Genomic DNA, 72089 nt, shown 5'->3' on the forward strand with positions numbered 1-72089 from the left:
TTTCTCATTTTTCTTTAAATAAAATGTCTTCATGAAGAATGTGAACTTTGAGGTGGTTCTGGAAGGAATGAGTAGGATGGGGTTTAGGGGTTCATGTAGCATGGGAAAGTGCTTTCTCCCAAGTACAGAGAATAAAGAGCACAGAGGTGGAAGAGCATGGGGTTCCAAAAGACCTGCAGATAGTTCTGTGGGTCTGACATGCGGGGGACACTGATTGTTTAGTATGAGCCATTATGGGCATTAAGTTCCTTTTAGGAGGTACAAAGATGAACCAATTAAGTCATTCATACATAAATTCATACACGTGAGACAGGTACATATTGAATGTGTACTATGTGCCAGACGTTACCATAGAGCATAGAGTAAGACATGGTCCCGATTCTTTTACCTACTGCTGGGAAATTCAAGGGCACCGTTCGTTCGGCTGCTGCTTGGGGGCAGGAGGGTCCAAGCTACATATTTTGACCTCATATCAGTATTGACAAGAGAGTTATTTTGGGGTCTTTTGCCACATCTTTATTATTACCTAGAAAACGGAATATAAGAGGTCCTCCAAAAATGATTCCTCAATTTAAAAAATTTTAAAAATTGTATATTTAATGGAAAAGTACATTTTTAATTCATCCGAACTTTGTATGAGAGGTAATGGGTATTCAAAAAAGAGAGGGGTGTATAGCAAATGGGAACAGAAATTAGCTCAAAATGTATTTTCTAAGTCTATTTGGACAAAATTAAATGGATAGACTATGGTAATTCAACATGAAAAGGTTCGCTGGAATTAAAGCCTAGTAAGATGGGAAAAAAGTAAAGCTCCCAAAGTAGAGCGTAGGTCATTTCTAAATTTGTGTTTTACAGCCAGAATGCAGTTTACCTGTGGATAATTCTTTATTATAGAATTCTGCCCATTTCAACTGTACCCCAAGTTTATTTACAGTGCATTTGATAGCAGAATCATAGTCATTCGAATTTTCTTTTCTTTCTTTCTTTTTTTTCCCTCTTATTTCTCAAATCATAAGGACTGCTACTTTAGGACCTAGAGTCAGAAACAGATGATTGAAGTATTGTAGTGAACCTAAACAATCTGCTTGATTTTAACGTCATTAAATTTGAAGTGTGTTTCTTGTAAATGAATGTAGGGCAGTAATCTCTTTAAATTTCAAAGAGTAAATTTTTAGACGGGCTATTAGTAAATGTGCTATTATAGCAAGATTCCAAAGAAATAATGGGTGGGAAATGAGTCGTTAGTTTAGAAGCAGGTCCCTGTGGCCTCAGGTACTGGAATCCTGCCTTTTGATGATATAGTGCAAAGACCAAAGAAATTATCCAAAGCTTTTTAAAAGACTTCAAGAACATGACAGCTAGAATCTATAGACCCTAATTCCATCTCAAAGACTTCTACATCCCTCAGGTTTTAGCTCAATCTGTTGGGAACTCTTTTCCCAATATCCTTGATGCAAACCAAATAGAAAATGGATTCTCATTTCTAATATTTGCTTTACAACCATTTTTGCTAAACCATTTGTCTTGTTTGAAGCAAGGACTGCCCCACTTCTCACAATCAAACGTTCCCAAGATAACTCTAAACAAGTTATTTATTAAAATGTGAAAGGGAGTAGTGCAAATCCTCTGATTATAGGATTCCCTGTCGTTGAAATATCTCAACTTTTAAAATTAAGAGTTAGAATACTTCATTTATTTGGTGGATATAATGAAAACCCATTACTTGGAGCCTACTGTGGATAGCATCTTACTAACTAAATGATACCTAAAGATAGCTACTTACAAGAGTTGCACAACTGTGTTATTATTAAATAGGTTACATAAAACATCAAATAATTGATCAATTTATTTTGAAAAAGTCAACCCAATTAAAGAAGATGAACAAAAACAATTGTTCTACTGTAAGAAAAACTTGTTGCTTTTTGCCCCGAGACATATAGATACAGCCCTAGTTCAACAACAGAAAAAAACAGTACTCCAGAGATATGCAAATTATGCCAACTATTTTTTATTTTCCTCTTTTGGATAAAATTCTTACATGAATATGTAGCATATCATTTATTTACTTATTTATTTACTTACAGAATTTTCCTACCAGTAGTAAAACTAAAAAAAAAAAAAAAAACCATAAAATAATTAAGAATCTTTGAGGAAAATACATTTAATTATATCAAATAGTAAAAAAGCAAAAAAGGTCAAAGTCATTTCAGCTCTTGAGTCAACATGATAAAGTTTTATTTCATTAAATAATATGCACTCTATTATATGACAAGTAAAATAGGTAAGTTAAATCTAAAAGTCAAAGGTACAGAGACACCTTTTTGTGCATTTACTAATGACAATTTAAAAAGAGCAAGTAGTATAACTTGCATGAAATTTTGTGGGTCTTTAATGCTTAGTAAAATGTGTTCCTCCATTCCTTCAATTAATAAGTCTCAAGATCGCAAATGAGCTAAATAATTATTTTTAAAACATTTCATTGAGATGTTCCCCAAGCATTTCAGCTGTGAGTGAGAAAAATATATATATAATAGGAGGGGAGTTTTATAAAAACAATAAAAGATGGATGTATTCTTTATTAGTGTTTATTAAAGACCAAAGGTTATAAGGAAAATGTAAAAAAAAAGTATGTATTTTCAAATCCTATGTGTGTTTACTTGTTTTTCAACATTCAAAGATCCCAGTATGACTTTAACTCCAGTATGATGCCTTTGGAATCTTTTTTGTTATTTAGTTTAAGAAACAGCTCATATCTTTAAAGCTCTGGAATGGTGTAAATCATTACAGTGGTTTCACATTTTCATGGGATCAAGGAAACAACAGTAAGCTCATAAAACAGATACCACTAATTATGCAGACGAGAAGTCATAAAGTTACTAGGAGAAGCATGTTTTATATTCATGGACACATCATTAAAAGTTTAAGACATGCTATCAAATTCTACATTTTAATACTATACCCAACAGCATTAAACCCTCCCAACAAGAAAATCAGATTGTTTAATGATCCTTTTTTGTCACACTGGTTTTATATGTCTGCAGTTGAAGCAGATGTGGAGTTTACATTGCTCGACTTTTTTTTTTTAATCACTGAACAATTAAAGAATCATTTTATCCTTTATGTCTAGTATTTGTAAAAGATCTGAATCATCTTCTGACATATTTTTCTTAAATAAAGTGTATTTATTGTGGTAATAAGCTTTAATTCCAGATAGCATGTGTGGATTTTTTAAATAACGACTTGAGTTTTCTTCAGACCATACAAAACCATAAGGGGGCTTCATAATGATAAAATAGAAGCTATTTTATACTAATTTCTAAAATTTAAACTAAAACTCAGAAAATAAAATCAAATTCCGGAGGCACATGTGCAAACACAAAGTGGTGTCTGTCACTAAGAGAAATCACGGAGAAATCCAAGGATCATACAAAACGTTAACGTTAGAGACAGCGATTTTAATAGATGTTTAGCACTGGAACATCACAAACATTTGCCAACACTGGGCACATATATGTAAACTGCAGCCTTTTTTCACTTGTCCCCAAAGAGAATGAAGATGATCTAATATCGTGAGTTGTACACAATTCTAAAACGTTTCCCTTTGTACACAAATAAATGTTTTTCATTCCACCATTTAAGCACATCTGATAGCCCCAGAATACACACTTTCTTGAGTATTTTAATGGGAATTTTACATGTTGATGGCTTCAAGCTTAATCTCAAAGTGAAAGTAAAATATAGCCATGGCAATTCAGAGATGAGACCCAAAAGGCTGCAAATGGGGAAAAAAAAAAGTAGAGTGATTAGTTGTTGGGGATAAGAAATAAACCATGGGAAAAGCAAAGTCGTTGAAAATACTTAAAAACTACGAGAGAGATTTATGCACCAGATCAGAGCCTGAACTCAAGGACCCAATCACTTCAAGGAATTTAGTGAGGGTTTATTACTGGAACGTGGTGAAGTCAGCTGTGCCGATGGATGTCCATGGGAAGAAGAGAGCTTGGCGCTGCTCTCCCGCTGTGTCATCTTACTTTGCTATGACTTCACCGTCATTCAATAATTTCCTCTTGAGTTTTTCATGCATGTAGTGAACTTCAAATGGTGAGAAAAGGTATAGATAAAATACTGAAAAAAAAAATCCTCCTGCCTTGATTTTTGGATTCCTCTGATCAGGACACACACTGGTTTACAGTTTAAAAGTGATAATATGTCCCTCAAAATGCCCAGCAGCATGTTGGATAAACTCAAATTCATCAACATCGTGCACCACAACGTGACAACAGTTCTTCAAAACGAATTATCTTAAACTGAAACATAGAGGCAGAGGCAGATAGGTATATAATTAGATGACAGATCATGAAAGAGATTATTATACGCCAATTTACTTTTGGATAACATTGTGTTTGAGTCATACCCACCCACCAGCAATTACTAAACGTCAGGCATCATTCTAAGCGCTCTACGTACAAATTTATTTAATCCTCTTGACAACTTTAAGAAATAAATACTATTCTTTTATTATAATAATTTTTTTATTATGTTATGTTAGTCACCATACAGTACATCCCTGGTTTCTGATGTAAAGTTTGATGATTCATTAGTTGTATAACACCCAGTGCACCATGCAATACGTGCCCTCCTTACTACCCTAGAACTAGGAAGATCGGTAGGAGAAGGAAGGGATAAAGAAAGGAGATAAATACTATTCTTATCCCCATTTGATGGTGAGGGGACTGAGGTAAAGTCTGCCCGAGGTCCTAGACCTTGTAAATTCAGGAACTGGGATGGAAAACTAGGCAATTGATTATACTTTCTCAGAATATAATGTAATCTTGGTCTATTTCACAAATCGTGTAATACATATAAAAATTACAAAGCCTTTTAATTATCTACAGATATTCTTAGGATACATGCACTTATTTTATTAACACACAAAAACCTGTATGCTTTCTGCTGTCAGAGTCTCCACTTGTGAGCAAGTCTTCAGCCCGAGGTATCAAGAACATGTCGATTTTGACACTAAATCCATTTAACCTGTAATCATAAGAACTGCAAAGTTGGTTCTTTGAGGTTAACAGATAAGTAGCCATTTCTAGTGAAATTACCGACAGACGGACTTTTAGGAATCTAAGCTTTTAGGAGTCAGCTTTTGCAAATTAGGGGCTGGTTTTAATTTAAGCCCTGAAAGGGAAAAACAACAAACTTAGAAGAAAATATGGTTACTCATTTGCATCTCCAATTTAATAAGGCCCGTAATTGTTCAGATACCAAAGTTAGCTCCAAATGCTTCTCGACCAAATGCAGCTGCTCGGCAACCGAACACTGATTTGATTTTTCTGCAGGGTACATGTTCCCTCGCTGTTCTCATGATGAATAAATAATGCCACGATGCCGTGGAGTTGCGGACCTTGCCCTTCTTGTGAAAAGGGCTGTATCTGCTTATTCTCAGACATTCACGATCCTAAAGGAATAAGACACCAGAGGCCTGTGAATGAGAAGGGCTTTTCAGACGTACAAAGCCTTCGCTCCTGAATCCACCTTAACCAGTTTGGAGAAAAGAGCTTTTGGCACCAAGGCATCCTTTCGGAAAGACTGATAATGATCACTAAAGACGTACTGGGGGCTGCTGCCTCACTCACTTCAAAGGATTTCTCTCTTAATCAACATTAAATCATCATTTTGCCGGGGATATAAGGACAGCTGTACACAATCTATTTGTTTTAAAACAGATTACAGCCAGGTCCGTCTGCCAAAGTATAAACTTCTTAATGTTGCATGTGCTTTAATATTTTTTAACTTGGAACTTTTATTTGCAAGTCGGTGTCCCAAATTAGCATTTCTATCTTAGTTTATGGATCGCATCTTCCCATAAAAGCTGAGCTAATAGTTTTATCAATTACCCAGATGATTTATACAACCAAACGAAATAGACTGAAACAAAACTTTCTAATATAAATCACCCAAGTATTTTAGGCTGAAGCATCTGAAGTCTCAACTCGGGATGTCGTTTTGCGTGTCCTGTGCACACACCGCACCAGGGCGACTGTCTTGTTGTCTGGTATTAACCGTCTGACATATACAGTTGTGTCTCTCCTTTGTTTCTTCTCTGAAATGTACACGCACGTGCCCTACATCTTTTACCTTTGTTTTGATCCTGTGACATTAGCAACCCTAATCCTCCTTATCCCTTGGTGGTCCTGATAAGTCAAGGATAACTACAAAGACATTTTATTGCCCAATTAAAGAAAAGATTTTTTTAAAAGATAATGAGCCAGGGCCCTAAATTTCAGCCCCAGTTGATCTCGCCAGTTTTATGCAAAAGGACATTAGAACCCAATATCTAAAATCAATCAACGATCATTACTTCAAAATTATATATATTAAGTAGATACAATATAAATTAAGTAGATGCAATTTCTGCTGCATTGAATTACAGTCAACTAATACAGAGTTGTTACTTAGTTAAATTTGGTTCAAAACAATATCATTAGCAATATGAATGATGATATAATTAGAGAGTATTCATGGTATACAATATTTCTATTGATTTTTGAGTAGTTTATGCTTATTGATAATCCATTCTGAGTCATTACCTCCATTGTGCTGCTTACTGAATGGAACAACAGAGATTTTTACTAAATTACTTTGCTACAGTATTAGATGGGAATCAGTGAATATTTCTTTTGGTCTTATAATTGTAGCATCTCTTGCTAGCAACATGTTTTGAAATCTTTTACATTTTTGCTAGCAATGTGGAAAGAAGAAGAAATGTGGGTTAGAATTTTCTTTAACATATATACCGGAAGATGGTGCTTTATGACTGCACAGAATCTTAAATTAACAAAACACTACTTTTTCAATTATTGTTTAGATTGTGCAGGCACTAGTGGAGATTTTGAATGTTTATCATGAAGGTCCATTTAATTTCTATTGTTTTCCATTGCCGAGAGGAGTTTTAGAAATGAAAAACTGAAAGAAGTGAAGAGCCACAGAGTAGAAGACACGCAAGACCTTGGATGGTTGAGCACCTCTTTTTCTCCTGTTTACATTAGAAAAAGTGCCAATTGCCAGTAAAGGGAGTGTCATTGAGCCTCCCTCTAGGAGTGATACCGTGCGGAACTCTAACCTCTTCTCAACCACATGTCCTAAGCGTAGAGAGATCCAGGAATGGAAACCTTTAATTATAGCTATGCTACCTTACACCTTCCAAGGCAGGAGGAAACTTTGGTCTCTGTCCATATTTTGAGTGCTGACACATTTCATAAATGGTTTATGGAAAGTCTAAAAGGACTCCTGTGTCAAGACCGTTCCAGGACAGGTCAGCAATGGATGAACAGAAATCTCTAATATAGTTCAGAAGATCTGGAAGTTACTTCTTGTTCTCTCTTCTGCATTATTCCCCTTCATTGTCCCCAAGCCTACAGCTCTCCTGACAAAATTCCTGTCGTTCTCACTGAATTTGTGGGTTCTCAAGTGGCCAAAACTGGAACAGTGATCAGGCAGTATAACTTGGTGATTGAAAGCATGGGTGCTTGGGGCCCCTGGGTGGCTCAGTAGGTAAAGTGTCTGCCTTCGGCTCAGGTCATGATCTCAGGGTCCTGGGATCCAGTCCCGCATTGGGCTCCCCGCAGGGAGTCTGCTTCTCCCTCTCCCTCTGTCGCTCCCCCTGCTTGTGCTCTCTCTCTGTCAAATAAATAAATAAAGTCTTTTTAAAAAAAGTTCACTCATTGAAAATAAAATTGTCCTAGTGATAATGCCCCTTTTACATAGACAAGATAAGATAGGCGTCTTTTATAAAATTCAATGGTGTGTGTGTGTGTGTGTGTGTGCTACCTGTATGCTATGCTACCTGGCTAAATTTTTCCAAGTTTTTATTTAAATTCCACCTAGTTAACATACAGTGCAATATTAGTTTCAGGTGTAGGATTTAGTGATTCATCACTTACATACAACACCCAGTGCTCATCACAAGTGTCCTCCTTAATACTCATCCCCCTGCCCACCTTCCCCTCCAGTAGCCCTCAGTTTGTTGCTACCTGGATAATTTTTGAGTGGAATATAACCATTAGCAATACCTTTAACCAATACCGTCCTTTAAAATACATGAAATACAATTCATTTTATATTTAATTTCTTCATATCAGCTCTAACATGCTCTTATTTTTCAGGGACTTTTCATATTCTGGTAATTTCATTGGTTTTCTTTTAAATACTTTTCTGGTTTATCAATTATTTTCCTGCCCTCGAATATATGAAGTTTTTGCGTTTCAGCAGCTCTAAGTAATCCTTTGTTAATATTTCAGCTATCCATAATTTTTCCCCCATTCAATAGTAAGGATTCTGATATTTCCATATTTCAAAGGTGTTCAACTTTGTGCAACTTTGGCCATAAAAATATACAAAATGACAGAACATTATTTCTAAAAATGAAAATTATGAGATGCCCACAAAAGATTATTGCGAGGACAAATAGCTTATGAGAATGTTTTGATTAAGAATGTTGTGTGTGTGTGTGTGTGTGTGTGTGTGTGTGTGTGTGGAGAAAAGATAAAGAAAGAATAAATGTTTGCACCACATAACACGTGAAGTAAAATTCTTACTTAAGACTTGAGAAGTTCTAAGAAGTCCAGTCATAAAATGCTTGGATGTGTTTCCTCAGTGTTGAAACCTAGATGTCACTCTGATGGAAAAAATTCCACTGGTGATATGAATTCTGGAGCTTAAGGATAAACTGTTAGCTATCAAACCTCTAGAGATGATGAACCAGTTAGGCGTTCAGACTAAATAAATACTTTGATGATGGTTTGTGGAATGCAGCAATCAAAGTCTTTCCGCTGCTTCACTTGGGAGCTGGGTGTCTTCTCAGGAATTCTGAAGACAGCTGCTCACACCCATCATATAAATCAACCTAAAAAGTAAATTCCTCCTCTCTCCTAATTATGGCTCTTAATAATTATCTCTTACTTTGGAGTCATAATCATTTTTGTTCGAGAAAGCAAGGAGAACTGTGCTTGGAATCCTTTTGTGGTGTTATGTCAGTTAGTGATGTTGGAATGATCATTTCACCCTGTAATTAATCACAATATTCACTGCGTAGCTTTATGCTCTGTCCTCACAGATTGGAATGCTTTTTGTGATAAGGTGATAATAATATTTAATATTTGTTGAGCACTTACTACATACCAAGTATTATGCTGAGCACTTTATATATATTTCCTCATTTAATTCTCAAAGTAATCTTACAGGGACTATTATATATCAGAGAATTTAAGTAATAGCTCAATGGTACACTCTTAGTGGCAGAACCAGGACTGGAACTTATGTAGTGCATGAGGCTCTAGTGCCCATGTTCTCTCTTTTTTTTTTTTTAAGATGTATTTATTTATTTATTTATTTATTTATTTATTTATTTGACAGAGAGATAGAGAGAGAGCACAATCAGGCAGAGCGGCAGGCAGAGGGAGAGGGAGAAGCAGGCTTTCCACTGAGAAGGGAGCCTGATACGGAGCTCGATCCCAGGACCCTGGTTGAACTTCTTCAAGTAAAGCTGAGTTTTCATTCTTTGTGGCAGAGCCAGCTAAGAAGTTGGCAAACCTAGCACCCACCACGTTCTCTAATCCCTGCTCCCCTCTTTAGTTTAGTTTACACTTCCCTGGTGTTATCACCCCATATTGCCCCTACCACTTGCCGCACAGTGCCCTCTCCTGTCCCAAGACTGCCTTCCCAGAGGAGAGCCCTTCCATCACAGTGTATCCCACTGAATCTTACCACTGCAAGCTGTTCACAACCCCCAGGGAAAAGATGGGCTAGTCCCATTCATGATTAATGTTATTAGCTGCTGAAGTGGCTTCGGTAATATCAACTTTAAATATTTTATGTTTTAATAAGAATAAAAGTCTATGTTTCCATGTGTTTGCTTTTCCAAGAGTTAGGAAGTGATTCCTTAACAATTAATAATTCCAAATGAACAGTAAATCTTGACATTTCTTAGAGGTGAGAACTTTCTGGAACTTGATGTAGGAAATCACCGACTTCACCCTCACATATTGCTATACATTTGACCACCTGACACAGCATTTGCTATACTGCATCATTTTTTTAAGACTTATTTATTTATTTTAGAGAGAGAGAGAGAGACAGTGTGAGCAGGGGGAGGGGCAGAGGGAGAGAGAATCCTCAAGCAGATTCCTCACTGAGCGTGGAGCCCCATGTGGGGCTCAGTCCCAGGACCCTGAGATCATGAACTGAATCAAAATCAAGAGTCAGACGCTTAACCAACTGAGCCACCCAGGCGTCCCTCTACCACACCATTTTATTCAAAGTAGCATACAGATGATTTCTTAGATTGTTCTCACTTTATGTCAAAGAAGCTATATGAAATAATTCCACCTAAAAGAAAGAAACAAATTAAAAATTTCCTGACCTTTTTGAAATTAAAGATAAGATCTTCTAACATTTTAAATGATATGTGGGGGGGGGTTATATTTACACAGAAAAAATGGCTAATTACTCAAGGTTTTCTAAGCTTTCTGTATTTTGTATTTGTAGTCCGTATATGGGAAAGTATCATGAAAACTGTATTAGATAATTTGATAAATAACACTGATTGTGTCTCGGCAAAGTGAAGAAATAGAGCAATTATCAAAAGAAGGGTCCTCCCAAAATGCTCAGTTTTGTGAAGTATCTATAACATTGAGACAACATGACATTCCAGCTTGAACTATGTGAATAATTGGCTCAATTCTCCAATTTATTTTGCAAATGTAGTCACCATCAGAAAGATAAAATTATATCTATTATAAAGAGACCTCAAAAGGCTGAGCCATTCAGGTCAGAAAATTGAAAACAAAGCCAAATGTTTACTCAAAATCAAACCCAGAACTTCTTTTGAAATTCACTGAAAGAGCAATCATTTCCAATGTCTTTTCACCTTCTGGTACGAGATGGAAGTCAAACTGGAAATACTGAAACACTTTAAGAAAGGCAGTAAAACAAAAACAAGCCTTCTTGTAAGACTTCCAGATGAAAGAGTTTTGAATAAGCATTTAATCATGTGGATCCTGGTTCAAGCCAAGCTGAACCTCAAAGGTTTACCTGCACTCATTATTTAGAATTCACAAAGAAATGGAAATGCATTGCATCTATTGGGAACATAGAGGATGAAATGATTTTTGCGAGGAAACTGAATATTTACATTAAGCCCAGAGTTGTGATCCATCTGGCAGGGAAGACTGAAGGCTGCCCTTCTGCCAGGCTGTTGGGAGGTAGTTTTGTTTTCAAATTTGGGGCTTTCACAATTTGAGTCTTTTTTTTTTTCTTTACTTGCACAGGATGTGAAGTTTAAATCCATGTGCCAGCTGATCTTTCTAGCCGATTTTGCATTTCTGTAGATTTGTTTAATGAAAGAGTGTTTTGATTTAAAAAAAAAAGTGTCCTTGGAAAAGTAGTTGTTTAGAATATGACAAAGAATGTTACTAAAACTAAATGTTATTAGCTACGTATCAACTGTTCACAAGCACAAATTTGATGAATCATAATTTAAATTTAATTAGCGTAGTGAGTCAATTAAGAATGTCCTTCTCCAAACATGTTTTTGAACTTGTAGTATTTTGCAATTGATTCTATGGTTGACTGGCTGCCACACTGGCAGATCAACCTAGTAAGACTTTATATTTTCTCCTGTGCCCTAGAGATGAAACCAATAGTCAAAGAGGAAAAAAAAAAAATTAAGATCAGGATTTTTCTGTAAGCAGAATTACCTTTCAGAATACCAGGGTCAACTTTCCTGACATTTGTCTTAAGAATTACTAAGATTGTAAACTGAATAAATTGGCACTACCAAGAGGTGGCCCTAACATAATCTGGCATAATTCCAGAGCTCATTTTATTTCTCTTTCCTTTTAGAAGGTGACAGCACCTCTTCCCTGAGACAGGATATCCAAGCACACTGTATACACACTCTGAAAAACCATGCTTACAACTGTCACATGAAAGAATTTACAAAGTTACATTTCCACACTGTTTTGGCTTCCTCCACATCCTGACAATAACCAGACTATATGTTTCACTTGTTCTGAAGCCATATATAAATAATAGAATGATATAAAGAATAAAACAAACTGCTTTCCAAAAACGGAGTCTGTAAATCACAGGGTGCAGCAAGTTTTGCTTCTAAAACGTCTAAACTCTTCCTGGGTGCCAGTAATATCTGCCACAAAAGAGGCACTGAATTACTTTTGATATGGACTGGCTAGTCTTACAAACGGGAATTACTGAAAAAAGAAAAAACAAAAGAGAAACCCTGGGAATATTACTTCAAGGAGTTTATCATAGATGGAGTTAACAGCACCACGGAAAAAGGGAGCATATGTTAAATAAGTAATAGATAAAGTACTGTCTTATTAAGAACCTAAACAATGGATACCTGGCCACTCAGTTGGTTAAGTGTCTGCCTTCGGCTCAGGTCATGATCCCAGGGTCCTGGGATCGAGCCCCGCATCAGGCTCCCTACTCAGCAGGGAGTCCGCTTCTCCCTCTCGCTCTCCCTCTGTGCTCTCCCTCTCTTTCTCTCTCTCTCTCAAATAAATAAATAAAATCTTTTAAAAAAAAGAACCTAAACAATGAGAGGGATTGAAATCAATGTTCGTATTTCATTGACCACTGTGCCCTAAGTCATCACTAGTGACTCTCCTGGACCAAATTTGAAGGTCGTGTGGTTTAGGTTAGTGATGTTTAGGTGTTTCATTATTATTATTATTATTATTATTATTATTATTATTGTTAAGCTCCTTTCTAGAAATATTACATACATAAAGTGTGTAAATAGTAAGCATGCAGCTCATTGAATTTTTACAAAATAAATATTCCTAAATTATTGCACCAAATCAAGAAATATATATAAATGGAATCATGAAGTAGATAGTCTTTTGTGCCTGTCTTCTTTTGCTTAACACGACTTTTCTGAGACTTACATGGGTTGGTGCATGTTGACGATCCTCATTCTTTTTCATTGTTACACAGTATTCAATTCTGTGACTACCCCACAGCGTATTTCTCCATTCTACTGCTGCTGGACATTTGGGCTATTTTCAGCCTTATGCTATCACAAATAGCGCTGTTCTAAATATGATCGTGTTTGCTTTCTGGCGTACATTCCTGTGTGTTTCTGTTACAGGTATACCTAGAAGCAGAATTTCTGGGTCATAAGGGACACACGTCTTCAACTTTAGTAGATAACGCTCAACAGTTTTCAAAGCGGTTGTGCCGCATGACATCCCCACTGCTGGCTTATCAAATCCCTATTTGCCCCACATCTTCTCTAACACTGGAAGCTGCCCTTTTCATTTTAGCCATTTTAATTGGCATATAGCGGTAAAACCTAGTTTTTCTGATGACTCATGAGGCTATACAGCTCTTCACATGAATAGTCCATTGGCATATCCTCTTCTGTGAAGTATCTGGTGAGGTCTTCATAGTTTCATTTCGCTTAAGTGATTTCACTTTTCTCTCCTTTCAGGTGCAAAGTTGTGTGTGTGTGTGTGTGTGGAAGACCAACTCGGAGCAGTCCTGTGAAAAATCACGCACTGCTCCCTCAGTCCTCACAGTTCTACCAGGTAAGTCTCACTTAAACCTCCACTCCCCGCCCCCCCGTTTTTTTATCAGTAAGAATGCTGGGTCCCAGGGATGCCTGGGAGCCTCAGTCAGTTGAGCGTCTGCCTTCAGCTCAGGTCAAGATCCCAGGGTCTGGGGATCGAGTCCCGTGTCAGGCTCCTTGCTCAGTGGAGAACCTGCTTCTCCCTCTGCCTCTGCTGCTCCCTCTGCTTGTGCTCTGTCTCTCTCTGACAAATAAATGAATAAAATATTTTAAAAAAAGAATACTGGGTCCCAGAGAGGGAAACTAAGTGATCAAGGCAATGCAACTCATAATTCCTAGAGGTAGGATTTAAATCCAGGGTATATCTTTAGGTTTCTAATCTTTTCACTTAGAGTCTTGAATCTAGGCAAAGTTGTCATAACAAAGACATACGATCTAATACATAATGAAGAATACTCAAAAGGAAGCATTTGAAATGTCTGTTTGCACTTATTCTCACATGTCTTTGGAACAATTCATATCCTACAGAAGACAGGAGTTATTTGTGGCACTAAAGTCCCAGCCAAGCAATTCTTGCAGAACCACAGACTAGAATTCCAGACTATCAGAAACAAGGAGAAGGAAGGGAAGAACGAAAGGGGGGTAAACAGAAGGGGGAATGAACCATGAGAGACTATGGACTCTGGGAAACAAACTGAGGGCTTCAGAGGGGAGGGGGGTGGGGGAATGGGATAGACTGGTGATGGGTAGTAAGGAGGGCACGTATCGCATGGTGCACTGGGTGTTATACTCAAACAATGAATCCTGGAACACCACATCAAAAACTAAGGATGCACTGTATGGTGACTAACATAACATAATAAAAAATAATTTAAGAAAAAACAAGGGGTCTTTAGCTATATATATTTATGATGCCACTTATCCATCCTACAGACTGGAACAAATGATCACCACATTTGACATTTCTACAAATCACTGAGTCCAAGTCAGAAGCACAGAGTTTCAACGTCACATTTTACCTACAAAATTCTCCTGGTGAAAACACATTTTACTAAAGCATTCAAAATTGAATAGAGCTAACTTACTCATCTAGGTTTCCTGGGCCTTTAAGTGGATTCCAAACACAGAAGACATTCTTTCAATTTAGATAATGTTTAAATTGAGAAAGAGAGAAAAGGCAGAAAGGAAATCTGTCATGCCATATGAGTGGAAACAGTTGACAGGCCAAATATATGGTGGTTTATTAAGAGATTACCTAATTATAGAACTTTTATTATGCACATTATTGTAATCAGCATGCTCTCTGTCTACTTCAAACATGGCTCAAACTGGTCCCCCAGCTTACTGTCAAGACGGATCAAAACAGTTCCATTTGTTGCGCCATCAGAGCATTCTGAATTCTGCAAGACATAGAGCGACACCGTCTGTACCCTACAGACAAATGATACACATTGAAAGCCAGAATTTTAAGTTACTTAATGCCTTTTCTGGCTCTTAAAAATACACACAAATTTAAGTAATAGACATACAATGACGTTTAGATTAGCAATTAGAACATTTTACTCTTTATTTTACTATAAATTAATCCAATGCTCACAGCAGTGCAGGATGAACCCGGAAGGAGAAATGGCTTCTAGACCTTGTGAGATTTTACCTCTCTTGCCTTCCCCATAAGTGGGGAGGACAGACGTCGTATCTCGAGTGTTTTGCAAGAGGAAAGCCCAGCACCTTTCTATAGTACTGTTGCTTCCAACTGTAGGAAAGCTTGAGTACTTGGGGGAAAAAGAGCCCCCAGCACAAGACATCAAGTGTAATGGAGGAGAGGGATTTGCTTGGTTGGCTTCTTAATCGTATGTAGCTGGGTACAAAATCCTGGCTCTGCACCTTGCTAGCGGGGTGACTGCAGGCAATTAACTCAACCACCAAAGGATCTTAATCAAGGAAAGAATGATCCTTGGAGAGTTGGAGGAAATTCTGGGGAGAGAAATAAGAAAGATTCAAATGGAAGGGGAAAGCCTTCACACGTATACCTCGTCCCCACATTCCCCAAGTAACATCTCTTGGAAAACCAGGACACAGGTCATGAGACAATATTGAATCCTCTGTGTGGACAACTTCCCATGTGCTAAGTGCTTTACGTATTGAAGACTTTGACACACGTGTGCACATACACACAGACAGAAATACGCAGTATGCCTCCTGGTCTCTTCAGTTCCTCCTCTCCATAGACAAATTTAAAGCCCAAGCTTCTTTACAGTTGGATACTCATAATCAGATTCCAACTAGTATCCGTGCATCACCACACTCGAGACTCGCTCGCTTGTTAAAGCTACGCTGTCGGTTTTTTACAACAACCATTTCTGAGGAACCTCTCCTGATCTCTTGCGTGGTCTCCTGCCAGGGGTATTCGTCAGTTTCCTCACCTCTGAAATAGTAACAACAGTACCTTTTACATAGAGTTGTTACAAGAATTAAATATAATTCTTGAAAAACTACTTAGAACATTGCCTGGCACATAATAAGAGCAATGTAAATCTTTGTTAAATAAAATAAATCTCTCTTGTTGTCATTTAACTTTTCATAGTTTGATTTCTTTTCTCACTCAGTTTTCCTTAGGGGAGAAGATCTGTGTCATGGGTGTTTGTGTTTCCTACAGGAAGGCAGAAAACCAGGCCAGGAGAAAAAAAAGAAAGAAAATGATCTCTTATTGAATAGTTCCAATGAACTAAGCACTGAACTAGATGTTTTTTGAATAAATGTTCCCATTTAATCTTCCAAAGAACGCAGTGAATTTGGTAAGATTCTTCCTGTTAAAAAAAATGAGAAAACAGGATCAAAGAAGATCAGTTTCTTGCCAACTAGGCATAATAGTGGCTCAAACGATAACTTTGAGAGATTTTGCCTTTCATAGGCTTCTGTTCATTTCTAAATCTGGCTTTTTAGAATTTCCAGGCTGAAACGTGTTGAAAGTTGTGGTAGTAATGACAGCTATCACATCATCTAGGGCGTGTCATCCACTCATTTACCTAGTTACCTTCTATCTACCTATGTCTTCTTTCCTAGTTGTCATACTGTGTGCTGTAAGCTTACAGCAAACCCACTGGCACTGGTTAACCATAGCAAGTGGCATTTCTGAAACTGGATGCCCAGCAAGATGCTAATAGATGTCCTCTGAAAAATCAGTTCTGTGATCAACGATATTGGAGAAATTAACTAGATTAAACAAATTTAAACTGGTTGCTTTGTTGCGTTACTTCTCAGAAGTTTGAATACCTCAGTATTGCCATTATATCCTAGGAGGTTATAGAGTATGTAACCATGCCAAAATGCATTTTACTACAGGATTTTTTTTTTATTTTATCCATTAACATCTCACAAGCTACTGGTGTTCAACAGACCGTGGTTTAGAAAATTCTGGCGCTTTTTTTTTTTTTTTTTTTTTTTTGGGTAAGAGACCAGACACAATGAGGAAGCACGTAAAAGTTGAGAACAAGTTAACACAAATATCAGACTATCAAGAGGAACCTCCAAGCCAAAGAACAACATTTTAATAGGACACTTATAAAAGTAGCTTTTACAGGCCAGTGGTTAGAACCATGCCCAGTTCTTTGTGGAAACACAGCAATATAGACTTAATAATAAATGGATGAATATGAGCCAATTATTCTACTAAAAAAATGCATCACTGTTTCTTTTCCTCATCCTATGTGGATTCAAAGTTACAAAGTTACAGAAAGGAAGAGGGCAGAAATAACAAAACACTTCAAAATGTTGATGTCGCTATTGAAATTAAGCTACTTATTCAAGAACTTCTAAAAGGTTGTCTGTTTATTTAATAAATATTTGATGAGGAAATAAATAAAGAGAAAATCAAAGCAAGAAGAGGGAGACTGTGGAAGGGGCACTAGTACAGAGTCAAGGAATAGACCTTTGAAAATAAAGACCAACGTGCCTGTGCACGGGCACACACACACACACATACACACACTCACACCCCAATCTCAAGCATTCTGTAAAAACTCTTCCTTACTCTTCTGAGGCAAACATTTAAATCTTTTTACTATCTTTTTAAAACAGACATTGCTGAGGGCAAGAGAAAATATGTCACATGGGGAGATTTTGACATGGTTTTGAATTATTCAACCACAAATATGCCAAATTTATTTTGGACAACAAGATTGACAGAAGAGAAAAGGAATGAGAAAACAAATGGGCCATTTGGTTTGTGAAGGTGTTTTTTTTTTTTTTTTAACACATCTCTCTTTCTTCATTCCTCTACAAATCTCCCCCCCACCCCTCGCCCCGCTTCCTACTCTGTTTTTCTCCAAGACCTATTTTGGTTACTCCTGAACTGGCCTTTCATGTTTAAGAAAATATGGTCTTTAGAGAAGAAAGAAGGAGAAAAAGAAAGAGAGAGAGAGAGAGAGAAATTAATTAGAAAAACGAGGAAATGGATCAAAGATATTTCTGGTGAAAGAGATTTCTAGATGAACTGCAGAGGTGAGAACTCTACGGAGCATCATGTGACATCCAGCAATATTCTTAAACTGTGAAATTTCAGAAACGAATAGCAGTACTTGTTGTCTCCTTCCTCATTTCATGATCACACATCTGGATGTGGCCCAGAAGTGATTCTTGGTGGAATAGACCAACTAAAACCAATTCATTTGTTCATCTTCCTTGTTCACGCTTTCCCTTTCTGCTTCATATACAGCAAGGACCCATTATTCCAGCACTTTCTTTTTTTGAACCACAACTCCCGGTGCTATTTCGAGGAGGGTGCCGGCCCTGGGTACAACCATTACGGAGAGAAAAGAGGTTAAGAGGGAGTAAGAATGTGAGTGTAAATGCATGGGCAAAATATAAAAGACTTTCCCGACCGCCTTGAGTTGCTCCATATGTTCCCGTTGTTTTAATGGCAGCCCTCAATAGGAGCACGGTATCTTTTAGTCCCGTGTATAAATTCGCTCTGTAAATTAAAATGTTGGCTTGTGCTCCCCTGGTGTTTAAGAAGGTGAGTGATGACCTTGGTGGGAGTATGTTTGTGTAGAAATGTGTCATAAAAGATGATGTCTTGGCCCCAGAAATGCAGGGTCCAGGTTTAGTCATTTGTTAAAAAAAAAAAAAAAAAAATACCAGAGTTAAACATAACTAACACATCATGAGAGGAAGGCTCTTGCCAAATGTGACTTTTTTTTTTTGAAACTGAAATGTCAGCTTTTACCCTGTGTTTTTAAAGGAATATTTTTAGCATTTTGCTTTAAAGAGTTTCCCTGCTGATTCTGATCACGTTTTAAGTTAAAAAACAAACCAATGAGTGGCGTACATTTTTCACTAAGACATTAAAATGCGATCAATTGATTACTCTCCTCTTGTACATTTATTGGATAATTATAGATGAAATTCAATGTGGCATTTATTTTCTGACGTGATTAGGATTTGGCAGGTTTCATGCATCCATTTATACTCTCATTTTGAGGCTTGGCCATTGAAAAATTAGTAATAGATTTGAGTGAGGAGTTGTTTTGTTAACCTTCTTCTCCCTATCGTTTGTGTTACTAGTTTCCATTTTATATGTGAAATAAAATAAGTAAGTTTATGCCACCCACCCACAGAATTCTTTGGCAAGTCACATTTGAAGGGAAGGCCCAAAGACAAATATCAAAAGCAGACTGGCTTCATCCATCTACACTGCTTCCCAGAAAGCAGTTCCCATAATGCTCTGCTGTTCTCACACTAGTTAATCGATTTTTTTAAGGCACAAATAAAACCCATATTTCAGGCTGACCGTATTGCCATGTAGGGTGATTAGTGTAACATGTATTCGGATGTCACATATGTCCATAATGTGCTCTTAATATAAGAGGCAGCCATATTACAGAAGCATGCCGTAAATGCAGATTCCTGAATATATACCTTAAAGAAAATACACTAATGATAAGTAAGAAAATGACTAAAAGGGGCGCCTGGGTGGCACAGCGGTTAAGCGTCTGCCTTCGGCTCAGGGCATGACCTGGCGTTCTGGGATCGAGCCCCACATCAGGCTCCTCCGCTATGAGCCTGCTTCTTCCTCTCCCACTCCCCCTGCTTGTGTTCCCTCTCTCGCTGGCTGTCTCTCTCTCTGTCAAATAAATAAATAAAATCTTTAAAAAAAAAAAAAAAGAAAATGACTAAAAGTATTACATGCACCTGAAATCTTCAACTCAAGTTTTCCACACAGTCACCCGAAGTCTTATCGATGGTTTACTATCTCCAAGGAATGCCTAGATCAATAAAGTTCTCTCAGCGAAGATGAAATATTATTGTTATCTACAGGAACAGTGGAAAGTAACTACTAAATTATTTGCTAAGTGCCACACAGCCTGTGCCTGGAAAGATTAAGTAAAATTCCTTATGGTTTGAACTATGCATATTAACCTCATAACATCGCGCGTTAGCTTAGCCTAATGGAACATAAACTCTAATGCAAAACTCAGTATGTTCTGCTCAGATCAAAGTTCATGTTCCTGGATTCACAGTGATAGCTGGGAGGTTCGCTGCATTAAAGCCCCACAAGCTTATTTCTAACTTCATGACCACATAAACAGTGCCTTCCTTCTCTGGGCCATTCTTTATCTATTAAGTGGGGATGCTTTTAAATTAGCATTTAAATAATACATTTTTCACTTACCCTGTTGATTGTCTCTGATAATAAATTCAGGCGGCTGTAAACTATAGCCATAAAGACAAAGTCATAACCTGAATGACATGTCATACTTTCTTGGCACTAAAGTTTCTTTAAAAATTTTTTATTTTATGGTAAACTTACCTCAACATAAATCTGAGTCATCATTTCTGTTAAGAGCCTCTTTCTTGGACAATCGTTTAATTGCTTTTCCATCGTTGTTTTTGTTTTTGTTTTTGTTCTCCCCAGGATGTCAACCTTTTCCAGAACTTGCTTATCTTTTTACTCTTGATACTTCTTCCAATGGTAAAATTTTAAATCGTAGAGGTGAAAATGACCACAGAAGTAGGCCTATTCCTCGAACACTAGAGCAGACAGACAGCCAACTGATGCAGATCTCCCCATGCCCACACAAGGATAAATACTCACTCGCTCGTTGCAATTATTTTTCAAAAGCATCTCTCAAGTTGCACATTATGGAAATGGGCTCCATCCGTATGCCTGTGCCTGGTACTCAGGCCTGGTAAAGATACGACGGTGACTGCTGGCAGCCTCTGGACCCAAAACATATGGGGCATTCTCAGTTACACGGAAGGAAATTCTCTTGAAAGGATACAAAGACGAACAAAACAGTTGCTTTTCTTCACCATAGAGATGAACAAATTAGCATTCTGTTAATGAGTACAGCTTTTTTGTTTTGTTTTTCTAAGTACAAAATGAAAACGAAAGACCATGAAAGTCAACTTAGAACAGCTGATTTTTGTTGAATGTTTTCAGTTTATTACAGGATGAACTGGAGAGGTGGGCTCGAAGAGTCTTCATCAAACCAAAGATATTACAGAAAAGAGAACGTAAGCCCCCCCCGCCAAAAATGATAGGATGAAAAGCATGTGAGAAGTAAATCTGCATTCAACCACCATACAGATTAGGTTCCACTCTTTTAATCCCATTTTCGCTTAAAATTATATGTTGGAATTTTTTTTTTCAATTGTGAATACTTCCAAAGTAGAACTGCAGACGGTTCCTAGTAAAATTTAAGAGGGGAAATATGGGGAAAAGCGGAGTGATAGCTTTCTCTCACTTTCAAATAGTGATAGAGTGATTACTACGGTAAGGCAATGCATAAAGGCATAGGAGTTGGAATATTTTCTTTCGTTGGCCTTTTCCTCCTTCCCCCGGCAGCCTCCCATCTATCTGATTTTTATTTTTTAAAGTAAAGCTCATTTTTTGAACCTTCTCGAATCCTTTTCGATCAGGGGCTCGTTCCACTGGCCACAGCTGCTGCTCTCAGTAGAACGTTTGCAAACAGGCATGGTGCAGCTTGCACATCTCGTTTGAAGCCTGAACTGGTCCCTCAATGCGCTACCATTTCTGAGGAAAAGCTGAAAACTGGGAACTGAGCTCAGCCATTCGTTGAAAATGTCAGGGTTTTTTTTTTTTTTTTTTTTTTAGTTTTACTAAAACATTCAGATTTCCTCTCTTAAGAAGATAAAATTGACCCCTGGTTTTGAGATACAGGAACGGAAGCCTCATGTCCAGTCATTAGACAACTGAATGTTCTACACTGCAATTTTTTAAATGGGACTTGTTTGTGATAACTGGGAACATTTGAGCAGGGGTGAGGTGGGTTGCTGGGGTGATACTGGCAAAAGAACACTCATATAAAAAGAAACAAAAAAGAAATACATAGAAAAATAGAGAGTGGAAGTGAAAGTAATTTCAAAAAAAGAATAAAAGACCTGGGGCGCGTTGCTGTTCATTTTAATTCATTTTTCACCTTTTGAAAATATGATTTTCCACTTCCTCAATGTGAAGCAACAGAGTCGTAAAACGTAAACAAAGTAAGTAACACCTAAAACAAAATTTAGCAGACGTGAAGTAATAAAAAAGACAGTGAGAAATGTGACAGGAAAGACGATTACTGTTTTCTTTCAATGCAAAAAAGAAAAAAAAATCTTCAAAATAATTAATGTTAAGAAAACCAAGGATCAAGATACATTCAGAAACAGCCTCTGTCATACTCACGTCTGTGTCTTTTCCACGTTCTAAACGCCAGCCAGGTGAGTAGTTCTCACGAAAGCCACTGACGGACCCTGGCATCCCAAGGGTGACAAGTTTCCTACTGATAAAATACCAGCAGCTTTTTTCCCCCCATTTCTCAAGAAAGACATATTTCACAGATGTTTCCAATTTCAAATTTTATTCACATAAATTTTTCTTAAACTTTTAGAACATACAACTTATGTCTGCTGGCAACTGCGGGCAAAGGACAAAGTAAATAGCCAGCACAAAAACAGTAACTTAAAAACCTAGCATAAGAGGGGCGCCTGGGTGGCTCAGTCTGAGTGTCTGACTTGATTTCAACTCAGGTTTTGATCTTAGGTCATGAGATCAAGCCCCGATTTGGGCTCTACACTGGGCATGGAACCTACCTATAAACAAACGAACAAAAAAACCCCCCAAAAAACTAGCATAAGAATATTTGTTTCCATGGACTCATAAGTTGAAGCTATAATTGCATGCTTCATATATAGTCAGATTTTTTTTTGCTAGGAAAAAAGTTTCCACTTTGTATGATGTCATATTTCCTGGTGTTCTATGAAGACCATCACAACTTTGGGGGAGCTCTTCACTTCAAAGAGTTGGAGATCCTCTAGCATGAAAATAGTATTAATTTAAAGACATGTTCTTTTTTAATATATATTTCGTTTGACAGAGAGAGCCAGCGCACAAGCAGAGGGAGCAGCAAACAGAGGGAAAAGCAGGCTCCCTGCTGAGCAAGGACCCCCCCACCACCACCACCCAATATGGGGCTCAATCCCAGGACCCTGGGATCATGACCTGAGCCAACTGAGCCACCCAGGTGCCCCTTTAAGACATGTTCTAACTTATCTTACTGTCCAATTAATAACAATGATAGAAGAGAGTTCTCTAACTAAGGAATAATCAGGGATTTAGAGCAAAGCTCTTTTGAAGATCTTTCAGTAATTAATGATTTGTATTTCCTTGGTCACAACTAAAAAGTGGGAGGAGCTTGTTATGTTTTCTATCAAGTACTTTGCATTTTTTAAAAGATTTTACTTATTTATTTATTTATTTATTTATTTGACAGAGAGAGAGAGAGCCAGCAAGAGAGGGAACACAAGCAGGGGGAGTGGGAGAGGAAGAAGCAGGCTCCCAGCAGAGGAGCCTGATGTGGGGCTCGATTCCAGGACTCTGGGACCACGCCCTGAGCCGAAGGCAGACGCTTAACGACTGAGCCATCCAGGCGCCCCATCAAGTACTTTGTATTTTGACTGAAAAGACTGGAATTTAGACTTGGCTAAATATAATGATCACTTCTGATATCATGATGTCTTAAGTTTCTACCTTTTGGATCATTCCTTTGGTTTATGGTACCATACCTAACTAAAATGGATGTATTTATCCAGATATTTTTGTCCTTGGGGAGGGGGTCTGCAGTAGGTGTTTAATATGGAACATCTTAGCAGTCTAGAGGATGAAGAAACAGTCAGAGATTGCTGCTTTATAAAACATGTACCCAGACTGTTGTATAAATGTGCACATAGTAAATGCACAATAAACGTTGGCTGACAGAAGGAATATGGTTAGAAACCAGGTGAGTGTCAAAAAAACGAGAAAATAAAATGCCAAAATGGGCATAGCGCTACCCCAAACCACACTCCTCAAAAATGCACCTCAGGTGACCGCTCCCCCAGGACCCCTTTCAATTCTCTCACCCGCAGTCAGTCTTTCAGTCTGATGAGCCATTCAAAATAACAGTCTGAAAAAGAGTCCAGGCTTTTAGGAAGCAAGTCCAACTCTCTTTTCAAAGTCTTCTTTTTCTTTCATTTTCACTCTGAATGTAGGAGGTCTTGCTTTTGCTCTGTAAGTAGGAAACCCAGAGCACAGGGTGAGCGACCCGGTGGGCCATCTGGAGATCCCTAGGCCATAGCTACACAAAGAAAAAAAGAAATGGCTTTATCAGGAGAATCCAGCCTTTGCTTCCATAGCTCCATGCTCTCCACTGAACTGGGTTTTGAAATGCAGAAAATAGATTCTCTGTGATCAGAATAGAGGGCAGAGCTAACTCCGGGTCTCCTAACAACTAAAGTTGACCATCTTCTGCAGCAAATCTCTAAGGAGCGAGGGCTCGGTCTCACTGAGGAGCACCAAGAGGACTGCAAGGTGCTTCCCGTGCTGTACACGGGCCTCGGGTAAGGAGCAACGCTTGCCCCCACTCTTGCTTTTGTAGTGAACCTGGCCGGAAGCAGCACTCGGCCATGAGATGATGGGTGAGGGGGTGCTCTTTGGACCACCACAGAGAGCACGGACAGCCTAAAATTGGCACAAAGCACATGGTGCACCTCCTCCAATGTAGTGTCCAGATCCAGAAGTTAGTTGAAGGATAGAAGAATCTCCAAAATCTAGCTGCTCGTCCTTGGATTTTTGTCTTTCCATTAGGAAAGTCTAAATCATAGCCTCCTGTCTTTGCTTCACAAACAGTGAACTATAAAATAGGGTTGTTGGGTTTTTTCCTCCTTAGAAGTAATATGATATTTTTTACTCTTTTCTCACCCTCCCTTATGTATAGTGGGTATGTCTTAAAGAATAAGCGTTATGGTGTAACATATGCATTATGGTTTGTTAAATGCTGCAGATTTTTTTTACTCCCTTTCATGCCAGCTTTTAAATATGATTGAAAGCATGTTCTTAAAATTATTAAAGTTTTACCCTGAAGTTTTGTTCTCCTTTTTAACTTATCACTTACGTCCTATGTAACATGATAATCTATCTGATATGTAAAATAGATATATATGTTTAGCTCCTAAGAATGTTTTCTTCAAATAGATCCGAACGCTGGTGAGTAGACACACCCTGTCCGTATTCAGAAAGTGATTTAGAGCGCCAGGAAATCCAATGATGTGGTGGTACTTTGAAAGAGGGGCTATCTTGAATTTTTACAAAACCAGTTTTAAAAAGCCATGGAAAGAATACATGCAAGAATACCAGATTTGGGGAAAGCAGCTTAATAAGTTTATTATGGAAAAATGGTAATTTATCTGTGATAAGGTTCTATATTCTTTAAATGGCTGTAAACGTAGATGTGTTTATAAGCCAACTTAATTTACAAATTACTACATTTGTGGATGTATACTAAGCAAATGTATAATGAAAATAAATACATCAATTATTTTTAATTGTATGCTTCAAACCCTACTGTTCCAATAAACAAAACAACACACACACACACACACACACACAATTTCTATTAGTCCACTCAGAAGTCATGTAATAGATACTGAAACTGAATGTTTAGCCCTTTCTTAAAAACCTGACACATGGGCTTAGATTTCTTTTTATGCCCCAACATGTGCTAACAAATGGATATAACTTCCTTTTTCAAATTATTCCTATCTTAAATATTCTCCTTTACTCTGTTTGCCTCAAGTTATGTTTTGAACAAAGTGGAGTATATATAAACAAACAGCATTTGATGGTTGTTCTGCTGACTAAAATTGTAACACAGTCAATAGCTTTCTTCATTCACGTAACCTCCCAGAAAGCCAGTTTAAATTTTCAATAGCAAAATAGTCATCAAAATTCCACATTCCATATTTCCAAATTCTGTTTTCTTCAAATTGTTTATTGACATTGAGATCATTAAAAACATACATTCTGTGAGGAAATTTTTTAGACTAATAACACTGTAAAAACTACATCACTAAGGAGGCTGAGGCTCTGGTTTGGATTAGAAAATTCATTTTTAGAATCATAGTTTCGATTTGCAGCAGGAATGACTCAGCCTCTGATGGCAATATTGTGTACTGAATGCGTAGTGATTCAGCCTGGGGCAGTTGTGGGCATAGTAAAGAGGTTAGCTTTTCTTATAAAAATGTCAGGGGTTTTTTTCCATGTGCATCCCTACGAGCTATTCAAGAAACAAGTACCATTCCTATCATAGCCACAAGACAAAAATTTTTAGCAATTTACAAGAAGTCAAGCAAATATTAACCTGAAACTGTCTGGATTACAGTTCATCTAGAGAAAAATGGCATCATCTTTCCAGGCAAGCAGAAAAGAACAGGGATATTATGTATTTTCTATTGTTTATTTCCAGAGATGAAGTTGATTTTTTCCAACTTTTTATTTTGAAAAATATCAAACCTGCAGACATAGTTAAAAGAACAGAATGAAGGCCAACATATCTTAGATTCACCTTTTTTAAAAATATTTCTTGCTTCGTTTGCTTTTCTTTTCTTCCACTCTCTACATTTATGCTTCTTTACGCTTCTCTATTTGAAAGTTAGTCACCATCAGGGTTAACACTCCAACCCTAAATACTTCAGCACATATCCACCTAAGACCAAGAACTTCTCCTACAAAACTGTGATATCATAACACACCCAAGAAATTTATTATCTAAGATACAGTCCTAAAGACTTTATTTTTTTTGATCTAGGATCTAATCAAGAATAACACATCGTATTTAGTTCCATATCCCCAGACTCTTTTAATTTGGAATGGATTTGAAGTCTGATAAAGTGAAAATGCATAGTTTCAAAATGACTCGGTCTCTGGGGTATCATCAATTAATACCGACAGCAGATAATCGTGAAAATCCACCTTAAAAACCTGGCCTTGTACTTAATTTTTTTTAAAAAAAATTCTATATTCTCATCACTAGAAAAATTTCTTCCAAATTCAACTCACCTCAACTGCTCCGAGGTAAAAAATACAAGAAGCAGATTTGAAAGTAATCAGGTGTTTAACCACACAGACCCCATACATTAAGTTCAGCGTGTTGAACTGAATCCCAGATTGAATTGGTAGTCAGCCCAGGTTATGTAGGACAAGGTAAATGTGCCGGCGAAGATGCTCTCGAACGAGCCAATAAAATAAATATTGATTTTAATTGGGACCTCACTCTTCAAACACACCGCCCTTTCTTGTTACACAAGAATTTGAACATATTCTTATAGCAGTTTTATTAATATTACTACTATTATATTAAATTTACTTTCCTTATCACAATAATTCTCTTCCTCAGAGTTAATATATTTTAAGTAACATATTGGCACATCTTTATTGGCAACAAGCTTACTGCTTGTTATTCCCTTTGAAAGAAAATGTTCACTTTATCAGGAATACCGTGGTAGACTTATATCCAAATGATTAATAGGAAAATATTTTATAACTGAATTTTATGTCTCACACACAGTTATGTACGTAAAAGTGCAGATCTTATATTAATAATTTTCTAGGCTTGTATCATCTTCAATGCTTTTATTGATAAATATATACATGGCAACTAAATTAATAAATGTACTCAAGTTATTTTCCAAATCCTGTGTCATATACACATGAAATATTTTGGTTCATCTGAAATTCTTCATCAAAAGCAAAGAAACATATGGTGATAGTAATGAAAATATTGCTGTTTTTCTGTTCCTAATTTTTATGTGAAACTCAAAATCAATCAAAGACTGGATTTCAAACTTAAGGGTAATAGACAAAGGCAACGGTGTGTCCAGTTTGGGGGGTTTGTACTGCCACCTAGTGTCTAACTCTGTAAAGGACCTGGGTTTGAACAGGACAACAGTTGTGCCGTCCGGAACAGTCTCTTTGAAAGGGAAAAAGTAACTACGACACTTTCGATCAAAGCATTTCTTAGTCTATCTTTCTTTTTTAAAGTCAATTCATTGTCATTAGCTAGTCTATATATGAAAATATTAAGAAAGTCACTCATTAAAAAAATAATACGAAGACAATGATTTGTGTATATATAATGACATGCATTTGCTTTCAAAATTGATTTCATTATTATTTTGGGATTAGCATAAGCATTTAAAAGGTATAACCCCTGATAAGGCAAAAAGTATTCATAGCTGTCCAGCTTTTTCCATTGATATTGTTTTGACCTATTACTACGGACTTTCTTCACTTTTTAAATTTGCTTCGTATAAAAGAATCTAATTTGAAGAACACAGTTTATGTGGTCAAGGTTTTTTTCCACTTGATAATTAGGTTCTAATTTTAGAAAACGAGTCGTTTGTTGTATTACCGGAGAAACGACTTCAGTTCCCCACCGAAATGTCCAGCAGTTCACTGAAATAAGAAACTACCTTCAGCAGTGCAATGAAAACATTCTAGTGAAAAGTTCCTAGAGATATGGCCCAACTGAACTATAACCTAATGAGCCAATCCAACACACAGTTGAATAGTCACATATTTTCCTCCCTTTCATGTCATGAGCATAATGCAGTAATGAAGATTACATTGTCTGAGGAGTGGTTTAAATTGGCGTTTTATTGGTTTGCAATACGATTGTCAAAGTGCAACTCCCTTCTTTTATGAATAGATATCTGCAGTTGGCATTGAGATGTTATTTTCTGTTATAAGGGCCTGATAAAAATCAGGTTTCAGCCTTTAAGGTTTTGTTTTAAAGTCAAGTTGAGTATTTTAGCCATTAATTTTATCTGGTAGGAGGCGAGCCTGAGTGGTGTATGCAAGTGATAACCACTCCTTCTTTGAACATAAAATGCACAGTTTGGCTTTGGCAAGGTTTCAACAGTGGAAGACTTAGTGCTTGTAAAGTTCTCCCTCACATACATGGTTACTCCATTTATATTTTTTTTCTTAGTGTGGAGAGTACTATGGAATGTGAAAAGAAATTGCAATAGTAAAGTTTAGTGTGTGTGTGGATATATAGACACGCACTCATGCATTAGTTTCAAATAAAAATTTTACTCTCTAAATTACACCACACTAGAATGCGAGTCTTTGAAAATTTAAAATGTGGTGGTGGTTTATTTTCTTGAGACACCTGCAATAACATAAGTTGTAAATTTTGTCATTTCATATTTTTATAAGGAACGCATGGTCTCGAGAGCTTATGATCTTCCTAAATTATCAATTACTCACAAAATCGAGTCTGAATCATTTCTCCTTTGGCCACTATTACCAAAGCCTGTATTACCAATGCATTGATTGAAATAAGACAGACTGGTTGATATTTTCAAAAAGGTATATGTGTGAAAATAGAACAGAGAAATGAAAAAAAGTTTTACCAAAAGATGAAAGAGGAAGAACATTGAACTAATGCTAATTCTTCATGTAAAAAGGAAAATGCAAGCCAGTATACTTCTAGAGGCCTAAATAAGATACTGCAGCTAGGATTTTCTGGTAATAATTAAGCTTCATAATTATGTCTAGAAATTGTATTTTCTCCATTTTATTTAGTAACAAAACAGTTTTTTTCCAAATTTTTCTTAACATTTTGCCAATCTTGTCTACACACATACCCACGCAAATGCTGACTTTGAAATGTCACCTCTACGTCCCCAGTCTCCTAGACCCTATAGGAAGATACTTCTCTTTCATCATTTCTTTCAAAGTTAGTATTTTCTGTCTTGAAAACCCATTGGGAATGAGCTCCTAGAAGGAGAATGAGGCCAAATCCAAATTAGGGATGAAGGAAATCTGAAAGGCTATCTGCTTTTTATAACCTTGGTTATCCTACTGTTAGAGGGGGACGGAGCCTCCGAGCAGATTTAGAATCAGGTGGGGAAGTCCTAGCTTCATGGTGTTCAACCTTGTGTCATGATAGAAATAAAATCAACCACATTTCTGGAAAGTACCTAGCTCCGGAAAAGTAGCGAGAGTGGAGCCCAGGTAATGGTAATTCATGTTGGTTTCTCCTATTAGACAGCAGTTTTAGCTCCCAGGGCCTCATATGTAGGGATTCAATAAATGAGGGGAAATGAAATTGAAATGAAGCAAATATGAAATTACAAATGCTTTTTTTAAAAAGGATTTTATTTAATTATTTGAGAGCGAGAGAGATCACAGAGGGAGAAGCAGACTCACCGCTGAGCAGAGAGCCCGATGCCAGTGGGGCTCAATCCCAGGACCCTGAGATCATGACCTGAGCTGAACCGACTGAGCCACCCAGGCGCCCCACAAATGTTTTATGTGCAAAGAGAAGCCCAGTAGGTTTGGGGAGCTTTAATAACTATTTTAGGAGACCAGCAAGTTACCTCAAAATAATAAGCTGTACCCCAGTAGGCTCAAAGGCATTACTAAAATATTCTACATTAACTAATTTTGACTAATTATATATGAAAATGTATTAAGACGTACAAGAGGAAGAAGGCAGGTCTCATGGCCTAAATGTATGGAGACTAGAGGAAATTTTTGAAAACTTTCCAAAAAGCAAAGCAAACGTTAAATGTCAATTCACTAAAAGAGACCACATTTGCAGAGAGAGTTCAGGGGAAGGGAAGATGGCAGTGGGAATAAGCATTTGGTGCAGGGAGTCGGGATCTAGGCTGATCTTGAAGAGCCATTTGGACAGGGACCCGAGGAGTGAGTAGGGGAATCAGCGCAGGAGGGAAGGGCAGCAGGCATAGAGGCGGGAGTCTAGAACTGCGCTTGCTTCCATCCGGGGTTTGACTGACACCAACCATTCAAAAACAAAACAAAACAAAAGCTACTGTGTTCTTTCTGTCTGAGAGATGGGAAGAGGTGTGTGGAAAAGTGTGAGGAGGAGAAATCATATTTATTGACTCTCCTTGAAGTGCCAGACCTTATCCTAATGGCATTACCCTTAAGTTTACACTCTAGAAAACAAACAAGAAAGAGCACCAATAACTACAGCACGAGGTAAAGATGAGAGTTGTTACATGAGAGGTAAAAAGCTAAGAGAATCCCCAGGCAGGGAGACACCACCACTCTAGCTGGTGGAAATCAAGAATGGCTTCATAGAGGGGCATCTGGGTGGCTCAGACAGATAAGCACCTGATTCTTGATTCCGGCTCAGGTCATGATCACAGGGTCCTGGGATGGAGAGCCCCCATCAGGCTCTGTGCTCAGCGCAGAGTCTGTCCCTCTCCCTCTGCTCCTACACTTGCTCTCACTCTAAAATAAATAAATAAAATCTTTTTAAAAAATGGCTTCATAGAAAAGGAAGCATATTAGTTGGGTCTTGAAGGTCGTGCAGGACGGAAGACAAAAAAGGAGAGATACCTCAATAGAGAAAGGCAGAGCCACTCCATGTGGGCTTTAAGTATATTTAACTGTACTATGTGGGTGGTGAGGGGTATTAGTGGTATAAAGCCATAGAGTGGAGGGTGAAATTAGATTTTGAGGAAGGTATTTTTGTGCTGAGGGTCAGAATAAAGTGGTGTGAGAGCCTGATTTTTAATTAATTAGGTTGAGAAAAATGTGTGGGCACAGATATAACGTAATCAGTCTTCAAATTACTGAACTTTGTCACAGCTTGATAATCAGAGTGGATCCATCACAAAAATTTCAAGTTCAAAAACTCTGAAAGATCACCTAGTTCAACCCCGATTTATAGATTCATAAATTCAAGCCCTCAGAGGTTCAACTACTTCAAGGTCACATAGTCGGCGACGAAAGTGGAACTCTGTTCGCAGTACCTGGAGTGTTGGATCAGTGTACTTTGCTTTTGGCCATGCTGCCTCTCCAGAATATATTTAATCTTTTTAAAAATATATAAAATGGCTACCTGCTATAAAACTGGGCACAGATTTTTGACTTGGCGCTATCATTTGAATAAACCCAAATTTATGTTACCCTGGGGAGGCCGCAGAGTGTCCTGGGGTTGGATTAGCATTCTGGCCCTGCCACGTCAGACCTTGAGCAAATTACTGAGCCTCCATTGAATTTGATTTACTCCTGGATTAAATGGTGAAAATAATAATAACCTCCCTACAACAGTAGGAGCAAAAGGGAAAATGTAGGTAAGATACTTAGTAGAGTGTCTGGTAGCTTGTAGACATTCGCTATATTTTCTTCTTTTCCTTCTGTCTTATTTCCTAGGGAAGCCTGATATTCATTTGGCTCTCCAAACCATGACATCCTGAATTTTTTGACAGTGTATGGCATATAATGAATGCTGTTATTAAATGAATGACTTTCCCTGAACATGCAATGCTCTACTACAGTGCTTTTCGCAGTGGTATTATTCATTTAACTTGCAGAATGAATGAATGAATGAATGAATGAATGAATGAATGAATGATGAAAGAAAGAGAGAAAGAAAGAAAGAAAGAAAGAAAGAAAGAAAGAAAGAAAGAAAGAAAGAAAGAGTTAGACCAGAACTGTGAAATTTCCTGGGGTTGTGAAGTTCTCAGAGACTTTCTCCAAAGTATGGTGGTAAATCCGAGATTGGCTCAAAGCCCTTTCAAATCTAAGGACTCCTCAGAGTATTCCGTGAATAGTTTCATGAGGTCCCAGATCCTAAGCAGATACTTGCAAAGGTGTGTGCATGTGGATCGTTCTAAGGTGAAGGATTTGTAGCTTTCATAGATTCTCAAAAGGTTCTATGATCCCCCAAATATTAAGAACCATTTGTGATAGGCACCATACTTTCTAAGATGTGGACTTCCCAGCAAATAGCACCACAGCTCTTATGCTTTGATGGAGACCATGTTTTATTTGCCAATACCACCTCACAGAGAAATGGCTTCCAATCAGAATCTTTTCAAGAAATGATATTTTGATGTTTCTAAAAGCTGTAGTAAATATATCAAATGTACATAATAGAGAAAATGGCCTCAGCAAAAGAGTAGAACAATGAGAAAGTAAATTCGAGGCATTATGTTAAAATTCAATGTGAGTATGCAGTTGAAATTCAGTTCAATAAGATACATCATTCCATGTATATAGGATATGTGGAAAGCAAGCTAAATGTAGGAGTGCAATTTATACAGAGATGGTAATTATCCTATGAATTGATGAAGTAATGGTACTTGGCAGAAAGGAACAACAGAATCAACAAATATTTATCATGCTTCCACTGATTGAAGCTCTCTATATAAAATACTTTGCATTCAATTACCTTTCTGACCCACAAATTTGAACATATATATTGTATTGAAGAAAGAAATATCCATTTTCACAATGATTTTTCATTAATTAGAAGTTACATCTTTTCATATAAAGTGCATTTGAAATTCACTGTATTAGCAACTCTTTTTTTTTTTTTTTTAAGATTTTATTTATTTGACAGAGAGAGAGACAGCCAGCAAGAGAGGGAACACAAGCAGGGGGAGTGGGAGAGGAAGAAGGAGGCTCCCAGCAAAAGAGCCTGATGTGGGGCTCGATCCCAGAACTCCGGGATCACGCCCTGAGCCGCAGGCAGATGCTTAACGACTGAGCCACCCAGGCGCCCCTGTATTAGCAACTCTTGATGTACCAACTATCTCAGTATATTTATTCAGTTGCTGAACAGTGTGTACCCTGAAAAATTTCCATCATCAGTTTTTCACTAAACAAAACATCATAATACAGCAAGTGGGCTTGTCAGATCTGAATACAATCTTACACCATTTCACAAGATAAGGAAGAATATTTGGAGCCACGCAGATGTTTTGCTATTGATGCCACCACTGTGGACATGAAGGCCTCTCTGTGAGATGGGAGGGTTCCTCAGTGACATCCTTGGTAGACCTTCCATTCCTTTTTTTTTTTTTTTCAATAAAATCATTCCAGTACTACTTGGAAATACATTGATCTTCTAATCCCAATCTACAAAGAGATCGTTTTTCTAGTCACAGTCTCATGGAGCTGATTTGACCACCATGAGTGAGTATTTGACCCAGTTCTGGTGAGTCAGAGCCACACAGAGTCAGTGTGAGTCAGATGTCTGTCATTTGCAACCAAAAGCAAGCCTGAAACATTGGCCTAAATTCATTTTCCTTCTGGGATTGTTTTGCCACTTCCATTCCAATATTACCAGTACTCCTATGACCTATATTGGCGCCACACTTCATCATGCGCACTTCTAGAGGGCCTGTTATCATTATCTTCTGGTAAGAAAACCTAAATGTGTTCTCATGATTATCATAATATTCATATAGTGCTTTATGGTTTGCAAAGCACTTTCACATGTACCGTCTTGTACATTTTGCCCATGTTATATACCAAATTTTTCTTATAACCAGCTTGCAATTATTGGAAACGATTTAAGGAGCCATGCGTAACTTAGAGAAACATGGCCATTGTGGATTAGAAAACTAGTCATATGTTTAATACTTATTAAGTGCTTGGCAACGCTCTCGGGTCCCCTTCCTCCTTCGGAGCTTTGTACTATCACTTTGCTACCGTCCAATAAACCTTACCTTGCTGCTCAAAACAAAACGAAACAAAACAAAACAAAAGAAAAACTCATTGAGTGCTCGTTAACCACCAAATTCTTTTTCTTTTTAATTTTTTCCAGTCTTATGAAGATATAATTGACATACATCACTATATAAGTTTAAGGTGCACGGCATAAAGATGTGACTTACATATATTGTGAAAAGATTACTGTTCCAAGTTTTGTTAGCGTCCATCATCTCATAGACACAATGAAAAGAAAAAGAAAAAAAATAAAATTTTTTTCTTGTGATGAGAACTCGTAGGATCTACTGTCTTAATACTTTCATCATGTTGGACACGACATCCCTAGTACTTATTCATCTTATCACTGGAAGTTTGTACTTTTGACAACCTTCCTCCACTTTTCTTTCCCTGCAACCTCCGTCTCTGGTAACCACAAATCTGATCTCTGTTTCTTGTAAGTTTGGGGTCTTGTTTATGTTTCTTATTGGAGGAGGGTTTTTTTTTTTTAATTCTACATATAAGCAAGATTATACATTATTTGTCTTTCTCTGTCTGACTTATTTCACTTAGTATCATGCCCTCAAGATCCATTTACATTGCTGCTTATGTTATGTTTCCCATTTTTGATGACTGAGTAATAGTCCACCGTGTCTATCTACCACAACTTCTTTATCTCTTCATTTATTGATGGCCACTTTCATTGTCCCCGTGTCTTGGCTGTTGTAAATAATGTTCTATAAACATGAGGGTGCAGATGTTTTTGACTTAGTGTTTTAGCTTCCTTTGGATACATTCCCAGAGGTGGAATTTTGGATCATATGGTAGTTCAACGTTTAATTTTTTGAGGAACCTCCATATTGCTTTCCATAGTTGCTGTACCAGTTCACAGTGCCACCAACAGTGCATGAGGGTTCCCTTTCCTCCACGTCTTCACCAGTATTGGTTATCTCTTGTCTTTTTGATGATGGCCAGTCTAACAGGAACCACTAAATTCTTTAGATTTATTACTCTCATTTACATTTCAAGTATTTCTGTAAGTCAGTGTTATTAATCCCCTTCTATAGACGTGGTTTAGCGATGTTAAGTAACTCAACCAAGACCACGCAATGGTAGAGTAAATATGAAAACATAGTTCTGCCCGAGTCCAGAGTCAAATTGTCTAACCACTGTGCTAAACTTCTGCCCCACTCACCAAAAGAAACAGCTGTATTTCATGGAGCTCGTGGAGGAAACACCAAGGGCACTAATTCCAAAGTAGACGAATGAATGTGTTATCACTAAAGATATGTTTAATTAATATTGACTTTACCCCCTTCAGCTTCTGTTCCAACGACCAGAATTTGGGCTACCAAGAACTGAAAATAAGAAAAACATTGTTCCGTGATCTCCATCTTAAAAAAAAAAAAAGAAAGAAAGAAAAGAAAAGAAAAGAAAAGAAAAGAAAAGAAAAGAAGAACAAACAAACCTCTCAGCTGGAGACAATGTCCATGTTGGGAAATGTAATCTCTGTCCAAATGGATAAAGACATTAGAGTGAAAAATGAAATTGTTAAGCTGAAACGATGGGAACTGAAAAGGGTCACAGACGGATGGAACGGAAATAAACTAGATCTATCCGCTGGCTGCTATTTTGTTCACTAGGGGCTGCTGGTGCAGATTTTGAAGTCAAAGGTGAACTATGAATTCCATACAGGCTACTCAGTCTCACATGTGGAAATAAAATTCCAAGAAGGAGGACATAAAAAAAAATTGCTTTGATAGATTCAAAGAGATATTAGCCAGTCACCCTAACTATAGAGAATAAAAGACTGCTTACGAATTGCATATCTGGCACACTCTTTGGGATTCTTCCTGGAGATCAGTAGGTCACACTGGTGGGAGGAAGAAACCAGAGAGGATCATCTTCCCAGCGAGACCCTGTTGCTCTTTTGTTGTAAACAGTTTATTCCTTGACCTACAAAAGACCCACAAGTATCCTTAACTTTTACAACATGAACTTGGAATAAAAGAAAAAAAAAGAAGTGTTTGCAAATTATTTTAAAATAATCAAATTCAAATTTTACAACTGCAAAGAGTTCTCTCCTAATTGTCCACTGAAGAGAGTGGGCATCAATTCACTCTCTTCTTAAGGACATAGTCGCTGTCGGCTCCATTAAGTTATCATCCTACAGCAGGAAATTTATCATAATTTATTCTAGGATATTCTAAATTTACCCTGTTGATTACCACTGTGTAAACAATGTCTGCTGTGAGCTGGGGTTGGATGATTGAGGGTTGCGACAGGCACTGGTTTGGAGTTGCCATTTGCTGAAGAGCTTCATGGTCGTTCTATCAGTACAAACTCCAGGGATGTCTAACAAGAGCTCCAGTGGTTATGGGAAAAAAAATGAGGCTCTTCCTCTATGTAATGGTAATGGGCCACTTACTGCAATATCTCTCTTTGGAGAGGCAAGTCCAAATGGCAGAAGGTTAAAGAACATTAGAAAGTGGTTTGAGCATGGACAACAACATGGTTTTTCTCATTAAAAAAAGAAGAAGAAAAAAAAAACTGCTGAAGGGCATTTGTAGAGGTCAGTGTTGAAAACTCTTTAGAAAACTGTCTTCAAGGACAATATATAAAATTTAAGTTATGGTAAGTTTTCTCATAGCTGTAGGAGAAGCCGTCCAAATTGGCAAGGAAGGACTTACGTTTTAATTTGTATATTTCTATTCACCAAAAAAATATTAGGAATTTATTTGATGTGGATTGAAGACACTGAACATTTATTAAAATGAATGACATCTGGCTATTTCTTTCCTTCAGACATTGCTCATAACTTTTCTACCCCTTTTCTCCCCCATCTTTCTCTTGCTTCATTTCCAACCATATGTTTGTGGTAACTTAGTTATTCTCAGCTTCTCAGTCTGTGGCAGTAAGGACTTAATTTTCGTCATTCAATCCTACCTTGAAGTTTGTCCTTTCCTATCTTTCTGAGTAGAAGAAGTGGATGTAGAATCCTATTTGACTATTTGCCAGGCAATTTTACCTTTAAATTTATTCTTTCCGATCAAAGTTTCGTCTCTGTTTTTTGCTTTTTCAGAGTGGGAAAAGATAATGTAAAATCTTACTGGAATTTTCTGGCCTCTGCCACATAAATTGCTTGCTTCTCTTTGTGCTCCACTCTTTCTCTTTCAAAGTCCCTCATTATGGGGAGTATAAATATAAGGTCCACACAGAGGCTGAAAGGACAGTGGCAGAGGGCTACCAGTGCCCTCTTCAGCAAGGAAGACGAAATGACCAAGTCACTAGAGCCACTATTGAATGCCAAATTGGGATGATCCCAATTTTACGAGGCCTGTGGTCTAGAATCATTCTACATCTTCTGACATGTTTCTATCTTTCCATGCTTCCCAAGTATCTTTACGAAAAAAAATCATATTTCTTTGAAACTTTAAAGAAATTCTGGATCGCCGTCTAGTCTCATTGAAACATGTGTCCCTAAGTAAGTGTATCTTCTTCCTTTCTTCTGATTCTAACCCAGTGTGCCCTGTTACAAGATGATACATGAGTCCTACTTCAGAGGAAAGGGTATAGATTTCAAGGCATAAAGTAAACTTGAAAAAGCCTCATACTTGCTTTCTGCAAGATCGGCAAGCGTAGTGTTATTGTTGCAGCTATAAAAGATGCAAATTTATTTCCTTAATTAGTATTTAAGAATACATTGAATCCTCACTGCATATTTTTCAGAAATTAAATTAATATTATATTTTATGGGATACGATTGTACTCAATTCACTTAATGAGCTGAAGTCAGGAAGGAACAAACAGAACATGATTTTCTCTCCAAACTTCCCCCTTCCAGCCCCATTCTGTTCTTACCTATTGTATGAAATTTTTCCATCAACTTCAGTTATTAAAAGTCTAACCATTCTATGAGCAATTTGTTCTCTTTAAAAAGTCAACATCATGATTAGTAACTCAATACACTTGGTAGATAAATATGATCAACAGATATTGGTCTCTAATGTTTAATAATTAAAGCTATCAAGACGTACCTATGACACTTCTACATCTTATTAAATAAACACCTGGTGCAAGTATATAAGAACATAATACACAAATATTTCAAATCCTAATATTTGTAGCAAAATGGAACACTATACTATTACTACTACTACTACCTTCCATTTTAACCATCGCTTATATGGCAATTCTGGTACTGCTAAATTCCCTACAAATTACCTTGTTTAATCCTCATAGGGACCCTACAAAGTCACTATTGTCACCATTTGAGAGACAAGGAAACTGCTATCCAGAGGAGGTAAGTAACCATCCCCAAAACAACACAGAATAAGTAATTACCTTAAGCTCTTAATCAGGTTAGCAAATGGATCAAAATTAGCCAAAGACTATTATTAGGATAGAGACTAATTATATATCTTATTTCCTGACCTTTTTTTTCTATATATTATAGTATATCTGTGGATATACTATATGGCAAATATAGTCAGCAAATGGGCCACTCAGGACAATTTTTTTATTGTATAATCTCTGGACGTATCCAGATACCACACACTTGGAAAGAAGTATGCAAACATAAAATTCATGAAACTTTAAACAAGTAAAATGACCACAAATATTAGAAGACTAATTACTCTGATGAATTTTTTAAAACAGAAATAGATCTCAGTTGTGTAGATTTTTTATTTTTGGCCTGTAGGGACAGAGAGTTCTGTTTTAACGAGAGCGTTGTTTTCACTGGTACAAATGCGTATTTGTTCAGTTTGCAGATGGCAACCTAAAAATGAGAGATGTAGTCTCAGATATAAGCTCTGACAGGTAAGAGCATAGCAAATTCACTTTGGCCTCCAAAAAGGAGAGAAACTGTTTGATATGTATAAGGACAGAGATAGACAATCATAATCAAAATATAAAAAATAAAACAGCTAGAAGAGACATTCAGGGAACAGGTGGGGAAATTTGAATATAATCTTGGGGAAGAAGATACTAGGAGTATACAGCATCGTTGTAACTGAGCTGACAGAATGTGCGGAGCATCCTGGGAGCCTTTCCTTTCAGAGCTGAAGTTCCGTCCGGTGCCTCAACGGTTAATGTCAAATGCCCTAATGGAGTCTTAAAGGATGCATTACTTTTTAAAAGATTTTTATTTAACAGAGAGAGAGAGAGCACAAGCAGGGCGACCTGCAGGCGGAGGGAGAAGCAGGTTCCCCAATGAGCAAGCAGCCAGACGCGGGACTCGATCCCGGGACTCTGGGATCATGACCTAAGCCAAAGGCAGACGCTTAATAGACTGAGCCACCGAGGCATCTCCAAGTGCATCTTTTCTTCAGAGGACAGGAAGCATCAAATCAGCCCCTGTTTGGTTCCACCAGCAGCACATTGCCTGTAAACACCATAGCGAGTATCTAGTTATGATTTTTTCCACTGAAGGACCCATGAAAGCTACCGCAAGCCCGCTGACCACGTTGTTAGTAAGTGCTGGTGCTGAAATGTGAATTCTGGTCAGCGGCCTGCAGGGGTATAAATAACAAGCGGGAGGGCTCAGAACCAGAGCCCTGTGCTCACGGACGCATTGCTTATGACCTACGGCTTTGGCATAACACATCATTGGAGCAGTGATGCCGAGGAGACCATTTCTTTTCTGGCTGAAGAAAATAAAAGAAAAGACTCTCACACCACAGACAAAAAACAAATGCTAGATTATGAATACATACCTGTGAAAAAGCACAGCTCAAAATTTTAAGATAATATAAGAATATTTTTATGACCCCTTTCAATAGGAAAGAATTTCTTTTTTTTTTTTTAATTCTTTCTTTATTTATTCGACAGAGACAGCCAGCGAGAGGGAACACAAGCAGGGGGAGTGGGAGAGGAAGAAGCAGGCTCATAGCGCAGGAGCCCCATGTGGGGCTCGATCCCATAACGCCGGGATCACGCCCTGAGCCGAAGGCAGACGCTTAACCGCTGTGCCACCCAGGCGCCCCAATAGGAAAGAATTTCTTAAACAAGGCAGAGAAAAGAGAAATGTTGGCAATTTTTTAAGCTTCTATGTTAAAGTGTCTTGAAATCCATTGTCCAAAAGTCTTACCCTAAACAATTGCCTATAATTAAGATTTTTTAACTTTCCAGGGTCATTCCCAATAGTATAAATATCATTCCAGGGTAATTAATGCCTATTAAAATTTTGATGCTCTAGTTTCTGATACAGTTTAGCATTTTCATAAAACCAAATATCTGTCCAGTGAATTTGCACTAATGTCTTTCATAGAGCGTGCATTTACTGTGAAATATTGACGATCCAAACAGAGGGGCAGGAAGGAAAGAAGGGAGATGGTTGGAATAAAAACCACCAATTACTATTTTTGCCTTTCTTTCTATTTTTTTTTCCATGTCTGTGTTGTCTCCTTGAGAAGCCCAGGATGAGATCACTCCTCACATACGTTCCTACTTACTGGTTGGCTTTTGGTGGGTTTATCTGTTTCTAAGTAATTAGCTGGAATGCTGTGGGAATATGAGGGATGTCAGACCTGTCAGTCAGGGGAGCCATGTGGGAGGTCTTAAAGGAACCACTACAATGTGGTGGAGCCTTTCCTTTCTTTTTATACTTAAGAAATTTTGACTGATTTTAAAAATCAGCCAAAGTGTGTTCCGACTGCACGGTTCTGGTCGGGTCTGGAACTGCTGGACAGGGAGAGGGATTTCTCCCTGCGAAAGATCTGGATGTTTGCAAGGTCTTATAATAAGGCGCCAACATAGCTTAAACATGGCAGGTGACACACACACACACACACACACACACACACACTTAGAGGCATGCCTCTAGCTGTATTATTATTTTGTATCTTTATGTTTTAAAAGGTGTTTGTAGTGTTTTTCCTAAGCCTCATGAGTAGAAACTGCATGACTGTTGCCTGTCCCGTGAAGGCCTTTCCGTGAATTACTTTCATCGACTGATCCGGAGGAGGTATTCCGGCCGTAGATTTTTATCGCATCGTCTTCCATCAGTCTTAGCAGTTCTACTTTCCACGTTCAGTGCCAGAATCTAACAAGGATGCCAAGCAGCAGAACAGTCCTTCGACACTTGCAAAGTGTAGTTTCATTTGCCATCGGTTTTTGGCCGGATAAGACAGATAGTAAATGCGTGCTTTGGATCTTTTGGGGGGAGGGCCTTAACACAAAGGGAAAAAATGAAAAGAAAGGTGCTAATAAGATCAACCATTCTTTTTTGTCATTAACTCCAATTCAGTATATGAAAATTAGAGAAATAACGTTTGTTCTAAAGACCTGAGTTTTGAAGAATCACAGAGATAGAAACGTGGTTTTGTGAAGTGGTTTGGAGAAAGGAAAGAGAGTATTGGGAGAAGTTTGGCAAGTCGACTGAAGCAAGGAGGGGACAGCAAGGATCTAGTTAACAGTTCCAGCCAAGCAGAAGTGAACGAATGAAGACGAGAGCTAAGTTAGAGGAAAGGCATCAAAGGACAAGCCATCCTAATTTAGCGTGCGTGTGGCGCACAGCCCTGCTGGGACATCACAGCATCTCCGGGTACACCGCAGACAGGTGGGTCCCCCTCAGTGGACGTCAGTGTCTTCTTTCTCTCTTGCCACCCCCAGGCCCAGGAGGAAGAGGCTGAAAAAGGTTGAGAGACCAATCTTTCCAAAACAGAGAGGAGTGTAAACTCTAGTTATAAAGATGCCTAATGGAAAGATTCAAAACTAAAATTGCCTTAAAGATATAAAATGAAGGACACCTGGGTGGCTCAGTTGATTAAGTGTCTGCCTTCAGCCCAGGTCGTGATCCTGGGGTCCTGGGATTGAGTCTGGCCCCAGCTCTCCGTTCAGCAGGGAGCCTGCTTCTCCCTCTGCCTGCCCCTCCCCCTGCTTGTGCTCTCTCTCTCTCTGACAAACAGATAAATAAAATCTTAAAACACACACACACACACACACACAAATATAAAATGATTTAAATAATTTGCCTGTCCAAAGCATTTATTGCCTTAAACTTTTAGAAGAAAATGCATTTATTCATTGAACAAAATTTCTAATCAACAACAACAAAAAAATGCCTCATCCTCGATCAATGAGAGAAACACAATTTTGTGGGGAACACGTATCCTTGATATGTTACTACAACTACTGGTTATTGAAATTGTGCTGTGTGTGTGTATGTGTGTGCGTGTGTATAATTTTCAGCATTTATATGAATCAAAATTCAGCATGTATAAAGAATGAAAGGCAGAACAGCGGCTACAGAAAGCAACAAATATTCTCGAATCTGGTAATGTCTTCTCTACACACCATAGCACAATTAGATAAATACCAAAAAAGACTCAACATTTTTAAGTTACAATGTGTCTTTAATCTCAAACACTATATGCTCCCTTCACTTCCTAAAAGTATGGTTATACTGTCTCACCTTTACAAATTTTTCTACAAAGAAATAAAAAATTATATAAAATAAGTTGTGCTTTGAGAAACAGAGTGTATATGAGAAGTCACAATACTATGCCAACCACCTAAGTAGCTAAATGTAATCACGTACAGTAATTTTAAAGAGCAAATTAATGTTGACAGTCTCATGCACCATTTTGTCAAGAAGGTAAATCATACAAATTGCTCATATAAACAACATAATCAGTCTCAACATTATTAAAATTCTAGAGTTACGATATTTGGTATTTTATCAAAACCTGAGATACTGCCTTCTCACTACATTTTCAACAACCACTGTGTTAACAAAAGTTAGTATTCACTGGGCACTGTTACCATCTCAAATAAATTTATTCATTATAAATTCAATCTAAATATATTGTTAAACTAAAGGATATTGATGTCCATTAAGGGAGGGGAGAATCCTCTTATAAAAAGCTACTGGTGGTGTTTTCTGAATGTGTCTGAAATAACGCCAGGTCAAGTAAAATGTGCTTGTATATGTCCTTATAAGAAATGTTATTTTCTTTAATCTTGCACAACCAAAAAGTGATATGTTCACTTTAAAACACAACCTATATATAACTTTTTAGAAACACTACAATTTCTATTCATTGCACCAATATAACAGAATTTTTCAGTGAGTATGAGTATCAGAATATGAACAATACATAATTTATTGACTGCCCAATAGTGGCCTCGATTGTTTTTTTAAATTCTGTTCAGTCTTTTGACCAAGATTCTACTGGATAGTAAAATAAGCATTAAGTAAAGCACATTTTTGAGGCATAGGATTTAGCAGAAGAAGTTCTTAATAAATACAAGATGTGTCAATATAAAATTTCGAACAGCCACTTAGTAACTCAGGCAGAAACACCCAATGGAAGCCTCTTTAAATGCTGATGGAAATCTAGAATTTGGGGAGTTTTTTTTTTCTTTTTTTTCTTTTTTTTTTTTGAGGAGGGGACCAGGATAGGGTGAGGAAAATAAACTTCAAAGTCCCCAATTTACATTTGGTGGCAAAATAATTTGTGCTTTAATAAAAATTTTCAAAGAAAGCAATTATTTGAACTCAAAGTATTATTTTCCTTCTTAAATTGTTTTCACTTAAAATGTTAAGATTTTCCTCTTCTAAGAAGTCAAATGAAGAGCAAGTACAGCTGTTTTTTCTTTGAACATGGGAACAGCTTTTACAGTAGTTATAAGTTTGATCATATCCAGAGACAGACTCTCCCAAGGGAAGATTTATCAACCAAGTCAGCATCCAGCACAAATATTCACAAACAGTTGTTGAAACAGTTGTTTATCAATAATATCAAATGACATCTGCTCTGTCCCTTGTAATGGGAGGAGGGGGAGCAGGAGATTTTCAGTCTCATTTCTTTCCTTACATACTTTGCATATTTGGCTCCTAGGCTCACTTATGCTAATCAAGAGAAAACAGGAAAGATACAGGGAACATATTGATTACATTGGAAATGGCCGGTGGTTACTGGAGGACAAAATAGAACAGGATGAGTCAGGGCCAAAAACAGTATGGGTCGTGTTGGGGTGGAGGCTGGGAAAATTGCACTCAAAGAGAAGAGAGAATATAGAGGGAAATGATCTTGCATACAGGAAGTTGAGATCAGGAAAGAGGAGTTTAAACCATGTCAGTAGGTCTCGTACATGTAACCCATTGTGGCAAGTTCTTGAAACCCTTGGCTTTTCCCTTATTTTGTCTGCCAAAGCCATCTGCAGAGACTCTCCCCAGGCTGGATTTGTTTGATCACCTTTCATGAAGGGCTTTGGCCTCTTCCAACATGGCCCCAATCCATTCCCTTCCCCCATTTTATGCTCCCTGTTCTGGACTGAACTGTATCCTCCCAAAATTCATATGTACCTCAGAATGTGACCGTATTTGAAGATAGGATCTTTGAAGAGTTAATTAAGGTTATATGAAGTCATGTGAGTGGGCCCTAATCCAGTGTAACCAGTGTCCTTATAGGAAAAGGAAATTAATACACAAACTCGAAGGAAGACCATGTGAAGACACGGGAAAAAAGACGGCTATCCGCAAGCCAAGAAGAGAGGACTCAAACCCTGCCAAACCTTGATTTTGTTCTTCCAGCCTCCAGGACTGTGAGGAAATTCATTTCTGTTATTTAAGTCACCCATTCTGTGGTGGTGTTACGGCAGCCTAAACAAGCTGATCCACACTCACTCCATTAAAATCTATTCTCCCCTGCTCCAGTCTTTTCAGCTTGGCCCTCTTCTTTCTCTCCTGCACTGCCCAAAATAGCCAAGGTTTTCTGGACCGATGCTCCATCAGTAGGTTCACACAGACTACCCAGGAATCTGAACTCACCTGAGCGCCAGTTACCAAGATAAGGCAGAAACTGATGTAGGAGTGTGACTATTCGGGAAGAGAAAGCCTGCTGTAAGGGCAGGAGGAAGGGCTAGGCCGTCAAGTTCACTTTGGAGAATCACCTCAGCCAGGGTATGAGGGTGGGATAGAAGGTACTCAAGAGATGGAAGACAGTTTCAGCTCTGAGGTGAGAAGAAGAGTAAGAAACAGTGTGATTAATTGAGCCATCCTTTGAGTCAGAGTGCTGAATTAAATGTCTGTGTGCTTTAGGGCATTTAACCACCCTTAGTGACCCTAGGGGATGGCTATTAGTGCTGTCTTCTATTTACTGATGAGAAATGGGCTCAGAGAGGTTAAGCATCTTGCCCAAGGTCTTAACAGAAAAGGAGTGGGTAAGCCATGCAGCAGCCTTGATGTGCCTTCCCCCAGATTCTGGGCCCACCATCACTATACTCCATCCAAATGTTCCAAGGCCGATGAATTAAGGACAATGAAATTCCTGAAACTAATAAAGGTGCCGAGCCAAGGCCCGGTGCTGGTGTGGCTCTTCATTCAGGATAGAGAATGGAACTGCTGGAAGATGCAAAGGGAAGAGGAAGCATACAAAATGACACAGAAGACCAGACGAAATTGGTGGAGCAGACTTCCATGAAGCCCCTCTTTTCTCCTATCGTTCTTCTATTCCCCACAGAATTGTAGGACTTCCTTCTGATTCCAGACACATGAAAACATGCTTATTTGATTAGCCGCTAAATGACTCCCTGTCTTACAACCCTGGATGGTCCATCCTCACCCAACTTTGTATTTAACATGTCCCAAGAATATTGCCACTAAGCAGCCACCAGCTGACCGCATGGATACCCTCATCCAGAAGATAACTTTCAACTTGCACAAATGGGTTTTTTCACTTGCTGCCTCGTAACCCTTGCTGACATCTCGACATGCCTGAGGCTTCTATCTGATGGCAATAGCACATCCCATGAAGCAAAATGTGCCTTCATAAAACACAACAATCATGGTGAATTAAGCTCCAGAATTTGCTTAATAGTTATTAGGGCCATGAGATTTTCTATTCCAAGAAGCAATTCAGCCAAATTAACTGTTTGCCTAGAATTTCAGGCAAATTCAAACAAAAGGAAGTTCAGATGAGAAAATACTCAGAAGAGATCACAACTACACAACATTGCCCAATTCTGAGTATTTGAACCCTAATTATTCAATAATTGCTTTTGTGTGCCCCGCTTCCTGCAAACCAGTGTTGCTTAAATACATTTTCTGTGTATGTGAATAGGATTTTGCAAGATGTTTATGAATTCAAAGACTTTACTGCGGACTAAAAGCCCCTGTCCTAGACACTCCACTTGTGGAGTTCATAAATCAAATGGCTGCAGCTTTCCTACATCTTCCAGATGGAGCTACAAATATTTTTAGTTGGCACAATAGCAAAAATGAGATACTCACATTCAGGTTTTAAATGCCATCCCTAAAGCTCTTGCACACGGGAGTTTGAAGTATGTTTAAAAACTAGAATTTTAACTTCTCCCATTCTAATTTCCCTCTTCTATAACATCATTTGAAGCGTAAGGGTTTTAGGTCAAACAAATAAAGAAAAAGTAGCTTCATTACAAGTTTTTGCACACTTAGGATTAAGTTACAAAATGTGTTTTTCATCATCACTTAATTATATATATGGGTGAGATATGTAAGTGATTTCAATCATATTACTTTATTGATTATTTCAAATTTTAAAAGAATATTATTTTGGACACTTGTCAGCCAGGCTATTAGTATACTATTCTCTGCAAAGTATCACTGAAATTATGTTTTTCTATTCCGATGATTAAACTTTGATGCCTAAAGAAATGTGTATTTGTCGTACTGATTAGAGTTATGAATTTCAGGACCTTAACACCCAGTTTTAACATTATGGAAAATATATCTCCCATATGCTAAATTGCTACCATTATCAATATAATATGACATATATATTACATGCAAGTATTAGTATACTTTTGCATATAAGTATATATACACACATATATACACACTAATACTTATACACATAAGTCTAATATATATTATACATGTAATATGACTCCTTTAGCTCTTGAACAGCTTATTTCTGTTTTTGTCATTCTTAGTGACAGGTTTTACATCCAAATAGATTTTATGCCTTGATGGAATGATGTCTAGCCATTAGTCATGATGACTCTAGCAATTCATAGATTAGCCATAGTAATTAGAAACATGCATCTTTATGGAAAAAAGTAAATATGACTAATTTTATTTCTTTTTATTTACTTTTATTTACTTATGATATTACCCATTTAAACCATTTTGTGTAAGATCATTCTAGTACCTCTACTGAAAAAGGGTACCATTTTATCACTATTCTATAAAAAAACTTTTCAGTGTTTGGAGGAATTTCCAAAGTGATGATGATGATGATAATAATAATAATAAATCAATAAATTCAAAGTTGGGGCACCTGGGCAGCTCAGTTGGTTTAGCCTCTGATTTCAGCTCAGGTCATGATCCCAGGGTCCTGGGATGAGCCCGGCGGGGGGCAGGCTCTGTGCTTAGCAGGGAGTCTGCTTCTCCCTTTCTCTCTCCCTCTGGCCCTCTCCCCGCTTGTGCTCTCCTTCTCTCAAATAAATAAAATATTTTAAAAAATGTTTAAGAATAAAAATAAATTCAACGAAAAAGGCATATTTCCAGCTTGACAACTTCTATGGGACAAAACTGGCTTTGTACATCAAGCTAAAATGAAATATATATTTTTTAAAAAATATTTTGGTCAATTAGCTTCAGCGGTTTTCTATTCTTTTATTTTCCGTGCGTGAGCTAACACCATAGTTCTCTTTCATCATCTTTTCAAAAGATAAAAAATGACCCAATGCATAAATTTAAAGTATAGATACGGGGCTGATATAAAGTTCAGCCACAACATGAAAAGTGAAGTAATCAAAGTCCCCATCGGACCACCAGGCAGGTCCCCCTTGATATGAGCACGTGCTGAGATGCAGCTCGGACTCCCCCAGTTGCCAGTAAAAGGTAACCAGTCCCGGTCCACTCGCCCTCCATCTACAGAAAAATCCCCAGAGCCCACTTGCTACTCCGGCCGTCCCCTCCCTCATTCTTCTCCCCCTCCTTCTGGGCCCTAATCTAGGGTGGCCAGATGCTTTTCTAGATCACTCCGGAGCTGTGGGAAACTGAGCAGGAACTCTGCCCTCTTACGTGTAAGTCACAAAGTTACAGAAATGGGGCAGGGCCTTTTCAGCGAGGTGCTCTGTCCCTCTCTTTACCTGAAGAGTGAGACACAAGGCCTTTCTGCTCTCGAGCTTAAGTCTCAAAGGGAGTTCTCCCCTGGTCAGCCCTGGACTCATTGCCACGGGCCACGAGTGGGGAGAAGGTTCAGGGCTGCCCTGCATGTAACTTGACAAGTTCCTCTCCGGGCTCCTCCCTCCCTCCCAGCCCCAGCAGAAGAGGCAGAGAAACCTGTTCAGATTGAACTTCCTCAAAGCTTCTAGTTTTAATGCCCAAATTTAAATTTCCAGGTGTTCAAAAAGAGATGTATCCTGGTTTCAAGAATCTCTTTCAAAACTCACAAAGGCAGTGAAGGTGGGGCTCTACTTACTTGGGGGAAGGGAGGAAGCCAAGCCATATAAATTTAGTAATGTAAAGGAAACAAAATCTCTCTAACAGCTCAGAATGATTGCCCTGCTACAGCTGTTTTCTGAGATTCATAAATATAAAAAAAGATTATTCGATCTGGAATCAAGTTTAACTTAAATATATTTAAAGCATTAAAAGATGTGAAAATTTTCCTTTGTAAGTGGCTTTTTGATTTTGCTTACTTTCCTCATTGTGACTTATGACCATTAATGCAGCTATGCTTTTATATCTTTGTACAAGACAATCTGTGTCTTGTTAGGTATTTACTCAGAAAGAAATAAAAGAATTTCAGAATGTCCAAAATAATTAAAAATTATTAGGATAAATTTTATTATTATAGAAAGGCTAAAACTCCTAAAAGAACCTACATTTACATCTTATAACATATAGTCATTTCAAAACAGGAAATGCAGATATATTTTACTATATAGAATGTCTTTTGGTTTCCCCCATTTTATTATAATTACCAGTGTTGGGTCTACAAATATCACATTGATCCATTAAGTTGCTTTAAAAGTTAATTAATTTAGGGCGCCTAGGTGGCTCAGTCCTTAAGCGTCTACCTTCGGCTCAGGGCGTGATCCCAGCGTTCTGGGATCGAGCCCCACATCAGGCTCCTCCACTAGGAGCCTGCTTCTTCCTCTCCCACTCCCCCTGCTTGTGTTACCTCTCTCGCTGGCTGTCTCTGTCTCTGTCGAATAAATAAATAAAATCTTAAAAAAAAAAGTTAATTAAAAAAATCCGGTCAAACCAATTGTAAGTCAAAATCATCTCTCATCTCCATTGACTTTAGCTCACTGACACCTCAAATATATAAAAGTATCTAAGTATTTTTGCTTTGATTCAGAATCCTGCATCTTTTTTTTTTTTTTTCAATGAGGCATGTTGGCTTGATAACAGTAGTAGAATAAGATTTTAGAAATGTGTTATATAATATGCCAGGTCCTAAGTCTTACTTGGCAATCTCATCTTTACATGTTACTTCTCAGGTCTTTCATTAGTCACACGGCTTCACATTTTAAAAATGGGATGTGGGGATGCCTGGGTGGCTCACTCAGTGAAGATTAAGCATCTGCCTTCGGCTCAGGTCATGATCCCAGGGTCCTAGTATCAAGACCCGCACCGCACTGGGCTCCTTGCTCCGTGGGGAGCCTGCTTCTCCCTCTCTCTCTGCTTGCTGCTACCCTGCTTGTGTTCGCACTCTCGCTCTCCCTCTCTCTCTGACAAATAAATAAAATTAAAAAAAAATAAAAATGGGATGGGTATGCAAAGACAGCAAAAGGGAAAAAAGCAAGAAAAAAAAAAAGAAAGGAAAGGAATTAGAAAGAAAAAGAAAAAGGTATTTTATTTGGTCCCTGATACTTTGAATGGTAAGTTAACCATTCCTGTATCTTTCGGTTCATCCTCCTTCTCTGCACTTACCCAGAGGCTTGCTTCTTCATCTTTGAAAGAAGTGGTGACAGAGAGGATCTAGGATTCCAGAAAGAGGTATTCCAAGCTACTGACAAACCACAGGTCAAAGAAAACAGTCAATATCATAATAAAAAATCAAAACATTTACCAAAAATGTAATTGTTTACTTGTGAGATATGTTAAATGTCTCAGTGCTAAGAAATATCCCAGAGCAGATATAACATATTATCCAATAAAGAAACATCCATAGAAAGTCTGGCTTAATTCTCATTTAAACGTGCTAAATATAAAGATTGATCCTATACTTAAATGCTTCCCCAAATGTTCTAAATTCCCAAAATCATTTAGTTATTATTTGTTATGGACTATTGATACTGTCATAACTTTCTGACAGTAATAGCAGAGCCATGGTTGGTCTTTTTGTTAGTTCTTGAAAGGACGTTAGCAGTGATCTTTCTACTCTATCTAGGCAACAAAGACGTGTTGGTCACCTACTAAAGTGACAGATTCTGTAGGAGGATATCAAAACATATCCTGTAGGAGGATATCAAAACATACAGCCATCGGAAAACAGGTAAAGAAAATAAGCTATACATGATCATTACAAAGGGGAAACTGAATAAAGGTCAGTAAAGACAAAATTTTACATGAGCTCAAAAGAAGGACACATAAATTTTGCCTACAGGGCATCGAGATGATTTTTAAATGCAGGTAGCAGTTCATGGGCTCTCGTGATGGCCAGCATGTGAGTCAGTGGAGCAAAGCAGGCCATTTCCAGCACAGAGAACTGCAGAGGAGGGAGAGTGAATGTGAAACCATCCCTCTAGAAAACACAAAATGCCCTAAATCACAAAATCCTCAAATGCTGACAAATCCTGCAAAGACCGTGGCAAGGGAGGTCCTTCTTAAAACACAAATTAAGTATGTAAATATCCAGCCTCAATCAGTCAAAATAAAAGCCAGTAAATTATAAACCTTTTCTAAGTTTCTGAGAAATAGTTCATGTTCATCTTAATATGAACACAATAAAATGGACTAAGGTCAGTAGACCCAGCTCTGATTTGAATTCTGCCATCCATTTGCTGAGTGACTCAAGGAAAGTTCCTTGACTCTCTGGGTTTCACCTGGACAGGAAAGATCACGAAACCTGCTCCCACAGCTTCGTCTCCCAACAAAATGAAGCTGTGTCCTCCTCCCTCAAACATGTGAAGGCCCATCGTGACCACCTCCCAGAGTTCTGGATTGGCATTTTAGCTAAAGTTTTGTTGCCCTCTATAAACAGGGGCCACCAGACCCCCAAACCACAGCAGGAGAACTGAGAAAACAAAGGATTCATTTCATTTCAGCCATCAATGAATTATGAATTAGTGTGCAGGATTGATGTGTGTTATGCGACATGAGGGGCACATCTGGAACCCTTCCTTACTCTGCATCACATTTCAAAAAGTATTTTTTAAATCATCATGTAATATAGTAGGCATGAAATTATTTGAATAATGCAAAGCACTATCTAGCTAGATGTTATTACTAACTCATAGAATCCTTCAAAGAAGAAAAACCTCTCTCTTTAAAGACTAAAAAACGCAAGTATAAAAATGCTGCATCATTGGCTCAATAATAAAAATAGAATCATTTGATAATGAGAAATTAATGTGCACAGGATGGCCACATACTACTCTTAATTAAACGAATGGCACGATTGTTTCTCATTGAATAATTACTCTGTGTGTCATTGTGGATATTAACAAAGAAAGTTTTCCAAACCCTTTTTTCTCCTTTGCTTTATTTCATCTCCATGCTTTCATTAGGTGAATTTTTGAAGGAAAAAAAACAATAGCCCCACCTCGTTTGGACACATGGATCTGAGGTTTCACTACCAGATCCTGTGGTAACAGGGATGTTAATTTCCCTCCCCCAAACACCCATCTCTCCTAACGTCTCCAAACGCCACCATTGCCGGCCAGCTCTTCATCAGCTGGACGCTGTGACAGAAGACAATGTGCAGCATCCTCCGTTCTCCCACATCTGCTTGGTCTCTCACATATTTAACTAAGCTTTCATCTCTGACGTGCAAAGATAATTATTTCCAGAAGTCATCGAAAAGAGCAGGACCAGTGGAGGACACGAGTGCTGGGGATTTGCTTGACTTTCAACAGTAAGAAAAGGTGAAAATCTCTACAGAGAAGGATTTGTGAGAGTCTCCAGGAAGGATGGGTTTCACAGTTCGGTTTTTGTGTTAGAGAAAGGGAATTCTACTACACATCAGAGAATGCACGAGGGCCGGAGCCATACTGTGCTCCAGTCATTGCGGGGGTGCAGGGAGCCCTGTGGACACCCAGAGGGTACTACAGCCTCAGGACCGAAAAGATGGGAGCGGTGAGGTTCTGGCTTGGGCAGAGAGCTGCCCACAAGTCCCACAGGAATGAGAAAAGGTGACTTTAACAAAGAAATGTTAAACATTCCCATAAGCAATGTTAAGATCTAATTATTCCGCTAAAACATATCATGTGATTATTGGATACCTTTATTATTTAAGCAAATAACCATAGTTCTTGATGGGCTTAGGATTTTGCAGGTGCTGTTAATTTTGTTCCTGTCACAACCTAACATTCAGAAATTGCCTATTTTCTTCTTTTTACCCATTCTAGGTGACCTAGTGATGAAAAGATGAAAAAAAATAACTGTGAGTAAGTTCTTTATTTGTTTGTGACAAATAATGAGAATTATAACCAACTCAATCAAGATGGGGAAAAATTCATAAGTAACAGGGACATACTTGATGTTATCTTTTTAAAAATCATAAATTATAAAAGTTAAAACATTGATTTGGGTTTTTTTTTTCAAGTTTTTATTTAAATTCCTTAGTTAACATATAGGGTAATATTGGTTTCAGGACTGGAATTTAGAGATTCATCACCTACATATAACACCCAGTGCTCATCACAAGTGCCCTCCTTAATCCCCATCACCCACTTAACCCATCCCCTCACCTCCCCTCCAGCAACCCTCAGTTTGTTCTCTACCGTTAAGAGTTTCTCATGGTTTGCCTCTTTCCCTCCCCTTCTCCTAGGTTAATCTGTTTTGTTTCTTAAATTTCACATGCGAGTGAAATCATACGATATTTGTCTTTATCTGACTGACTTCTTTCCCTTAGCATAGTACATTCTAGTTCCATCCACGTCATTGCAAATGGCAAGATTTCATTCATTTTGATGGCTGAGTAATATTCCACTGGATCTATATATACCACCTCTTGTTTATCCAGTTCATCAGTTGATGGACATTTGGGCTCTTTCCACAACTTGTCTATCATTGCTGTATAAATAATGCCATATAAAATAATGCTGCAATAAACATCAGGGTGCAGGGGCCCCTTCAAATCAGTATTTTTGTATCCTTTGTGTAAATACCTAGTAGTGTAATTGCTGGGTCATAAGGTAGTTCTATTTTTAACTTTTTGAGGAGCCTCAAAACTCTTTTCCAGAGTGGCTGCACCAGCTTGCATTCCCACCAACAGTGTAAGAGAAAGGGGACTTTCTCCACATCCTCGCCAACACTTGTTGTTTCTTGTGTTGTTAATTTTAGCCATTCTGCCTGGTGCGAGGTGGTATCTCATTATGGCTTTGATTTGTATTTCCGTGATGATGAGTGATGTTGAGCATCTTTTCGTGTGTCTGTTAGCCATCTGGAGGTCTTCTTTGGAGAAATGTCTATTCACGTCTTCTGTCTTTTTCTTAACTGGGTTATTTGTTTTTTTGGGTGTTGAGTTTGATAATAGAACAATTGATTTTGAAGATGATGTACTTACATCAATATGTCACCATTTTCATCATGCTAATCATTACTCGGTGAAGATTACCATTACAATAATTTATTTAATGCATACTATGTGCTGAACATTGTGCTAAGAGCTTTACTTGCATTATCTTTTATCTTTTTAAACTTTTTGTTATGGAAGTTTTCAATATATATAAAAATAAAACAGTGTAATGAACCCCATGCGCCTCATAACTCTCCTCTACAATTATAAACTCATGGCCAGTCTACTTATTTCCACACCCAACACCGTCTGAGTCCTCACAGCTCTACTATTTTGAATAAATCCTAAACTTTATATGATTTCAACCATAATATTTCACTATACATTGTCTAAAAGATAAGGATATTATTAAAGCAGCATTATTTTATATAATATTCAAGACAACCTTATGAAGTTCATCCCATCAATACCCCATTTCCCAGATGAGAACACCATGAGTTTTGAGAAGTAGAGCATCTTGTCCCAAGGGCCCTGATAGTGCGTGGCCTCCTACAGATTCAAATATAGCTCAGTCTGAACCCAAAGTGGGAGCTCCCATTGGCTGTCTCATGTAAGGTAATTTCATGCTCTAGAATTTTGTTTTAATATCTCAGTACTGACTGGTACTTTACGGTGACCACAACAACGACACAGAAGTGCTCTTCAACACTTCGAAAATGGAGAATTTTACTCAGGGCACTAGATAACATAAATTTTCAAAAAACTGAAGTGGTCACAGAAGTCACTTCATGGCTCTTTCTCTATTATCTTAAGTTCACCAAAACTCATGACTTAGAGATACAGACTCCTGAAAGTCCGGTTATAACATGAGCACAGCATCTGGTCATTGGTGCTTTGAGGTGCTAAAGGCAGAGAGAGCTACAGCCAGTGCTGACACACAGCCAGGCAAGCCAGGGAGAAGGCTGACCACGACATGGGTAAGTCCTGAGAGGTAATAGTTGCTACAACTTAACATTTCTCCACAGCACCGTGCACTGTCTAGGGAAGGGCAGACAACACGTACGTGCCTCCAGCTGGTGACACTTTCAGTGGCTGTTTTTAATGTTGCCATTCCACACGGTTCCTTATTTCAATATAATATGCCTTTGAAAATAATTTTTTTTTATCACCTAAATACTTTTCTCTAAGGTGAGTTGCTTTGTCACCATACTACTTGTCAAGCCAGCACAGAAGAACTTTCAGGTTCAGCAATAATGAATAATAACAACTATTACATAACATGGAATTTCTCAGTTGAAATAGAATTCTATAATCACAGCAATTTCCATGCAAATTATCCTAGACATTATTCCGGCCTACAGAAAGCTGACCTGCAGTTTACAGTTGTCAGATCACACAGACGTAGGCGTCCTAGAGGCAGGCCCTTGGAAGAGTCAAGGATTCAGCAAAAAGAGTGGTTTGCCTGGGGATGTGATGGTGTCTGTGGAGGCTGAACTGAAAGGGAACAAAAGAAGTGAAAAATCTTTGCTTGGGATTTCTAACAGTAAATTGACATCCTTTCTACATTACACAGAATTTCTTCCCTCTCAGCACATTTGGACCTTACACAAACGAGTCAAAAATACATGGTGATTTTCCATTTTCCATTTGGCTCATTAGCTGACTTTTTTAAGGATTTGATTCCATAAACGAGCAGTATATGTGTACACAGTAGATACAAATATGGGTAAGTCAGTCTTGCCATTACAATGTGGTAGAGAGAAGTATACTGATGACTGTGATACATTGTAGTATTAAGATGTCTCTCCTATGAGAGGGAAGAAAATGTAAGTAAAGTTCTACTGGGTTGGAGATGAGAGCCCAAAGGCGGGATTGGAATTATTCAACTGGGAGGGAATAAAAAATCATGGTGTCTGGGCATTAGACCTTAGGATTCCTCCTATCTGCTTGTTTCATTCCTACTATTGCTAAGTCTCAAACAAAGTATCACCTTTTCCAGGAATCTTTCCATGACTCCCTCCCCAAGACTGAATTCTTAGTATTCCCATATTTCTATTAATGCCTTTCTTGGTGATTCTAAAATGGTGCTGCTAAATCACAGTATCCCGCTACTACAGGGGTTCTTTGAATTTAAGGCCATTGATTTACTCATCTTTGTATCACTTTTACAATCCTGGCATGCAGTAGGTGCTCAGAACTTGGTTAAATCAATGACTAATGCTAAGTAAGATTTAAACTGGACTACACCTCAAAGGAGAGGTAATATTAGAGGTAGAGATTGGGAAATCACCAGCATAAGCACACTGGTTGTAGAATTTAAAGTGGATGAGCTCCCCAAGAGATGTGGTACAGAGGGAAAAGAGATGAGCTTTTGGTGGACAATCTTCCCAAAGCGGCCTATTTTTATTGATACTACCCACTTCCTGCTTTCAGTCTTCTGTACCCCCACTTGGATTTTCTTTCTTTCTTTGATTTTTAAGACATTACATAATTTTTTAACTTATGTATTATATTTATTGTTGCCTAACTCCCCTTGTTAGAATGCAAGTTCAGGAAGGTTGGGAACTTTGACCCTAAACACTTAGAACACAGTAAGCACTCAATAAATATTTGTTGAATTAATGAATCCCTATGTATATTTAGGACCGTAAATAGTGAAGAAGAGAAATGCCAGAAAGAGTAATCATAACATGGGAAGATAAACACAAGATCACTCTATATGGTAGAAAGAACAAAAGAAGAAAATAAATAAGTAATGAGTAGGTAGGAATTGACATAGCCATTAAGAGTTTTAGGAAGGAGTCTGCGAAGAGATTTTTGGATTGAGTAAATCCAGATCATTGATAATGACAGAACAATTGCAGTGGTGATGAGTGAAGAAATCAGATCGCAAAAGGTTGCAAATGCAGCCAAAATTGAGAGAGGGAAGGGCATCTAGCATAGACCACCCTTTTAAGAAATTCAGTGGTGAATAGTAAGAGCAGTAAAAAAAGAAGTTTGGGGTTGTAACAGGAATTTAAAAATTGTGCATAGTTTTAAAACAAGGGACAAATCACCATTTGGTAGAAACCAGGGGGAAATGCTAAAAATTAAGAGATACAAGATGTAAAATAATATTGGGGAAAAACTCCAGAGGAAGCAGGCAGTGATGATATCAAGACCATAGGTAAGTTTAACCACGCCAAGTAGTCAGCAAACATTTTCCTCCAAAACATAATCAAAAGGATAGGCAAGTTCTCTACCGACAGATTATTTAAGGGGAGTAAAGAAAATGCAAAGCAATCCATGTTGTATGGTGCAGTTTTCTGTGCATAAATGAATCTGTATCAGCTCATGTTCATACATACTAACTCTGTCCATGCACGAGTATTATCAACAATATTGATCATGAGCCTGGATCACTACATAATCCATTTAACTACTTTCTACCTGTACGGATGCCAAAGACACAATACAGCAAATTGGTTTGTTCAAAAGTATTTGTGAGCTATCTACTATGGGCCCATCCCTGTTCTAGGCACTGGGGCTACAGCAGTGTACAATATAGACAAAACTCTTTGCTAGAGGAGAGAAACAATAAACAAGATAAGTAAATTACATATATGATAACTTAGATAATGATGCGTGCTTAGAAGAAAAACACAGAAGAAAATGAAGAGGAGGTGGAGGAAAGGGAAGAAGAGGAGGAGGAGGAAGAAGAAGAAGGGGAAGAGAAGGAGAAGAAGGAGGAGAAGAGAAACAAACCAGTAAGGTGATAGGAAGGGTAGTGTCAAGAACTGCAAAGAGCCTGAGAATTTACCCTATTTGCAAGCTAACAATTAACCTGCAAGAGTTTCCTGGGTGCTAGCAGAAGATACAAGACCCCTGGGTCAGAGACAAAGGACTTTATTACTCAGAGTAAGCAGTAGCCAGAGTATCAACTTGCACATTTCCTCATAGATGAATTCCCACAGGGTGATAAGAAGGTGGCCAGATAATGCCAGCACATGTACAGGGTTACATTATAGGAAAGGAACCCTGAGCTTAGGGAAGCCAAATCTTTTAAAACAGACAGTGAGCCTGCCTGATCTTTTCTCCAGAGGGAACATTACCTTTTTATATTGGAAGCAATTATGCCTTTTGTTTTTGTTTTTGTTTTACAAGGCAAAACTCTTTCTATATTCCAGGGATATTAACCATACAAAAATTCTTTAAAAGATAGTCCAGAATAAATAGCTATCAGTATTTGACTCACAGGATGTACAGAAATGTGAGAGACACATGCAGAGTTGTCTCCCAGGAATATCAGCTCCTCATTTCTACCAAATATGTTCAATCAGTTTCATTCAGCATTTTTATTAAGGCTTCGGCCAACAGAATGCCAAGAAACAAGATGAGGCCAATCTTAATCTTAACCATGATACACAGGGTCCAAAACCTAAACATATGAACAAATCTCATAAGCCATCAGTGTCTACCAAGAAAGTCAGGTGATTTTTTTCCTAAAGAGTTTTTGGCCTCTCAACTTCGCTCAAGGAATCAATCCAGGTACAAAGAGAAGTCTAAGGGCAGTCCTACCTTGTATAACCACCTTGATCAATGAGTTGAGGCTAGCCCGCATGACTTTCAGGACCAAGGTGGTGTCATTAATCACTTTTGCTAAAGTTAAGCACCAACTTTCATACCATCTTTTCTAAATGGGTGATTCCCAATGTAGAGATAACTTCAGTTATAAGTCCGTTATTCCTCCAGAATACTTTCCAAAAAATAGTCTCAGGTGGAGAGATCCTTCACTGTAATCTGAGGGCTACATAATCTACTGATGGTGTTTCTTTAAACCCATGATGGTCGTTTATGACCATCCTGATGATGCAACTTACCATTTTAGGGAAGAAGAAGCAAGTTAATGCCTGGCTTCTACCCAATGAGTATAGCTCTCAGTGGTGCATGTGGTGCCCCTGGAAAGGAAGTGTTGCTGGCAATTGTTAAAGGTCTCCAAGTGGGATCTGCATGAGTGACAAAGCACAGAATGATAGTGTCTCCAAGCCAGCCTTCCAACATGGAGGGCATGTAGATAAAGTGACAGGGAAAGACAGAAGTTAGAATAAAGTCCTGAAAAAAATGTGATATTGGAAGAAGCTTTGTGGATATCTGGAGTTGAATCATTCTCTTTTATTCATACAAAAACACAGTGAATAAAACTTTACTAAAGAATACTTGATCAAGTAGTAGGAAACTTCAATTAGAAGGCTAGCCTTCCTCCTGACTATCGTGTAAATACAGTAAAATCAACTGGAATTTTGTGTTCTCAATCTTGTCTACAACATCAAGGGATTAGACAAAGACCTTTCTGCCTCTGTGATTCCATGTTGATCTATACCTGTGTGGAAGAGTAAATCTTTGGATCCTTAAGATCGATAACGTTCTGTACTTGAGAATCAAGACTCTAAAATCACTCCCTTGGATAAAATGACCAATTCCCACCACCACCACCTCATCAAGTGTTGTCATCCCATACTGATTTATTACTTCTCATAGTACTTACATCAATCTGAAAAAATATTTTTTTTATTATTTCTCTTAGTAGAATGTAAGCTTCATACGGCAGGAATTTTGTGTCTTTTTCACTTGCACATTTCTAACACCTACAATAGTGCCTTACAGATACTAGGCTCAAACGTGTTGAATGTTATTGTTTAATTATGCAAATACTTGATATGTCAGCCTTCCTACTGAGACGCATGCCTACCTACTTAGAATCCATTTTCAAGTCAAGTAGATTCTAACAACATTTCTTACTTGTAATTTAAATATCATCCATATCCTGATTTAGAGGCATTTTACTAAGACAATGTCATTTTAATTATGTTCTCACCAAAAGAAAAAAAGAATAAAATAAATTAGTTATGTGATTGTACTACTCTCATTGCTTCAAACTATTTTTTAAAGGCTCTTTTTTTAAAAAAAAAAAGATTCATTTGCTTATTTGAGAGCAAGGGAGCAGGGTGAGGGGCAGAGGGAGAGAATCTCAAGCAGACTCCCTGCTGAGCATGAAGCCCAACTCAGGGCTCCATCTCACCACCCTGAAATCATGATCTGTGCAGAAATCAAGAGTCTGACGCCTAATCTACTGAGCCACCCAGGTGCCCCTCGAACTATTTTTTAAAATTTGCTAATCTTTAAAAAAAAATTTTTGTTTAAATGAGTTGACTTGAGGTGGAAAACCAGGTTGAATATCCTTGATAATCTGATGAAATAATATATTATTTCTTGGGATGATTAAGAGAGTGAATAAGGAATTGCTTTTAACCATCTACTTATATTCACATTTTTCTTCTCTCAGGGAAACCAGTTTACTGATTTTGATAATTAACCTGAATTAAAGATGTCTTCTTCATTAGTTGTAAAAACAACATTAATCATTTTTTTTAATATTTCCTCAGCTGTTTAATACGTGAAATGGAGCAGTTTTTTTAAACTTTCCAATAGCATGACTAACAAAACTAAATAAAATAGAAGTATACAAACAAAAATAAAAATTGGAGCAGACAATAGAGTTTGTGGTCAAGCATGTAAGTTCTGGAATTGTATAATTTGAATCCAGTTCTGACACTAACTCATGATCTTAGATGAGTTATTTAACTACTAGGAACTTCACTTTCACCATATGTAAAAACTGGGTTAGTAGTGGTACCAACCAGTTGGACTGTTAAAAGCTAAAAGAAATAACATTTGGAGAGCATTTATCATAGTATCTGGCAGGCAGTAAATTTTCACTAACTCTTTGCTATTATTACCATTTTAAACTTCAATTGGCTAAACAACTTTATCAAAGTGTCTTCTGGTAAGTCTAAGTCTTTAATCAATATCCCACTTGGGCTTACTAAGAATCTACTAAACTAGCAATTTCACAGTCATAAATATTCATTATGTTGCTGATATAGCCTATCTTAGGGTCGTTCCCTAGAAACAGAGCCCAGACAAAAGCAGATGTGTGAATGCTTTCTTGAGGAATGCTATCCAGAAACATAGGCATGAGGGAAAATTGTGGGAGATCAAATACAAGTAATGTTGGACACAGTTTCTGGATGAGCTGATTGCTCTTTTTCGCAAGATATCTTCAGTGTGCATTTATGAAGCTACTTAGTCTTTTTATGATGGAGGAAGAGAGTAGCATTTCTCTACCAGCCTTTTCATTGTTCAAAACACCCCCCAAGGGCATTTTTAACACTTGTAGTTTGCACATGCACGGGCTTCCCGTGGATACCTTAGTATCTTGCTTCTCAGACAGAGACAACACAGGGCTAGAGCAAGAGGTCTTCAGTGAGGAGGGTGAGCTGATGTTTCAGGGGCATCCCCTCAACGACAGGAGGAAATAGAGAGCAGCTACCACGGTAAACCTACAGAAGCAGGGACGCCTCCCATCAGACATCAAGACAACTACATGAAATTGGAGCAGTGGGTAAACTGACTCTGATACACACTCTAGCTAAAGGAGCTCAGAGTTAAGGGAAATAGAACTGAGAATCCTAGACAAATCAAATCATATCTCTTTCTCTTCTAAATTAGCTGGGCCTGGGTGTTCAAGTTCTCTGAATATCTACAGCATTCCCAAGATGGACTCCAAGAAAGCTGGTACTGTAATCGCTCTTCAGGTTTTTTAAGTGCCATTTCATTCTCTGGCAAGTAAATAAAAAAAGTCAAACACGAACCAAAAAAATTAACTGAAATGATAACGGTGGAGTTAAAAAACATGCTACACGTGAAGAAAAGAACCTCTTCAATTATTTTTCAAAAGCTATGTTAAACCTTGCTCATATTAGATAATTTGTAGGCAAAAGTATATTTAAGGCTTCTGTACAAGTTAATATTTGGCATATATTTTCCTGATATATTATGACCTCAAGATACAAACCAGAGCTATTTGGGGGTACATCATATAACTAAAAATTATTTACTTTACCTCAAAGAAAATGTAAAATGATGGGAAAGGTTTGAGGCGCGTTCTGGTTAACTTTGAATGGAAAAGAAGCTGGGGTGAAAAATGTGAAGATTTTTAGAAGATGATGCTTAGCCCCGAGGGATTCTGCCTTAATCTGTTTGATCACATTCAACCGAAGGTAGAGAAGTTGCCATTGTAGGAAGGTAAGTTTGATCGTAAAATGGACAAAAATAACATCAGTTTTAGAAATTAGAAAGACTTAAAGGGACAGTGGTAGCCTAGGTCATTTGGAGTTGTTCTCCACTATGTATTAGAAAAGCTGGACAAAACATATAAAACATCTTCTTTAAAGCATAGGGGAGTTAACATGTTAGTGAAAAGTTGTTAGTTTGGGATCCTGAGGTACGAAAGAGAACCAGAAAAGTGTGTCCAGCTCCGTAACCACTTTCCACATTTTTTTCCTTTAATTTGAAAAGAGAAAGAATGAGACAGTGAGTGGTACCCTTGATAGAACACAAACAGTCCATATGAGAAACAAACTGAGAGCCTCAGAGGGGAGGGGGTGGGGGAATGGGATAGGCTGGTGATGGGTAGTAAGGAGGGCACGTATTGCATGGTGCACTGGGTGTTATACGCAACTAATGAATCATCAAGCCTTACATTGGAAACAGGGGATGTACTGTATGGTGACTAACATAATAAAATAAAAAATCATTACAAAAAAAAAAAAAAAAGAACACAAACAGTCCAGAGTCTGCCGAAGGGAGTTCCCAGTTCGATCCCTTACTTGTGTGGAAGCTCTGCAGGATCGCTCATTCCATGATGCGAAGGTAAGGGTGAAGGGCAAGGATAAGAATGAAGTGTAGTGCATAGCACTTGCAGGAACTACAGCTCAGCTTAGAATCATCTCAATCCATGAAGTTGGATTACAATGATCCCCAATCTTGCTAATGCTCCCAGATGCTTGGTAAATCCAACACTATCTTCTTTTCTAGAATATTTTAAGGGAAATCTGTAAACACATTGGGGTTGGGGGGAAGCAGACACAGAAAAGCAATGCTACTGAAAAATAGCAAAAACAAACAATAGAAACAGACAAACAGGAACCAAATTTGGAGTTAATACTTACTCTGCCTAAGGACATAAAAGATAAGAATTTACACTTTAGCAAAGAACTGAAATCTATTTCTTAAAATGGGAATTCCAGAACAATCAAAAAACTAATTACCAAAATTAAAATCTCAATGAACAGGTCTTACAATAAATCAAACATAATTGAAGAGAGAATTAGCAAACATATATAGGTCAGAAGAAAATGTTCAGAATGAAGCATGTTGAAATCAAAGAATGAAAAATACAGAAAAGAAAATAAGAACTATACAAAGATATAGTATAAAAGCCTCACATAAGGGCGCTTGGGTGGCTCAGTCAGTTAAGCGTCTGACTCTTGATTTTGGCTCAGGTCATGATCTCAGGATTCAGACTGGGCCCTGCCTCGGGGTCTGGAGTAAGCATGGAGCCTGCTTAAGATTCTCTCCCTCTCTCTCTGCCCCACTCCCCTTCTGCCTCACTGCGCTCTCTCTCTCTCTCTCTCTCTCACACACACACACACTCTTTTAAAAAAAAGTCTAACGTAAATATAATGGGGATCTCAAAAGAACAGAAAGAGAATGGAATAGCAGTAATACTTAAAGAGAAAATGGCTAAGGGCCTAAGGGCCCCTGTGTGGCACAGTTGGTTAAAAGTCTGACTCTTGGTTTCAGCTCAGGTCGAGATCTCAGGGTGGTAAGATCAAGTCCCATGTCAGGCCCTGCTTAGGGGAGTCTGCTTAAGATTCTCTTCTCCATCTGCCCCTCCCCTGCCATACAGTGCTCTCTCTCTCTCTAAAATAAATAATCTTAAAAAAAAATAAAGAGAAAATGGCTGAGAATGTAACCAAATTGATGGAAAAAAATCAAGCCATGTACTCAAGAAGACATAAAAACCACAAGTAGAAAAGACTAAGAAGAAATCAACACCTGCTCACATTATGGTTACACTGATGTTGAAAAGCATGCCGAAAACCAATCCAAAGAGAAAATCTTAACAACAATTAACAGAAAAAAGAATAGATTACCCTCATACAGACAATAGACTGACATCTGACTCCTCAACACAAACAACATGAGCAAAAATAAAAGCAAAACCCCAAAAAGATCCAGAAAGCTATATTTAAAGCTATACTGGAAGTATTTAAATAAAATAATGATTTAAGTTAGAATTATATGCATAGCAAAAATATCCTCCAAAAACAAAGATGAAATTAAGATATTTTTCAAACCAAACAAAAACTGAGAAAATTCATCTCCAGCAGACTTGCATTTAAAATATTTTGGGGGCTGAATAAACTTTATCCCTAAGGGAACTTAGATATTTAAGAAAAAACGAATAATATCATAAATATGTGGGTGAATCTAAATAAATGAAGTGTCTGATAAAAGACTTCTACAGTGAAGTTCTTTGTGATGTTGTTATCCAAGGACTGAAACATAAAGGTACGAGTGAATTTCAAACGTGCCTCTAAGCTAGCATACCACAATTATGAGTTCAGCTTTCTCACTTTAGAGCTCTGCTGTATAACATGGGAGCCACGAGCCACATGTGGCTATTGAGTTCCGGAAAAATGGCTAGTCTAAATTGAGATATGTTGTAAATATCAAGGACACATTGGATTTAAGGAACTTAATTTTTTAAAAAACATATAAATATTTCATTAATACTTCCTATTGATTAAATATTAGAATAATATTATGGATGTATTGGGTTAAGTAAAATCTTATTAAAATTAATTTCATCTGCTTTTCTTACTTGTTCTAATGTAGCTATTAGACTACTACAAATTTCAAAATTACATATAAGGCTCTCGTTCTATTTTTATTGGACAGGGCTGCCTTAGAGCGTGAATTCCATTAATTCGGAATGGAAAGCTCCATGTGTGATACCCACTCTCTGAAATCACCGAATCACTGAAATCATATAGAGTTTATTAACAGTAGAGACAATAGTAACTCATGAACACCATGTCTTCTTCTCTTTAAGATAGAATCTTAAATTTATTTATCGCTTTGAGAGTTACATCCATCCTTCAAACAAAAGTCCTTTAAAAACTAGATCTACTTTTAAGGATAGAGTTGGACATTAAAATGCAGATTTTCAACTGTAGGAGCAGGCTTGCCCTCCACACATTCTCACCACGGAATCACCTTCCTGGTACTAAGCTAGTCCCATCAACGACAAGTGGAAGCCCAAGTGCCTTTGGAATTATAAAACATTCCATTACTAGAGAAGGAAAGCAGTTATGTCGTAGAGATGGTTCATGTTTGTTATTTATTACAGTATCTCGGTAAATACTTCAAGGTTTTGACAAGTGAACAGCACTGTGAACAGCACATGGGAAATGAAATGACACGTGAAGAGCAGCCCATAAACTGTGAATGTGAATGTCCACACACGACATACATGATGATACCACAGAGCACAAAGAGACACAGAGAGATGGCATGACGTGCAGGTACGTAGGTGTATATGATATGTATATGCCGAATTCTCCCCTCTAGAGCTCAAAGGGACATTTACTGGGCTCTTCTTCCAGAATATTCAGTAGCCAGATATTTGGAAGACAAAATTTGTTCTGTGACATTATCTTTTATCTTCGTTCCAGTTCGTTACCTGGTGGGTCAGTGTGCCTGAGATAAAGAAGTAATCCCATAGAAAATTCACCAACTGTTTGTGAGAACAAAGTAATTCAACATTTCTTTCTCCTACCAAACATGAAGCCAAAAATAGGATCCAATTGATACATTTCTCCTACCAAACATGAAGCCAAAAATAGGATCCAATTGATACATTGCGCCCTAAACCTGGTACAGGAAGACGTTGAGAGGGGATAAATACCTGAGAAAATATTTTGAAGGTGTCCACAAATTAACCCCTTGAAGTATTCCAATGTCATTTCTTCAAATTATCTGCCCTAATATTCATGCTTCTATTTTGTATATTAAGGTCATTCACAACCTCACTCATGCCGGCCATTCCAGCTTCATCTCACATTACTCTCACACGTGCCCTTTGCACTCCAGAAAGACCAACTTTCTTATACTTTCCTGAACATGCCATTTTCTTTCACACTTACACGTCTTCCCACATGCTTTCACTTCTATCCGGAGTGTTCTTCCTCACGTCCTCTGGTTGCTTAAACCTATTTCTTCTTTATAACTAAGCTTATATGTCACACCTCAGTGAACCTTCACCTCAGAAAAAATGATTTTTGAAATCCATTTTAAAACATTTTTAGACTAGTCTGTGAAAAACATGGGCAAATAATGTAACTTAATCTAGAGCAATTTCAAGGATTTCATTAACAATTACTCGCATATAACTATTGTGTAAAACCTTAGACCATACACACTCATACATGTCTGTGAACAGATGCATACTTTTGTAACTGCTGTCTGAAGACGATATGAGACTTCTATATACATATGTGCACAGAAATATGCGCACATGCAATATTTATGGGAACCAAAAAGAAAATTTTGCCACTATATTTGCAATGTTTTGGAAACAAAATCATCTTTTAATAGTAACTGGAGATACACGTGCCGGTATTTTGTAGTTAGAATATTTCCTCACCGAAATGACTTAAAAAAGTTAGCTTACGATGAAAAAATAAACTACACGATATGCAAAGGGATAGCAAATTAAAATTTCAACTTCAGTCAAGACAACAAAAACATGTTTCTCTTCAAATCTAATTTCCATGAGAAACTATTCTAAATTAAAACCTTCCAGTGCAGTGTCCTTCCATTTTTTGCATTTTTACTACCTAGAGATCAAACAGTTTGACACAGCAAAAATGCTGGTAAGTTAGGAAGAAATGCTGATTGGTTTGTTGGCTGGTGGCCGGGGGAATGTTATGACCGAGTAATTATGTGTTCTGGACAGATGCATTAGCCAGGCTTGGGGCTGGAGCCACTGGATATTATTTTAGTCATAAGGCTAGAGGAACTGAATCATTTTCAAAGCATTGGCTGGCTGACATTGCCTCACTGATGCCTGTTCCAATGACTCTTTGGCAGTAACTTCCAACGCTGCACTTATGACATGGTAAACAAAAACTACATTAAAGGTTTGCTTTTTAATCATGAAGGAGTTCAACATTTCCACTAAGCTCTCTTGCTATTCATCAAGTCACGTTGAAGGTTATTGCAGATTTTCATAGTCCTGTCTTCCGACGGATGAATTGGAGCAATGTAACAGGCAGAGAGGTTTGTGTTTTTTTTTTTTTACAGCAATGAAAAGGCACATGATCAAAACTCAAAATGATAATACATTTTTGCAGTTGCTCTGAACTAGTAAATAAACTGAAAGTTGACAGCGCCTCTTACCTTTTACCAAGGACTTATTTCAACTCATAAAATGCCATGCTTTATAAAGTAGGCATGTTTTGTGATCAGATAAAATACACATAGTAATAAAATAATACAGTCAACATGATGGCTTGTGGCTTCCAGGAAGACAGTACGTCCCATAATAATCAACTGGTTAGCTTCAGGTAACTTTTCCTTTTGTCCCATGTAGACTTGAAGTTTTACTTTGACATCCGGTACTAATCATAAATTTAATAATAATTTAATTGGAACCATGCTTAGTTATTGCAAATATTTTTATAGTGGTTATTAAAAACTTAAATAATCATTTTAATATGGCTTAAAATAAAAGCATTTTTACTCTTGTAATGCTTTTGAATTATGAGGGTACAGTGACATTTCTCTCAAATGTAGCACTATTAAAGTTCAATGCAAATAATAAAGTCAAGCTTCAGGACATTTGGAAGACTTGAATAGTTTTTTCATAATAGCAAAGGATTGATTTTGATGGCTACCAAGGTAGGTGATGCAAAGATATGAAATTTCTAAGAAAAATATGAGATGATTATAAATCAGTAATGAAATATATTAATATGATTGTTAATATCATTACAACCGTCTTACTATTTTTATTAAAGAAGCTCACTATTTTAAAAAAAATTTTAAAGAAATTTTAATGAGCTCTAAATGCTATTCCCTTGTAATAGTTATCAAAAGTCTGAAGGGGTCAGTTAATTGGAAGGCACTTCATGAACTTGTTAGGAAAAATGTGGAAAAACTCCCTCCTAAACCATCAAGCAGCTCCTAAAACAATAGAAACTGACACTTGATGCAATGTCAAAGACAAATTTACTGAGAGAAAACCTTAAGGTATATCTGAAAAGCAAAAGCCTAATAAATGAGACCACAACGAAAAAATGATGGAAAATGTCTTTCGCAGACAATGGGGAATGCAGAAACAGGACAAAATCGGGGGAAAGGAGGCAGGGCAGTCAGACCGGCTCAATCGTCTTCAGTCAGAATTCTATCCTGTTTTAAGAAATGGTTGTTTATGATTCCACAATATAGGATATATTGAAATTCACTATGTTAAGAATTGTTAACCAATCTAAATAGATCAAAATAGTGAAGTATATAATAAAATATTATAATGATACGATATTATAATTAGACTGTAATGAAACATGTTAGCCCATTAATATTTAACACATAAACTATAATTAACAGTAAAGCTTTGGCAGGGAAAGAATGTGCTTTATTTCAACATTGAGGACACACTGTAAAAACCACTCATTTTAAATTTCTCTTTTTTCCTTTGCACTTGGGACTCAGAAATTTTCACAAAACATTTTTTTTAGTTTAATCATTTTAATAAACTTATTTCGCTCTAAATTGTTACTAATTCCATTAATAACGTTCTCTAGTGGAACTAATTTATTGCCATTTAAACTAGTGGATAAATGAATGGAATACGAATTAGTGCTATTTCATCCTATGTGGTGTATTTAATTCCTTTCTGAAAAGCAAGAAATTACAATAGTTGATAGTGCTGTTTAGGTTGTAAGATTAACATATTTAATGCAACATCTGCCAATAACGTATTTACAAAATACCAGAAATAATTTTTTTCTAAATAAATGGATTTGTTTTTGTTTACAAATTCTAGCATGCATTCAGTATTCGTTTCACTCCCTTATTTGCCCTCCTGCGTTGTTTGCATTCAGTATATATATTGATATATATCTATATATGTAGATACATATCAGTTATAATAATTCTCTGTTTAAATATAAGAAACTCTAGGACTCATTTTTCCCAAATGTTTTCATAAGATGCTTTTTGATTTTTGAAAACTCTATTCAATCAGGTGTTCATCTTGCCAAAGTACCAGAAAAGGGTGGAAAGGCAAAGACTTTGAAGAAAAGAGTCTTTGAATGAGCAAAGTGTAAAATAAGGTGAACCTATCGAAAGGTATTTTGTTACCATCAGGTGTAGAAAATGGGAATTTAGCACAGAGTGACCTACGTTAAATACAGACACATGTGCAATATTTTCTCTGATGGACCTAATGAGTATACATCTCAAGCAAGCTTAAAAACAAGAGTACAAACAAAAGAATGCATGTTAATGTGAAATGATCCTCCACTAATGATTTTCTTAAAAAAAAAAAAAAAAGAAAAGCAACTTTCTCTAAAGCCTAAACAAGGCAGAAAAGACACACAGACACACATCTGTCATATGTTTGCTGCTTTATAGTTACTGCTTTAAGAAAGGATGTGAGTTATGAAGTGAGTCCTTTTGTAAACATTCTAATAAAGTCTGGGTAAGATATACAAGACATCAGAGCCCTTCAAGCTGCTGCTCTCTAAATAATACTAAGAATTATGAGAGTTTCCAAGTTCCTTGTATAAATTGCTACACCGACTCGAAACGCTCGGCTGCTTTACCATTTTGTAAGTCCTTTTAGGAAAACCTCTGTTGCTCTTCCACTTTGCAGAGAGGTAAGCAGCAGTGAGGAATCTATGTTCTGTAAGAGGCTTTTTGGAGGAAAGAGCCAGTACATTCAGTTGATGAGCCCTGATTTTGTTTTTCCTCCTAAAACCCCCAATCATTAGTTTCATGAGGGTACCAAGGATGGCATGAGCATAAGCACATTCTAAGCATTTATTCTTAAGAAACACACTGGTAAAGGGGACACTTCAAAGCCAATTCACCTCTGATCACTTTATCCACTGTTGTCTTTAAAAACTAAAATGAAGACAATAGATTTTAAAAGCATAGAGCAAACAGTAGAATGTCTCCTCTTGTTCTCCCCTGTCTTTTCCCCTAAATATTTTTGAATCCAATCATGTAAATACTTTATGATTAATTTCCACAGAGACTGTTTAAATAACTTAAATTCCTTCCTGTCTTCAGACTGTAGCATTGCTAGGTCGACACTACTCCTGTGATCCTCCTGACTTTTAATAGCTTATTCCCATTATTCCATTCTGAACTGAAACCAACTCCTGAAAAGGGAAATGTTAAAAATCACAGAAATCTGTTCCACTGGTCAAAGAAAAAAATATGTTTACTTGGTTTCTAAAGATACTTACATAGAAGGAAAATGTTACTATCATGAGACAATCTGAAGCTAAAGTAAAAAAATAAACCCAACTCAAATTAACAAGTTGCTGTCAGAGTACCGATTGTTACCAAGCTTAAATTGTTTAATGACCATTTACAGTGTTACCAGTTGGAAGCAACAAAGAAATACAAACAAAATGACAGAAAAAATAAATTAAAAACCAAAAACTAACAGTATAGATTATGTGTATTGGCTCTTGTAGGATGTGGGACTATAATCAACTTCTTAAAACGCTCTGATTAGTGTTTACTATTATCTCCTAAGGATTTATGTCTCTTAAATGTAATGTTAAATTTAGTCAGTGAATCTAACATCAGGAATTTATTTTATCTTCTACAACATGGATCACCTATGGGCAAGAGTGGCTATTGCAAAATTAGACGTGAAAAAAAGAAAAATAGAGCAAAGTGTTAGCGACAATAGAAGTTAAAAAGATATTTTAATTCTTCCTTGCCTCTCTGCTACCAACACCCCACAACCCTGGGACTCTCACCCACTTTAACTGATGCTATATAATATTTATGCATGCATGACAACCAAATATGTTTCAATAAAAATATATTTGAACTAGCAGAGCAAAATTGCTTTAAGCTTTTGATCTGTCTCCTAGCTCACATCTCTGAAAGTCTTTTCCTTTCAACAGTTACATTCAAAAAGTCAAAGATATACAGCTGACGATTCAAGCTGAATGACACCACGATAAACTATGGTTTCTCCTGAAGATAAAATACATCATAAATCGGCGCAACACTTACCTCATTTTAAATATTACTGTCTCCTTTTATCAGGTAACACTAGATGACCTCCCCTTACCTCCCTTCTTCCCATATTTTACATGGGATTTTAATTCTATACAATGATCACAACCAGAATTTTTTTTTAATTAAAATAGGATATATGGCTTTAAAGGCTTAGGTTATCTGATAGATTTAATTTAAGAAAAATAATGAGGACAGAGTGACTTCTGAGGCCCTGCAAAACGTGGCAATAATGGAATTATATCTATTTTTAAATTGCAATAACTTTTTGTACTTAGCTGCAATTTATCACATGGTATAAAATGATAGGCAACACGGTTTCATAAAACTGGAAATGCATTCACAACTAAATGGCAAGGAGATATTTTCCAGGGAGTGCATGACAATATAATATGTAGCTTTTACTCATTAAAATATCTATGCATGAACTACAGCGGCCCCATCAACACTGTATTTCCAGTGAACTGCTTGATTTATACCGCCCAGCCTCTAGCCAGAAGTTATCCTTTTTCTGGATGCTCAAATCTGGATTACACTCCCAAAACTATTAAATGCGTTAAATGTGCTAGTATAAATCCTGATTATCATCTGCACGGTTTTGAATGCCTAGCCTTCATCTTCCCTGGCCTGTTGAGAGGCAGGCTTTCTTCTTTGGCTGAAGTAGAGAGGAAGAAGGGGGTCCGCTGGTCAGGGGAGCAGATGTGAGGGAGGCACCCCGGGCAGCAGACAGCGAGTAACCTGGCCACCCGTCTGTCCTTTTCCTTCCAGGGCTGCCCCAGAGACGACGCTAGTGCGGCCCTTCCAGATACATCAGTCTTGTCTGTCACTGGGGAACATCAGTCACCGAGGCTTTTTCCCATTT

The 72089-nt window shown here is 37.6% G+C and overlaps 1 long non-coding RNA gene across 1 annotated transcript; it reads left to right on the plus strand.

The window, feature by feature from the left end:
• Positions 1-24121: 24121 nt before the first annotated feature.
• LOC130543356 (uncharacterized) lies at positions 24122-40084 on the plus strand. Its single transcript, XR_008958675.1, has 2 exons — positions 24122-24475; positions 35710-40084. It is a non-coding gene; the product is annotated as an uncharacterized LOC130543356 (long non-coding RNA).
• Positions 40085-72089: the final 32005 nt, after the last annotated feature.

The sequence above is a fragment of the Ursus arctos genome, unplaced genomic scaffold, assembly GCF_023065955.2.
Source record: "Ursus arctos isolate Adak ecotype North America unplaced genomic scaffold, UrsArc2.0 scaffold_11, whole genome shotgun sequence".
In the NCBI taxonomy this organism is placed as follows: Eukaryota; Metazoa; Chordata; class Mammalia; order Carnivora; family Ursidae; genus Ursus; species Ursus arctos.